The sequence below is a fragment of the Pangasianodon hypophthalmus genome, chromosome 11 (genome assembly GCF_027358585.1).
Source record: "Pangasianodon hypophthalmus isolate fPanHyp1 chromosome 11, fPanHyp1.pri, whole genome shotgun sequence".
Lineage (NCBI taxonomy): Eukaryota > Metazoa > Chordata > Actinopteri > Siluriformes > Pangasiidae > Pangasianodon > Pangasianodon hypophthalmus.
Genome location: NC_069720.1, coordinates 20,879,942 through 20,944,058, shown reverse-complemented (window position 1 = coordinate 20,944,058; position 64,117 = coordinate 20,879,942). Strand labels below are relative to the sequence as shown.

General features: G+C 38.5%; 4 protein-coding genes across 8 annotated transcripts; 3 read left to right on the top strand and 1 right to left on the bottom strand.

Annotated features, from left to right (window-relative positions):
- The first annotated feature begins 8,641 nt into the window (after positions 1–8,641).
- Positions 8,642–13,301, top strand: atp5f1b (ATP synthase F1 subunit beta). The gene is made up of 10 exons (XM_026923564.3): positions 8,642–8,799; positions 9,518–9,691; positions 10,950–11,124; positions 11,210–11,331; positions 11,625–11,809; positions 11,909–12,067; positions 12,143–12,265; positions 12,369–12,581; positions 12,732–12,933; positions 13,045–13,301. Exons 1-10 carry the CDS (start codon positions 8,694–8,696, stop codon positions 13,140–13,142), a joined length of 1,557 nt encoding a protein of 518 aa, XP_026779365.1. The 5' UTR covers positions 8,642–8,693; the 3' UTR covers positions 13,143–13,301.
- A 4,871-nt stretch (positions 13,302–18,172) lies between these two features.
- On the bottom strand, positions 18,173–23,598 carry LOC113530200 (retinol dehydrogenase 7). 2 transcript variants are annotated; one of them, XM_026920038.3, is made up of 5 exons: positions 23,458–23,598; positions 20,863–21,177; positions 18,858–19,116; positions 18,555–18,718; positions 18,173–18,440 (listed from the first exon to the last, which is right to left on the bottom strand). In XM_026920038.3, exons 2-5 carry the CDS (start codon positions 21,173–21,175, stop codon positions 18,217–18,219), a joined length of 960 nt encoding a protein of 319 aa, XP_026775839.3. In that variant the 5' UTR covers positions 21,176–21,177; positions 23,458–23,598; the 3' UTR covers positions 18,173–18,216. The 2 variants fall into 2 exon arrangements, with proteins under 2 accessions (XP_026775839.3, XP_026775847.3); XM_026920046.3 differs by lacking the exon at positions 23,458–23,598 and adding an exon at positions 22,467–22,602.
- On the top strand, positions 23,496–36,568 carry rsph3 (radial spoke head 3). 4 transcript variants are annotated; one of them, XM_053237918.1, is made up of 9 exons: positions 23,496–23,607; positions 26,146–26,259; positions 26,440–26,527; positions 28,453–28,594; positions 31,098–31,243; positions 32,082–32,285; positions 32,545–32,707; positions 33,592–33,678; positions 34,125–34,310. In XM_053237918.1, exons 2-9 carry the CDS (start codon positions 26,147–26,149, stop codon positions 34,184–34,186), a joined length of 1,005 nt encoding a protein of 334 aa, XP_053093893.1. In that variant the 5' UTR covers positions 23,496–23,607; position 26,146; the 3' UTR covers positions 34,187–34,310. The 4 variants fall into 4 exon arrangements, with proteins under 4 accessions (XP_053093893.1, XP_053093894.1, XP_053093895.1 ...); XM_053237919.1 differs by having other exon boundaries at positions 23,518–23,626; XM_053237920.1 differs by lacking the exon at positions 23,496–23,607 and adding an exon at positions 25,155–25,562.
- Positions 36,569–39,024: 2,456 nt separating this feature from the next.
- abcb11b (ATP-binding cassette, sub-family B (MDR/TAP), member 11b) lies at positions 39,025–61,671 on the top strand. Its single transcript, XM_053237972.1, has 28 exons — positions 39,025–39,324; positions 39,425–39,443; positions 41,560–41,589; positions 41,683–41,737; positions 44,304–44,548; positions 44,651–44,738; positions 45,188–45,321; positions 45,411–45,582; positions 46,757–46,881; positions 47,880–48,054; positions 48,177–48,290; positions 49,448–49,558; positions 50,986–51,111; positions 51,329–51,532; positions 52,619–52,789; positions 52,902–53,103; positions 53,211–53,289; positions 54,305–54,431; positions 54,589–54,756; positions 54,874–54,978; positions 55,549–55,710; positions 55,822–56,025; positions 56,984–57,225; positions 57,412–57,568; positions 57,712–57,909; positions 58,086–58,292; positions 59,939–60,085; positions 60,183–61,671. The coding sequence occupies exons 1-28, from the start codon at positions 39,249–39,251 to the stop codon at positions 60,381–60,383; spliced, it is 4,044 nt and encodes a 1,347-aa protein (XP_053093947.1). The 5' UTR covers positions 39,025–39,248; the 3' UTR covers positions 60,384–61,671.
- Positions 61,672–64,117: the final 2,446 nt, after the last annotated feature.

Genomic DNA, 64,117 nt, shown 5'->3' with positions numbered 1-64,117 from the left:
CATCTAGTCTACAAGAAGCAATGCTTCCTACACAGTCCTTTAAAAGTCTTGACAGGTTAACATGGTAAAAGAAATGCTCTACACACAAAGACCTGCGTCCACTTGGCATGTCAGATCGGTATCACTGTGGAAATTTCTGTAATGACAGAAGCTCGTGCGTTCATCTGACACCGTGGAAAAGAAGACAAGACTTTTACCTCATCCTGCTGATTCTCAGACATTCGAGTCTAAATAAGTGTTCTTACTTAGACCTCCCAGATGATCATCTTCTCTCTGTCTAACACTCTCTTTGCTTATTTCATTCAAAGGGGTCTATGTTAACTGATATTCATTGAAAATTTGTTTTTTACACATGAAAGCACTCACCGTCCACTTTAATAAGGACACCTGTACACCTGCACATTCATGAAGTTATCTAATCAGCCAATCATGTGGCAGCAGTGCAATGCATAAAATCATGCAGATACAGGTCAAGAGCTTCAGTTAATGTTCACATCAAACATCAGAATGGGGAAAAATTGTGATCTCTGTGACTTTGATCATTGTATGTTGATACCGAAAGGGCTGGTTTGATTATTTCAGAAACTGCTGATGTCCTGGGATTTTCACACACAGCAGTCTGTAGAGTTTACACAGAATGGTGGAAAAAAAAACACTGTGTAAGCAACAGATCTGTGGGTGGAAATGCCTTGTTGATAAGAGACGTCAGAGGAAAATGGCCAGATTGGTTCTAGCTGCCAGGAAGGATGAAGTAACTAATATAATCACTCGTTACAACCATGGTGAGCAGAAAAGCATTTCAGCATACACAAACATCAACCCTTGACGTGGATGAGCTACAACAGCAGAAGACAACATTGGGTTCCATCCACAGTCTGTTCATTCTCCTCTGATCTCTCTCATCAGTAAGGTGTTTCAGCCTGCAGACCCTCCACACACAGGATGTTTTTTGATTTTTTTCCACAATATTCTGTGTAAACTATATAAACTGTTGTGTGCAAATCCCAAGGGATGATCATCAGTTTCTGAAATACTTAAACCAGCCCATCTGGAACCAACAACCATACCATGGTTAAAGTCACTGATATCACATTTTTCCCCATTCTGATGTTTGATGTAAACATTAACTGAAGCTCTTGACCTGTATCTGCATGATTTTATGAATAGTGCTGCTGCCACATGATTGGCTGATTGGATAACTGCATAAATGAGCAGGTGTACAGGTGTTCCTATTAAAGTGACTGGTGATTGTAGCTCTTGGGAATCTCACTAATCGAGACAACATCGTATAGACAATTGGGTCTATTTCAGTAATTATTTTGCCTGTTTTAACACAAGCTGTAGCAGTGTTTAATCCCAAACCAAAATAACGCAATATTCAATCAAGACATCCAAAATGTTGAAAATGAAATGTAGCTCTCCACAACAAGACAACAATCCAAAATACGATACAAGATCAACAGAATAGTTTGAAAAGCATTTTGCTATGACCCTCTCTCTCTGTACACATGACTTGAAGAACAAGAAAAGAGAAAAGAAGGTATTACAGAAGACAGGATCCATAAGCTGCTCCCAAAGTATTAGAAAGACAGTTCTAAAGGCAAATGATGGGCAAACAAGTTCTATTTCACATACACACTATATAATAATTTTATTATTATATAGTAATGATGAAGGAGCTTTATCACAAAACATAAATGCTTAATTTTCACTGTATTTTTTTTATCACTAGCACTGATGCTCATGGGTCACTACATAGGCAATTAAATATAGCTGACTGGGTTACAGCAAACACATGTCATGTCAGTGGGTTGGAAGACAAGATAGTCTGCGATCTGTGCCATGTCTGTTTTTAACTAATTGCTAAATGTCCTAGGAGAATCCAAGCCCTGTGCCCCAGAACCTTATCTAGATAATCTGCTTCACACCAGTTCCTACAGCGAAAAACTGTGTTACACTTTTACAGTTACTGAATTATTTAGATTATTTTGAGAACATCTTTTGGAAAGCATCAAAGGGAGGTCATAGGAGGGAAAGTGAAAGCAACTTACAATTGAGGCAGGATACAGTTAAGCAGCTGAAGGTTAAGGGCCTTGCTCAAGGACCCAACAGTGGCCTCTTGGTGTTACTGGGATTTGAGTTTTAGCCCTAAGCCTTAACCACTTAGCCACCACTGCCAAAGACTGACAATGCTTTGGTATCTGAGCAACATCGACGCTGCTGACTATTATGTAAATATATTTGTTGTTTTAATAATGCCGGATTTCTATGGAGTTTACACATATGTTTATAGAAAAGGCTTTTTATTTTTGAGTATCTCAGCTGGTTGAAATAGGAGCTTATCCACTCCTTGTTTGGCTGAAATAGGAGCTTACCTTTAGTAGCCACTAAATAGTTTTGTCTAATTTGTTACAGATAAAATAAGCTAATTAAGTCTGTTGTATTTACTGTAGTATTTGGATGAAGTCGTCTGTTTGTGTTGAACTTTATATGCACATTTAGATTTATGGCATTTGGCAGAAGCCCTTATTCAGAGCAACTTACAGAAGTGCTTGAAGTCTCTATCATAAATACATCCTGGTTCTAGTTCACTAGGTCATGGATTAAGAATACTAACAGTTAAAAAACTCTGTTGGGGAGGTAATATAGTAAGAAAAGCACACAGACAGCAGTAGTTTTTTTTTTTTTTTAACAAAGTGCTAAGTTGAGTTACATAAGTAATGTAACCCAGTAAACTGGGCTGTAAGACATGGTACAGGAGTTACAATGCTCCATTTGACGTCAGGAAAATACTGTCTTATCCCTTCATCTGCTCTAAAAGGGGGTCTCGGTATATTAGGGGAGCTAAATAAGTTTGAAAATCTCACTGCGTTGGTGGGTATGGAATGTCACCCCCATTTTTTCATCACTCCATCCACTTCAGTGCAGCGCATTCATTTATGACCATGAAAAATAGCATTAACTAATTATCAAATTAAACTTGCACTGGCAGAAAAATAGAGCCCTAAATGTCTTGTTAGGTAAACTAGTATTTGTTTTGCTCCTTTAGTTAGAGCAGGGGTGTCCAATCTTAACCACAAAGGCCCAGTGTGGGTGCAAGTTTTCATTTCAATCAAGCAGGAGCCATACCTGATTCTACCTGTTTAATCAGCTGATCTTAGCTTTCAGTAGACTCAGGTGTGGATTCTGCTTGGTTGGAATGAAAACCTGCACCCACACCGGCACTTTCCGGATAAGACTGGTCACCCCTGATTTATAGTGTATGCAAAATTTCATATTGTGTGCTACAGTTTAGATATATGCTAAATATAAATCAATTTTAGACACGAATGAAAGATGTACTAGTACTTTAAACATTACATGCCTACTTGAGGGAAAGAAATGCATGCTTTACAAAGTAAACATACCATATTTAAAAGACATCAGAGATAAGGTGGTTATCAGTAGAACTAAAACCTTATCACACAAAATGCAAAATCCTGTCTTATCATGCAGGTGCCAGTGCATCCAGGACAAACATCCAAACACTGCAGCTAATGTGCTTAACTCTGCAGTCATGTTTGCTCAGGGTCACAGCAGCAGCACCATCTGTGCATTACAGCTCAATTACAGCTGGCTCAGAGCAGAGCAAATCACCATCTAATGTCTGAAAACACATCAGGACTGGCAAATAACATTCCCTCTCCTAATTAAAATATTACACTATATAATTACTCTAATTATTATTAGAAAACTGAAACACTCTGTTTTGGGCTTCTGGACAATGTTCTTAGACATTGATAAGGAAATTATGCTGTAAAGTGTGTAAAGATGCTATAGAGAGTTAGTGCTTTTTTTTTTTTTTTTTTTTTTTTTTTTTGTAAACTTTAATCCAGTAGTTAATTTGTGCTGTATGCTGGGTATTCTAGACTCTTCCAAAAACTACAGAGGGCTAATTTTTCAGTTATGGAACTATAATAGTCCAAATCATAGTTTTAGTGGAATCGGTTTGTCAAATACACATTGTATATGGTCTTGCATCAGTTGTGTTAGCTAACACAGAGTTTAAAAAACACTTTATCATTATTTCTTTATTATTTCTTTATCATTATTTCTTATCATTATTTCTTTCTTAAGCATGCAATAGTTATTTAAAGTTACTGTATGTGAGTATACAAAATATTCATATCAACTGAGACATGTATAATATTTCCATATTCATAGAGTATGTTGTACTACTTACAAAATTCATTGCCTTTCCTTAGTTGTAATTACTGTAAAATACAAACATGTCTGTACTTACACTCAGTCTCCGTGAACGACTAATCGGCATGTTAGCATGAATGATCTTGCCCTGTTGGAGGATATTGTGCATTGGTTTATTTGGAGAGAACACATTTTCGGGGACCGAATAATTCTTTTTCTTGAAAGCTCTGAGTGGAGTATCAGATCTGTGTACCAGCAATTGGAGAGGGAAACAGGATGCACAACTGTGATACCTTTTTATGTCCAAGTGCTTTCAACCACAGATGTTTTTATCTACAAGCCCATTTAATTGAGAAACTGAGAAAGTAGCAGGGATATAGAATAACTTAAAATTCTACATTTATATAAATCCCTATTTAAACAGTCAGCCCTATAATTACCCATTAAAACAGTCAGCATCAGTATTCTATACAATTCTGTTCTGGTTGGTTGTCCTGTCTAGTTCTGTGTTTTTACTGTCCTGTGTATTTATTGTGTATTTTTGCATTCACGTCACACTGTCATGTATTTGCATTTTATGTAGTTCTATGTACCGTGCTACTGCATCATTATGTGTTGGACCATGACCCTGAAGAAACAACATTTCATTCCAATATTTACATGTTAATATAGAGGAACGACAGTTAAAACACACCTGACTTGAACTTGAATATTTAATACTTCTAGCTTAACAGGGATCAGCTACTTGCTGTTTAAGTCAGTGTTCACAGGCTTATCTGTTATAAAGTAAAGGGTAGGAATAACATACCAAGGGTCTAATGTGTTTAGCACACTTCTGAAATCATTATTCTCGATGACATCATAAGGTCACATGTCATTACAGTTGAGATGGAGTCACTGACACATGTGCAAAGTCTATGTGTTTTGCTGCTTGTACTGGTTTTGAGCAATGAAAAACTACAGAATACAATACTGGCATCTATAGGCATTAGGTATGTATTTCATCATGCACACACATTCATCCACTCATTAACACCTAGGAGAAATTCAGAGCAGACTATTCACTGGAATGTTTGAGGAGGTGGGAGGAAACCAGAGAACATGGAGGAAATCCACATGAACATAGGTAGACAAACAAAGCTGTAATTCAGAATAAGTTAACTCTAACTGATGAAACAATGCTACATCCGTCCTAATAACTTAGATCCAGCTGACTATAGAACTAGTTGGTACAAGTCAACGGATTTTTCACTTAGGCTTACTTCTCAACTATGTTATACATGTTTTATGATCACGAGCTATTATTACACAATTTTGTTCAGTGTAAAATCAGTGCTACTTTTTAGGGACAAACTTTACTACAGTGTTATTATTTCAGTGATAAACTTTAGTAACATTTATTTCCATTTGTACTGTTTGTAGACAACTCCAAGTTTCTCTTATTGATTCAAGTGTCTTGGGAGTAGATTTGTATTTTAAGATCTGCAGAAGTAGGCGTGGCACTTAGGGTGGCAAGTGCCATTCTCTGCCACCTGGTAAGTCACAACAAGGCACATGCACAGAGAAATCGCAAATCAGAACAATGCTGTTAACCAGGCAGTAGTCACAGTACAATCACGTCAAAGGAAAATCCAAAAGAGTAAACCAAGAGGGAAGGCAGATGGTCAAACACTGGATTAGTGATGTTATGCTGGGTACCAGAGCAAAGAGAAGGCAGGGTACAATCAGCTGAAAGTCTGTATCATTGTTTGAGTAGGTTTCCTGTAATATGGTCACCAATGATGGTATGAAGCCTTGTTTAGGGGTCGCTTCGAGAATGGAGCTGAGGTTGTTTCACTTAGTCTATATTCTAATCACAATATCAAAGCCACATTCAGTACCCATTGATAGAAACACTGTCACTGCTCAATTGAATCACACTATTCTTTGGTAGATTTTAAGCTTACAGACAGGATTACATCAATGACCTATGAAAGCAACACAACTTATGTACAACTAATAGCATTATAAGCTCTATCACCATACAGGAAGGCGTCTCTACCCATACTAAGATAAAAACGTGGTACACTTTTAAGAAATCCTTTATTTGACCTGGCTTAAATCAGCTGTTTATTTATTTATCTTTGGCTTTTTGTGCTGTTATCTAAAAACGTTTTACATGGCATGCAGATCTATATTTTTGACCGATAAGTGCCTCTTGGACACTCGAGAAACCAACCATTTTTCAACACGTTTGGTTAGAATAAATATCAACACTTCATTGAAGCTTTGTCTATCCAAAACTACTCAACAGGATAACAAGGCTCAGAGCTTAAACAGCTGCAGTGTTTGACAAGGCTTCACAATGAATGAGTGATCTTGGTGTGTTTATATACTAAGGAGTCAGGACCTGAAGCGGAAATGTTAAGTAGATGTTGCCACCTCTGCTGGTGGGAAGGGGTAATGTCCTGAGCATGTGTTACAGATAATAATAATAATAATAATAATAATAATAATAATAATTCTTATTATCATTTCCATCTGCTCCTGGAGTGTCTCTGTGTCTTTCACCTGTTGGTTAGCTACATTATTCTCCAGAGAAAAACTAAAGAAATGTTGGACACCAAACTGATGTAACTGAATACATTTGGAGTAAAGGGGAAATGTGAAAATTTCATTCCCTGTTTTTGGAGACATAGATAAAGAATCCAAATAAGCTGCATCCTGTGTGGGATGTTTGTCCTCTACCTCTTGGAAATCTATGCATAAGTTATAGTTCATAAATCCAGTATAGTTTTATTCTGATTTAAACAGTTTTATTCTGATTTATTATTTATATATTTATTTAAGCATAGTAGATACTATAGTAATATAGTTCTCTTAAGGTTTAACATTTAACTGAGTAACTATTCTGACCCATTAAAGAAGAACCATTACTGGCACAACATCACAAAACATTTACTTATATGGTTAAAAATGTATAGCAGCAAGCAGGCAAATAAGCCACCCATCTCATGGTTATACATTCTGATACCTAAAAAGCATCTTGAAAGAAATAAAATGTCAGACAGAGACAGATAAAAACATTACAAATAATGAACATGTAATAAAAATGTTATTAATGTTATTTTGACCTCCTAGCATACAGCCTATGGACAGTTATGTAATGGTCACAAACAACATACTGTCTTAACTTATTGTCACTAGCCAAGTCTAGTAGATGTTTGACTAGGATCTATGCTGTATCCTCTTACATTAGTGTCATTTTTTCCCCCAAAAAAAGTCTTGTTATGTAGGGATGAATGGATGTAGGGATGGACTGATTAATTGATAAATAATGAATGCATGACAAGGCTGAAATTACCCATCAGATAATCCCTCCATTTGGCAGTAGGAGGGATGGAAACATAACTATAACAGATGGTTAAAAATAAAAAAAAGTATCATTGCAGTCTTTATATCAAATCCATTACATAATGTCACCAAATGTTTAGTCAAGTTGGTATACAGTTTTGACTATACTCTCACACACTGAGGTGTGTTAAGGAACATTTATGACAATAGGGCCTGAATTATAATTGTATATGTATAATCAAATTCATGCCATGTTGGAAAAATTGCACATTATCAAATGTTATAACTTTAAATCTAATAAACCCTGCTGAAAAATCCAGCTTGGTCTGACCACCTACCAGCGGCTAAAACACAGGTCAAGTGGGCAGACGATTTCTGACAACTGGTAAGTTATTGTCCAGCTTCCTTTATTAAACTGAACAATAAATGTTTAAAACTTTCCTTACTGTTGTATTATTTTCTTTAAAATAACTTGTCTATGGTGTATCGTTCATCGTCGGTTTTATCCTGGCCAGGGTCGCAGTGGATCAAGGCCTATCCTGGGAACACCACTCAATTGCACGGCACAATACACACACACATTCAAACACTCATCGACACCTAGGGGCAATTTACCATAGCCAGTCCATCTACAAGCATGTTTTTGGGAGGTAGGAGAAACCAGAGAACCCGGAGGAATTCCACACGAACATGGGAGAACATGCGCAGTAGTTTGATGGTCAAGTGTCATCCAAACTTTACACAGGCCCTGAGCTATCATCCCCTCCTCCCCACACTTTATGGCATCTCTGTTCAAGGGACTCAGAGTATTAGAGAGTATTAGGTATTAGATGCTTCTTTCCATATTGTATATGCAGAATGAGAGTCATTTATTTGTTGCTAAAAGTCGGTGAAGATTACGCCCTGGATCTCTAGATCTCTAGTTAATTATTTCCTGTAATCTGCCAGACTTATTGTACATGAAGCCACAAAGAAGTCAAGAGCACTGAGATTAAAATAGACAACAAGAATACATGTTTCCCATTGACTCCTGGCTGCCATAGCTGTCCTTCAGGAAAGGACGCATGCGTACTGGGGACGCCGCCATGCTCCGCGCATGCGCAGTCCGGACACGCCCCGGGTGTATATAAGCCGCGCCGAGCCGCCGTCCCGTTCCACCTTCAGCCATTTTGAAGATGTTGGGAGCTGTGGGACGCTGCTGCACGGGGGCTTTGCAGGCTCTCAAGCCCGGGGTTACCCCCCTGAAGGCTTTCACCGGAGCTCCAGCGGCGCTGTTTTCTCGTAAGCTACGCACCCATTTGATTTCTGTTTTGAGACTTTTGTGCTACTTTACAGTTTTTCTGAAATCAGTGACGCCGCCATGACGAGGCCGGCAGCATGCGGGCAGGCCGCAGACTTTCACTCCCTGCCGTCTTCTGTTAGATTTCGTTTAATATTCACCAGTGTGTGCAGGTTTAATTTGGCGAGAATGACGCGTCTTCTTATCACGAAACTAACTGGAAAGTCGCAGTAATGGTGATTGCCCTAAAACCGGAATGACCTTTATGTGTCATGGTGGAAGTGACATGAAGGCTAAGCTCACTTAGCAAGGTAGCTAACTAGATGCTAACGTGTCAAGGTAGCATCATGGACTAAAGAACAGTGCGTTTATTTGTTTATTTATTCATTTATCGTTATTATTTTTAAAACTTAAGGTTTATATGGGTGTTTATTTGCCGTCAGTGTAGTACACCCACCCCTAGCCAGCTAGCTTTCCTGTGTAGTGTGCTAACCGGCAGCAGAGGCTAGCTAGCTGCTGTAGCTAATGTTTTGACCTCGAGCTGCAGAAAACGCACGACTGAAGACGCGTCATAGAAGTTTTACGAAAAGAAAACGTCTTAACTTTTGCATCTCGAGCAACACTGAAAAGTTAGCTTGTCTACTTTCATACCTGATACAGGAAGTCATGATGAGTGAATGTTTTTCATTGATTCTCTGTGTTTTCTCTCTCTCTCTCCAGGCAGGGATTATGTCGCTCCCGCTGCTGCCGCCGCCGCCGCCAGCGGTCGTATCGTGGCGGTCATCGGCGCCGTCGTGGACGTGCAGTTCGACGAAGGTCTGCCGCCGATCCTCAACGCCCTGGAGGTGGCCGGTCGTGACACCAGGCTCGTCTTGGAGGTGGCTCAGCACCTGGGTAAATGCTCCAGAGAGTCCACTTCACCAGCAGTGTTGAGAGATCGGGCTGCACTGACGAGTTATCAGGATTAGATTATAACGTGTATTAGTGCAGCACCATATGGATACACATTATTCAGGATAAAGTTGAACCTCAGTGGCTACATTTACATGCACATCAATATTCTGATATGAATCAGATTGCCTGATTCAGATTAAGACAATATTCAGATTCCCCAAATTCCGATTCCCAACCTGGAATATGCATGTTTTAATAGAAAGTTTGTTGCATGTAAACACCTTATTCAGAAAATCCATTGAAAGGAGCTGTATGCATAAGGTTCAATCCACAAGGAATTGTGGGTGCTAACAGATGCTTAGCTGTAGGCTAGGTATGTAGAAATGGCAACTCCGGTATACTTACAACAGCCATGTATACGGGAATATTCTGATGCCTGTACGCATATAAACATCGTATTTGGAATATGGCTGCAACCTGAATATAGACCTTAAACGGAAGTTGATGTGCATGTAAACGTAGCCAGTGACTGAGATGCAGTGAATGAGGTTTATGCAAATACAGACTCTAAAGATTATTTCTAATATAAGGGTTTGTTTGACCAGATTAGTGACGGTTATGTTCTTAAAGCAAATAAATTTTACACTCGTGCAACACAAAATGAATTGCTTACATTTAGTTGTTGCACAACTGAATGTTTTCTATTATGAGGTTATTTGAAGTATTTAAGACTTTTAGCTGTTCTTTTCACCAAGGACTTTTTTTTTTTTTTTAGTCCCCTAAAAGCCAATATTCTGTTCATCTTAAAGCATTCACTACATACAGTGACTCTAGTAAGATGGGTATGTAGTTATGACAGTCTGAACCCACTAGTGAGTCCAGTGGTTGCAGTTAAGCCCTGCCAACAGGTGGGCAAAATCCCGAACCCTGTTATGTACATGGGGAATAATGTAATGCCATTCTTCAGCCCAAGTAGTTCGCTGTCCAATAGAATGCTGTTAACAAAGCAAACATTTACTGGAGTAAGTACTTAGTGGCATTAGGATTTCAGTGTACTAGTTATGTATAGTTAGGTGAAGGAGACAAATTGGTCATAATCACTTCAGTTAATAATGATGGAGTGGGATCTTCTGTGCCTTGGGATGGCAGGATTTGGATAGGGAATGATGTTTGCAAATGTTCAACACAGTTTTAAATAGAAAGTTAGAGATTTGGTTATGTGTATTATTTATTTATTCATTTTTTTTTTCCCCAACAGGGGAGAACACTGTACGTACCATCGCTATGGACGGTACTGAGGGCCTGGTGCGTGGCCAGAAGGTTTTGGATACTGGTGCCCCTATCAGAATCCCTGTGGGACCTGAGACACTGGGTAGGATCATGAACGTCATTGGCGAGCCCATTGATGAGCGAGGACCAATCACCACAAAAACGTAAGACCAAATGTGTTTATAGCATAGCATTTCATGGTGTTTTGCCCCAGTGTTGTTGCTAGACGGTAAAATGTTTTGTCTTTAGGACTGCTGCCATCCATGCTGAGGCCCCAGAGTTTACTGACATGAGTGTGGAGCAGGAGATTCTGGTCACAGGAATCAAGGTGGTCGACCTTCTGGCCCCCTACGCCAAGGGTGGAAAGATCGGTATGATTCAGACTCCTTCAGAACTTCTAGCACCCACAATGCATTCACAGGTTTTTCCTGCAACTAGTTACTTCAAGGAGGCGTTTGTCAAGAGATGTGATCTATAGCTTGGTAGTTTATTAAAAAATAGCAGCAAGCCATTTATTCCATGTTTTATATAAACTGCTGATTTTAACATTTGTAAGCTGAGATTGTGTGCATTTGACTGATTTCTGATTTATGAATTTTGACCTAAAATCTGAATCAACAAATGTGGTTTTTTTTGGGTTTTTTTCCTTTTCAACATTGTGCAGGTCTGTTCGGTGGTGCTGGTGTAGGAAAGACTGTGTTAATTATGGAGCTGATCAACAATGTGGCCAAAGCCCATGGTGGTTATTCCGTGTTTGCTGGTGTGGGGGAAAGGACCCGTGAAGGAAACGATCTGTACCATGAGATGATTGAGTCTGGTGTCATCAACCTGAAGGATACCACCTCCAAGGTAACTCAGGATTATTCCGTCTTTTCTTTTTGAATTTATTTCGGGGCAGCTGCTGCCTTAGAGCAGAAATAGACAGACAAATGTGTTTTCTGCCTCCAGGTCGCGCTGGTGTACGGACAGATGAACGAGCCCCCAGGCGCCCGTGCCCGTGTGGCTCTGACTGGTCTTACCGTTGCTGAATATTTCCGTGATCAGGAGGGACAGGATGTGCTGCTTTTCATCGACAACATCTTCCGCTTCACCCAGGCTGGATCAGAGGTAATTAAAGATGGATGTCTGATTCTTCATAATGTGCAATGTTGGCAGCCAAATTCACATCTCGTTCTTCTCCAGGTGTCTGCCTTGCTGGGTCGTATTCCCTCTGCTGTGGGTTATCAGCCAACCCTGGCTACTGACATGGGTACCATGCAAGAGAGAATCACCACCACAAAGAAAGGCTCAATCACATCTGTACAGGTTCGTACCTGGATTTAAGTGATTTGTTTACCCTTTTACTTCTTGTTTACTTTGTTTTTAATAACTTTTGATTGGATTTGAACTTATTCTTGATGTTCTTCAGGCCATCTATGTGCCTGCTGATGACTTGACTGATCCTGCCCCTGCCACCACCTTTGCCCACTTGGATGCCACCACTGTGTTGTCCCGTGCCATTGCTGAGCTGGGTATCTACCCTGCTGTAGACCCTCTGGATTCCACCTCCCGTATCATGGACCCCAACATTGTGGGAACTGAGCACTATGAAGTGGCCCGTGGTGTACAGAAGATCCTTCAGGTATGTGGCATGTAGTACAACTCGAGGCCACTTGAATGTCTTTGCTGGTTAAGAAGTTTTCAGTGGTTTTCTGTTGAATCCACTTCCTTCAACTTAATCCTAATAATGTAATGGTCACTTTCACATAAGTGATTGTGCATATCTTTGCAGGACTACAAGTCTCTGCAGGATATTATTGCCATCCTGGGTATGGATGAGTTGTCTGAGGAGGATAAGCTGACTGTAGCTCGTGCCCGTAAGATCCAGAGATTCCTGTCCCAGCCCTTCCAGGTGGCTGAGGTCTTCACTGGACACTTGGGCAAGCTGGTGCCCCTTAAGGATACCATCAAAGGATTCAAGAGCATTCTTGGAGGTTTGCATTCACCCCCCCACAGTTCTATTTTGTTTCAACAGGTAACATGAGCCAATTGAATATAATGGGCCTCTAGTGCAATCTTACTGAAGCACTTTTTATCTTGAACAGGAGAGTATGATGCATTGCCTGAGCAGGCGTTCTACATGGTGGGTCCCATCGAGGAGGTTGTCCAGAAGGCAGAGAAACTGGCTGAAGAACATTCGTAAAAAAAGTGTTTTGGGCAGGATTTAAAAAGTTGCAGTGGAATGAGAGGAGCACTTGATTTGTAAAGTCACATTCAACAATTGTACCTGTATTGTCAGTCATTCTGAAGTTATATTTAATGTTTCCAATAACAAAGATGGAAATAAATCTGTCTTACCGTGGACTGTCCAGTTTCTTTTCTTACCTGGAAATGGGGGGGGGGGGGACAAGGAAAATTTAAATAGGTCTATGGTGATGTTTCAGATCTAACGCTTTGCTTATATGTGATTACAATTGGATAGTGGTTTAAACCATTGATACCCATCATGTTCATGGCAGGTTTGAATACATCTGGTATAGAGGGTTATGCAGTGGCTTGTACAAGAATTCAACCCTGGAAACCTTTTTTTTTAATGGTTTGTCATGTTACAAACTGGAACTGAAATGGGATTATGTGGCTCATACTGAAGTGGGTGCATTATGAGCCACATAATCCCATGGGGGGGGGAGCATTTCAGTTTTTGTAACTGCATAAGTATTCATGCCTGTTGCTGTGAAACCCCTAAATTAGTTGTGGTGCATTTGCCATCAGAAGTCATATAATTAGTTTAATGGAATCCACCTAGGGGCATGGTTTCCTCACACCTGTAGGGCTATAGGTTCGAATCCCGCCTCTGCCCTATGTGTGCAGAGCTTGCATGTTCTCTCTGTGCTTAAGGGGTTTCCTCCCCTAGTCTCCCCTAGGCTGATTGGCTTTTCCAAATTGCCCATAGTGTGTGTAATTGTGCCCTGCGATGGGTTGGTGCCCTGTCCAGGGTGTCCCCTGCCTTGTGCCCCAAGACCCCTGGGATAGGCTCCAGGTTCTCACGCAAAACTGTCTAGGATGAGCGGTAAGGAAAATGGATGGATGGGGGATGTATGGAGTCCCTGTGTGCAGTTAGTGTCACATGATCTCAATATAAATATACCTTTTCCTGAACGGAACAGTGTTTGTCAGAGGAAGTTCCTGGAAGGCCTCGGAGTTTGTCAGAGAACATACCTGAATAAACATCATGTAGACTAGGTCTAAGAAGCAATACAAGTCCATGACAGAGTTCTGGAAAAGTATCAATTAGAGTTTGGTTATAAATATTTCAAATTTTGGAGAACCATTAAATCTATCATTAAAGCCGTCCACCAAATGTCCGTGATGGCGTAAGTAATTGATTAATCTGCGAATCTGTGGCAAGACTTGGAAAATTGCTGTTCACCAGTAGTCTTTAGACAGAACGTGAGCACTTTTGCATTAACAATGGGCAAAAATATCATCAGGATTATAGATATGCAATGCTGATAGACATATCCCAGAAGACCTGGAGCCAAATGTGGCTGTAGCAGGTGTTGACCTTGAAGGTGAATGCTTATGCAACTAGCAAATGTCTGCTTTTGTCACATAAAAAAAAAAATCACCTTCAAATCTTAAGCTATTGTGTAAATCAAATGGTGATCAACTCCATTTCAGCTCCAGGTTCTAACAGTACAAAATGTGGAAATGTTTAAGGGGGTGAATACATAAGCAAACACATTACGTTTGTCCTCAAAGTGGCGCTCTTGTGTTGAGAATCTATGGTAGGCATGTTGACCTGATCTTGTTCCTCTCCTGCTGCCTGTATAGCAAAACCTTGTTAGTTTATATAACAACTATTTTGGTAGGATGCCAGCAGTAGACAGTTCAAATACAACTTCCATAGACCGTGATGTTAGATACTGGGTGATTTTTAAAAAAAACAATTTATTGCAGAGATAAGACTGCTTTTTTGTGGTATTATTGTGGAGAGAAACTTTGGGTCTTATAATATCATAGTAGGGATGTATTTATAAACCCCTCATTATGAAGACAAATGCACATTTGAGAGTGCAGAGGTGCAAAACCTATGGGGGGGGGGGGGGGGGGATTGATATGATCAGCCAAATCATCCTTCACCACATTCTTGACACAAATCAATACATTTATTTTGACCGATCACCTTTCACTTATGATGAAACTTTTCTGTCGTGATGGGAGTGATCACTTCCAGGGTAACAAAAAGGACCCGAGTTCACTGAATGTTTTGATGAGTATAGAAATGATAAATCATTGAGTAAATCGTGATAAAATGATAGATCTGCGTAAGTCTTTTGTCAACAGTATTACACAATCTGACAAACAAGTAAAACTACATTCTAATGATCCCTAATTATGTTCCTTGTCTTTTAGATAAGGGTTAAAAATGCTGTGCACACATTTAAGCAATTGTGCAATAAAGACACTTTGGCTTAAAGAACTTCCGTATCGACATGTCAAGGCCATTTGTGACTGAAACCTGATCTTGCTGGAGATTTCAGCCCATGCTCTTTTGAAAGAATAAACTAAATGCAACCAAAAACATAGCTTATGGGACAGTATTACTGTGGTGAGACGATGTTCGATTATATTTCTGCTCTTGTGCTGTATATATATATATATATATATATATATATATATATATATATATATATATATATATATACATACATACATACAAAAAGCCTTCTAAGATGAAATCTAGAGAACCTATACTAGATCAAGATCCCATCACTTGGTCCTTGTGTTTATTGGTGATATCACTGCAAATGGCACAAATGATGATTTCTGAAATGTACACAAGCATATTATTTTGTACCTCAAATTCCACAAAACACCCTTTTAGAGCCAAAAGTGGAATATATCAGGGAGGATATCAATCACTCTGTGATGTCTGTAGCTTGCAAAAGAAAGCTGTCAATCACAATTACAGGAATCTTCCAGTTTTGTTTAATATGATGTTAATTTGTGACAGATGTTATGTTCTCTGAAATAGTGGAACTATGTATAAAAGAACTGTGATTCCTACACGCTCATAATCAAGCATTCTAGGCAGGGGTGGACAAATAATTTCATTAGCTAGGCCCTCTTTTCCCATGTTTTGGTTGCCCTAAAACCAGACTAGGCAAAGATCTAATGTAATAATATATGGTAAGCTATTTAGCAACTGTAGTGCATTAATACACATGAGTATATTATTTGAAGTTATTAGACGTTATTAGAGTCTAGCTAATGTCTTTATTTTCTCTGAAGATGTTTTACTGTGAATACCTGTTGTGCAGGAGAGTTATACAACAGCTTTGCACTGGACTTTTTCCTGCTTGGGTTTGCCAGTGTTACCACAAACAGTGGATTTAAAAAGTCTACACACATCTGTTAAAACGGCAGGTTTTTGTGTAGTAAAAGAATGAAACTAATGCTCTTTTTTTACCATTAATGTACAATTGCAATGTATACAAATAAAGTGAAAAACAATCAGAAACTTTTTAGGAAAAAAAGGAAAAATAATAAAATGTACAATAACCTAGTTGCATGAGTGTGCACACCCCTAAACTAATACTTTGCTGAAGCACCTTTTGATTTTATTACACCACTCAGTCTTTTTGGGTAAGAGTCAATCAGCGTAGCACATCTTGACTTAGCAATATTTTCTCACTCTTTCTTGCAAAAACATTGTAGATCCATCAAATTGTAAGGCCATGGCCTGGTTCAGGTCACCCCACAGATTTTTAGTTGCATTCAGGTCTGCGCTCTGGCTAGGCCATTCAAAAACATTGATCTTCTTTTGGTTAAGCCATTCCTCTGTTGATTTGGACGTATGCTTTGGGTCATTGTTGTGCTGAAAGGTGAAATTACTTTTCATCTTCAGCTTACTAGCAGACACCTGAAGGTTTTGCACTAAAAATTGACTGGTATTTATAGCTATTCATGATTCCCTCCACCTTGATAAAAGCCCCAGTTCTTGCTGAAGAAAAGCAGCCCTAAAGCATGATGCTGCCACCACCACGCTTCACTGTGGATATGGTGTTCTTTTGGTGATGTGCATTTATTTTTTATTTTTTTTCTTTTTTTTTCTTTTGGAATTATGGAATTATTATATCTTTTGGAATTGGTCTCATCAGACCATAACACATTTTGCCACATGGTTTGGGGTGATTTAGTTGGGCTTGGGTGTTTTTTTGTGAGAAAGGGCTTCCCTCTAGCCACCCTACACCACAGCCCAGACATGTGAAGAATACGAGAGATTGTTGTCACATGCAGAGAGCAATCAGTAATGTTGCCATAGGTCTCTTGGCAGCCTCCCTAGTAAGTTTTTTCTTGTCCATTTGTAAATTCTTGAGGGACGTCCTGTTCTTGGTGATGTCACTGTGCTACCCCATTTTCTCCACTTGTTGATGATGGCCTTTATGGTGTTCCATGTACATCTAATGTTTTGGAAATTCTTTTGTACCCCTCTACTGATTGATATCTTTGGACAAGTGAGATACTATACAGGCTTTGTCAGCTCTTTGGGGACCATGGCTTCAGCAGTCAGATGAAACCAAGAAGAGGTCAAGAAAATTCTACAGAAACAGCTGATCTTTATTTGGGTTTAATCAGAATAATTTCATTGATGACAGCAGTATTACATCTGAACATGAGATTGAATGTGGATGGTTCATGCTGAACACATCCGCACTTATAAAAGGGTGTGCACACTTCTGCAATCAGGTTATTGTAACTTTTTCCCCTATTATTCCCTAAAATGTTTCTGATTGTTTTTCACTTAATTTTTTATACGTTGTAATTTCACATTGAGGGTGGAAAGTTCTAACATGATTTCACTGGTTTCATTTTTTTTTTTTAATCACAAAAAGCCATTTTATCAGGGTGTGTAGACGTTTTATATCCATTGTACCTGTCTGTTTAGTAAATACCTGATCCTTGGTTATGTACTGCAACAGGCAGTAAGATTCAGTATTGAGGTATGTTGCATCTACATATCAAATGAAAACTTCTCAATAGGAAGACGGAATTATGTTTTCAATAGGAAGTATGTTTATTTTTATTTTTCTGGTTGTTAAATCTACTTGGCCCCTACGTAACCACAAATAAAAAACTAATAGTGATAGAAATAGAAATCTGTGTGTCCCGGGTGCCCAGGCTACTGATTTGTCCATCCCTGCTAGAGTACAAAACTAAACAAACATGTCATTGTCTAAATATTGGACTTTATTGTAGCTTAGCGCATCAGTCTAATTCACCATTTTGGCAGGTTTGATGATTTCTCTAAGTAGCACATAGTCAGAAATACAGGTCGGGGCATAAGACAGCGGCAGCCAGAAAAATTTAGCATCCCAGCCAGGGGAGTAACGGGTGCGAGGGCGCACGGCTGAGACGGCATGCTCCATACAGCTCACAACCTTCATCAAGTCACCATCTGGCATCTTGGATAGCTTCTTTTTCATCATTGTTTCCACTAGACAGCATAGAAATAGAAAACAGTTAAAGTAGAAACATGGATGTTTAATTACACGTTGTGTAAAACGGTCTCCTAGCTATTGCATGCTGAACTTGTTACATTCAAATATACCTTCGCTTAGGTAATTGTCTCCATAGTCATCTTTTGTCTCCTTTGGCAATCTTTCCCAGAGCATTTTAACATTTCTGATTAGCAAATCAGTGTCCGTCACACTGGTCTTAAAGAAACCTGGCTCAATACACAGGACTTTCACTCCAAATGGGTGCATACATATCCTGAATGACAGAAAAAGTATCGGCTTTCAGAAATGTGGTCACAGTATCTCCTTATAATAATGTAATTCAAAGCTTCCTGCAACAAAAAGTGTTTTTCATATACTTGAAAAGAGAGAAAAAAAAGTCTAATTGTCACTACCTGAGGCTGTCATTAAATGATTCCACACCATATTTGGACACACAATAGGGTCCTCCAACTGGCGTGATCCTGCCAAACACACTGGCCACGTTAACCACACGTCCCCTGGCTTTCTTAATGAGAGGAAGGACACTCAGGGTCACACCAATGACTCCATCAAGATTGACAGCCAGCATGGACTTGTAGTCTTCCAGGGTCAACCAGTCACAGGGACCCGAGGGAATAGAGACCCCCGCGTTATTGACCACGGCCCACAGACCTGCCAAACACAGGAAAGTTTTAGCGCATTTGTGGAAGTTTTGCCCTCTCACAATAACAAGATCTGTTACAATTTTATTTCATTTTCTTCATCTCTTTTTGTGTTCACAACTTGACAGGACATGATCTTCAGACTGCAAAACTTGTTTGACAACAGATAATCCATTAGCAAGTAAATAATAATAAACATAATCCATTAGAAAGTAACATTACTGTCAGCTATGTGTGTGTATTTTATATATATATATTTTACACACACACAGATGGGTGACAAATTTAAGTGTCTGGCCAACACAAAGTGCCACCAGAACAGCTTCATTGTGCCATGGCAGTGATTCTACAAGTCTCCAGAACTGTACTGGAGGGATGAACACTATTCTTCCAAAAGATATTAGAGCACTGTCTAACATATCGGTCCAACTCCCCTGTAGGTGTTCACTTGGCTTTAGATCTGGTGACTGTGATGGCCATGGCATATACTGGCCATCACATGGTTTTCATACTCAACGAACCATGCACTGCCATGACAAAGAGCTGTCCCATCAGGATAAAAAGGTTTCATCCTAGGATAAGGGTGATTAGAAACACTTTATATTAGATCCAAACCATGCTATAAATATGTTCCCACAGCAAAACAGAGCCATCAGTTTTTCCTGTAATTTGTCACCTATTTGTATATACACTCACCGTCCACTTTAATAGATTAATTTAATAGTTTACACAGAATGGTGTGAAAAACAAAAAAAATCCTGTGTGCAGAGGGCCTGTAGGCTGAAACACCTTGCTGATGATTCACCTCAAGGTTTGATGTTTTGTTTGTTCTGAGATGCTTTTCTGCTCACCACGGTTGTAAAGAGTGATTATTTGAGTTACCATATCCTTCCTGGCAGCTGGAAAGAATATGGCCATTTTCCTCTGACCTCTCTTATCAACAAGGCATTTCCACCCACAGATCTGTTGCTTATGCAGTGTATGTTTGTTTGTTTGTTCTTTGCACCATTCTGTGTAAAGTCCGTTTTGTGTGCAAATCCCAGTCATCCCAGAGATCAGCAGTTTATGACATATTCAAACCAGCCCTTCCAGGACCAACAACTATGATACAATCAAAGTCATAGAGATCACATTTTTCCTCATCCTGATGTTTAATGTGAACGTTAACTGAAGCTCTTGACCTGTATCTGCATGATTTTATGCATTGCACTGCTGCCACATGATTGGCTGATTGGATAACTGCATAAATGAGCAGGTGTGCAGGTGGTCCTATTCAAGTGGACAGTGAGTGTACAATGGTTGCCAAAAGTTTTTTTTTTTTTTTTTTTTTTTACATGTTTAGCTAAATGTCAGTAAATTGGCTGAAGTTAAATGCTCTAGAAAATCTAAATCAGAAATAGGTATAAGTGAACTAATATACATATATATATATATATATATATATATATATATATATATATATATATATATATATTAATGTACTCTAAGTGCTACATATAAAAAAACATTAAATGTTCAGCTTTTGACTATCAGCTTGCATACACACACACATACATATATATATATATATATATATATATATATATATATATATATATATATATATATATATATATATATATATATATATATATACACATTAAAACTGAAATTGGAAACTCTAATACTCTACACAGTTTTATACCATGTTATCTTCAGTAGTAATGAAATAATGGTAATAAGGAAGAGCTCCATAGGTTTTATGTGTTTTCCCCACCTTTCTGCCCCACTAGCTCCTTGATGAAGGCTGCAGCCTTTTCAATGCTTTCCTGCTTTCTGACATCCAGATGGACTGTTGACATTCTGCTTGAGCAGGATTTTTTCAGTTCCTCTTCACCCTTTTCTGTAAAACATGCTGCCACCACACAGAATCCACACTTGTCCAGATGGCGTGCTAGAAGGTTCCCGAAGCCGGAGTCGCAGCCAGTGATATAAACGTACTTACTCCCTCTGTATGGAACTCTCTCCAGCTCACGGAACCAGCGCACCACATAGTACAGGACCACCAAAGCCAATAAGTACATCCACATGGCTGCACAGAACAGAGCGGTTAATACAGGCGTCATCAGTGATTACGTAACACCCTGATACAGTTTCGTAACACTGTGTGCAACTCTGTAAGCTACCAACCAGCATTGTCCTACAGATCCTCAAACGGCACATCATGTTTAAAAGATTTGTATGTGACTTATCATAAATAAGCCTGTAATGATTATGAAATTTTGGCTTACAACCAATTGCAATTCTGAATTTAATTGTCTTTGCTGTTGAATTTGTCCTCACATATACAGCCAATTATGAACATGAAACAGATATAGGTATGTTAATTAAATTTCTTACTGCATTTTAGACTGTCAAATAAAAAACAAAACACAAATAATAATGAATACATGAATACATATAACCTTCACCTTACTGAAATCTATGTAAAGGTTACAAAACAATAATATGCCACAGCAAAATGTATGTATCTAAATTAATGAATAGTAAAACTCGTCATCTCCAAGTTTAATCAATTGTGGTTAAGTTACAACTAAATACAACTGTGTGATATGATAAAATATCGTTAAAATTGTTTCAAGTTTAAAGACTCTGACTGAGACTAATGACTGAAATATATTGTCATAGCAATACTGAAATCTGATCATGTTGTTGAACTTACTGAAAAAGAAGTTTGTATTTGCAAAGCATTCTGTTTGACTGACTATATATTTTCTGATCGAAATCAACAGTTGATCGTAAACAACAAAAATCACAATTAGGTCAATATGTGGTCATTGTGACAGGCATAATCACTAAATGTTTATGAAATTGTAAATGTTTAGGTCATTACTGGAAATTATTATGGGGCAAATTCTTTTTTTTTCTTTGTTTTACAGGTCTGAGAGGTCTGAAGTGACTGAACTGTATTAATACAAGTTAATGAGTAAAACAAAAAATGCAGGACTCAACGCTCAACAGATATGAACTCTCAAACCTTGATTAAAAAATAAAAACTATTTTTTGTACATTTCAAACCAGTTTTGGAGGGATCATGTAACTTGACTAGACGTCAAATTCATATTCCATTGGTCACATATACAAACATACACTGTACGGCGTGCAGTGAAATACTTTTTTCGACTGTCCATGACATAAAAAAAAGAACTTGCATAAACCAGAGAATGTATATAAACCAGAGAATTTACATGAATTTACACGAGAATTTATATAAACCAGAATTTACTTCTTTATAGACAGGAAAGGCAAAATACAAAAACATACAAATATAATATAAAAGGGATATAAAAATATAATATAAGGTTAGATGTCAAACACAACCTTATTTCCAGAAGCTGTTCTTTAGCCTGTAGATGTAAATGCTCTGATTTAATGCACATGGCTATTTGTCTTCAGCTCATTTAAATGTTTGTTCTGTTTGTTTAATATATGACTAGAGTTTAACTTTCAGTACTTATGTAAGCTCAAAATTAATATTCAACATTATTAAAGGAACTTCCCAGAGCAGATGTTCTGAGCTGGACACCATGGAGTACTCCATGTACACCATGTAGGCCAAAGGGCAGAAAACTGCAGCAGGGAGAGGCCCAGGTACAGGGCGTTCTCTCTCTCTCTCTCTCTCTCTCTCTCTCTCTCTCTCTCTCTGTGTGTGTGTGTGTATGGCTTTTACAGGGTGCAGCGTAAAGCCGTTAGAAAGGAGGGCACTTTGGAGGAAAAGTCCTGGCGTTTTACACTTAAACCCTGCTGGGTATGGAGATTATTTGGATGGAGACTACATGGATGAGGGGTGAAGAAATACAACCTTTCCAACCTCATGCTGATCCAGTATAAATCCATCTTTCTATCATGGCACCAAACAATAGAAAATCCCTCCAAATAGATTCTGTATACCACACTGGAGTTTGATAGTGAAAGATAATACAGTAACGTGCATATACACGTGAAACACAGGATATGCATTTGGCTACACGTGAAACTGCATGTGGTCTTATCAGGGTACAAGCTACAGGGTACGTGTAGACTCCACTGTGAAGTCTTCCCAAACTTCTGTCATGTTAAAACACTCCTATATGCACCAGTTTAGCAGCAGGGACTTATAGTAAACAACAACAACAACAACAACAGCAACAACAAGTGATCTCTAAATAAACATTCGATTTTTCTCTTTTTATCTTGAGTCACGTGTAGGCTCCTGTAGGACTGATAACATAATCATTACCACCTCTGTATCTCGACAGCAGTCAGTCTAATGCTTTCTATAGAAATTAATATTTTTGTAATATTTTGTATTCACTACAGCACAACTACATACCTGCTTTGTCTTCAGATGCGCAAGTGAAAGCCTTCACAGCAGCACACACCGGAGCACTGAACCGTAGGCAGAGCCCAGCTTCTACAGCCAATCAGCGCGGAGCTACTTGTCACGTGGTCAGGACTTGCAGGCGTTCAGCTAATCTCTAAGGTTAACGTTAAAAAACAAGGTTAAGACCCAATTCACACGGAAGTAACAGTTATATAGACAGAATACAGCTGTAGTTTTTAGTGCAGTAAAATGGGCACTACATTTTTCAGATATATTTTCACCTAGTACATCTATCTTCTCTATTATCATATACACTATTCCTCAGATAATTAATTAATTAATTAATTATTTACTTACTTACTTAATTAATTATATACACTATTCCTCAGGTTATTATCATGCACACTATTCCTCAGATTATTATCATATACACTATTCCTCAGATTATTATCATATACACTATTCCTCAGATTATTATCATGTATACTATTCTTCAGGCTGTTATCATTTACACTATTCCTCAGACTCTTGATGAGGTTTTGAGAGATACTAATGGATCAAATGCTTACAGTAGATGTGCTTTTAGATCTGTGTAACACTGTCCAAGGGAAGTTATGTTTCCTCTCTCACCTCTCAGCTCGAAAGTGATTTGATCTACTTTACAGAGGAAATTTACAATTTCCAACAAATTTACAACAAAGTTTTGTTACAAATATTAGGTACAAAAAAGTTCCATCCCTTTTAAACCACAGTTCTCTAAGTTGAATTAAAAAGTAAAACTCTATTCTACATTTATCTGTCAGAATATTTGTATTTGTTTAATTTATCTCTATTACATAAAGATATACTATTGCTTGCTATATATATACAGTACTGTGCAAAAGTCTTAGGCACTTTTTTTTTTGGTACAAACTTTGTTATAGATTTGTATTTTATGACTTCTACATTATTTATTCAGTACAAAAACTGTTTAGATTTCCAAACGTTAGTTTTCCAGCACAAAATTAAATGTTACAGAAAATTTTTTGTATGTCAGTAAAGAAAGCAGCAGATTACATAAGAGACACTTTTCGGACAAAAAATAAGAAGCAAGTGCGACAGTCAAAGTCTCCAGAAGAACTGTGGCTGCTTCTGCAAGATGCTCAGAAAACTTACAGCTCATTTCCTTATAAAACTGCACACATTGTATGTGAGACTACTATTGTTTTTTAAAGTGAAGGATTGTCACACCAAATATTGATTTTGTTTCATTTATTATTGTTTACTGCTCTTTATAGTATTTTTTTTAAATGTAGAAACATTTAGTTTCATTATTTTTGAAGGCATCTTTGCTCTACAGCATTTCTTTGCATGTGCCTAAGACTTCTGCACAGTACTGTACATCATATAATTAAAGATAGATAGATATATATATTGCTTGCTTTTTATATTGTTTGTAAAGAAAAGCAAAATCACTATTTTCCAGTAAATCTTTTCTTAATTCTTATAGTCAAATTTCACATCCACAAAAGCAAATGTAAAAACAAAAGCCCTCTCTTTTCTGTTTTTGATGGGGGGATTAAATGTAAAAATCTGTACTTCAAACGAGGTGCATTTTATTCGTAGTAGTTGAATTATTTCAACCCCTGGCACTCCTTTTGTTTTTCTCTTTATGTTATTGCTTCTTGAGGGAACCTCAGTGTATACCAGAAGTGAGATCTAAAGTATCAGATTTTAAAAGAAAAAAAAAAAGTTGTCTCAGGTGCAGTAAGGAAACAAGGCCTTTTGTTTAGGACCCATTTTGGGACTGCCTTTCAGACACAGGGTGGGGCTTCACTCCATCCATTCTCAGTCTCGCTTATCCTACAGAGGGTCGCGGAGGAGCCTGGAGCTTATACCAGGGGACTCGGGGCACAAGGACGGGGTGTCACCTCTCACACGCCCATTCACTCAATACGGACAATTTAGAGATGCAGATCAGCCTGTAATGCATGTGTTTGGACTGGGGAGGAAACCTGAGTACACAGAGGAAACCCCTGAAGCATGGGGAGAACATGCAAACTCCACCCACACAGGGCGGAGGCAGGAATCGAACCCCCAACCCCTAACCACTAAGCCACTGTGCGCCCCCCAGGGTGGGTCGTTTATTTATTTGTTTGTTTGTTTGTTTGTTTGTTTGTTTAATTGATTTGTTCAATTTATTTATTTATTTATTTATTTATTTATAATTGAGTTCCTTCAACGAGACTGTTGTAATGTTTTAACAAAAATTATTACATTTATTATTTTATTTTTCTTTTCTTTTTCTTTTTTCCTTTTTAAAGTAAGACTAATGGATTGGAGGAGTAATGTAAAAGATTTAAGGATAAAGTTGGCTTGCAATTTAAAATTTTTTGTTTATGAATAAAAATTTAGCATATCAATAATAAAAATAATAACATTATTTTTATAACCTAGGCGCGGAGAGACATGATTATTATAAGACTGGATTATATCTTTGAGATATAAAGAGTAATTCATTTTCCCAGGGTTAAATAAGTAATTTCTCTCAAAACACAGGGAGAGCCATGAGCACGCGGAAACGTCATCCTTAGTTACTGTTGCTAGGGCAACTTTCATAAATAGTAACAGACGTTCCTCGCGTCTTGGCACTCGGCGGCTTCTCGGGTTTATCTGCTTCTTTTCACCATCTAATACAGTTTCTTCTTATGTTATTAGAATGACCTCGGTGTTACAGCCTAAAAGAGGGCCTCCGGATGGATCTTACACGTATTCCAGTCGTCCACATGCCGCCCCCAGCCGCCTCAGACACACGGAGCCCGCGGTGATGGAGTAAGCCCCTCTGAGCCCTCTGGCTGAATGTGCAGTACTAACTCTGTGTTTATGTCACTGTGTGTTTATGTCACTGTGTGTTTATGTCTGTATAGCGCCCTGTCTCAGGGACAGAGCATACTGACTAACTGACTTATGTGTGTGTGCGTGTGTGTGTGTGTGTGTTTTCACGTGAAACAGAAATGAAGGGCGACCAGTCTATGGAAACATCATGTATGATCGACGTGTCGTTAGAGGAAATACCTATGCACAACACATCCTGCCAGTCGTGTGTATTTACACACACACACACACACACACACACACACAGGAATCGTGGTTAGCACAAGTGCAAGAAATGTTTAGTATGGAATCACATTACTGCCATGCAAGAAAATGAAACCCCCTTCAACATCTCGTTATTATGAGAAAAGCATCTCGTTATCAGTGTTGTGGACTGGAGTCACATGACTTGGTCTCAACTTGGACAAGACTTGGACTTGGGTCACATGACTTAGCCTCAACTTGGACTGGACTTGGACTTGGGTCACATGACTTGGTCTCAACTTGGACTTAGGCTTGACTTGGCCTCAACTTGGACTTGGGTCACATCACTTGGTCTCAACTTGGACTTAGGCTTGACTTGGCCTCAACTTGGACTTGGGTCACATGACTTGGACTCGACTTGGACTCGACTTGGACTGGAGTCACATGACATGGACTCGACTTGGACTTGGGTCACATGACTTAGACTCAACTTGGACTCCAGTCACAAATTTGCTGACTTTCGACTCGATATAGTCAAAGAAGACTTGCGCCTCGACTTTGACTTTGACTTTGACATCAATGACTCGTGACTTCACTCAGACTCGAGCCCTTTGGAAAGACTTGATATATTCTCAAAACCAAAGATTAAAAATTATGCACTTAATAGTGTGCAGTTATTTTTCTCAACAAACAATTCATTTTCAGCCAGTCAGCTTTAATCTTTATTTCTGAGGTCAACGTTCGACCAGTCAGACAGCCAATCAATGTGCACTAAACAACGACAAAGTTGAAAGAGCGCTCAGTCCCAGAGGCACTTTAGTAGGCAGTAAATGGTAGTAAATTTAGGTAGTAAATAGTAGCTAGTATATATTGATAGTAGCTTTCACCCACAAAAATTATGTTGTTTGCAACAACAAAAGAGCTGAAACATGTCTAACCTGAATATCAGACGCAAAAGTAAAAACTTCATATTTTGTTCAGCACAAAGTGAATCCCAAAGCAAAGCCAGAGTGAACTGAGACTAAAGGTATCCTAGTGAAAATAGTCAAAATAATCTCCTGTGAAATTGAACTGAATTAAAATACTCAGTTTTTATAGTCAAAGTTATGCGTCTTATAAATACCCATACATTACCATCGAGTTATAAAGTTTGTCTAGAAAGTGATGAACACCGATTTGAAAAAGCCTGCATGATTTCTGTAAATTTGCTACACTAAATACTCCTCTGGCTTTAAATTTTAAGCCTTGTTTAGGACTTGTAACTTGACTTGGACTTATCAGTTTAGACTTGGGACTTGAAATGCCAAGATTTGAGACTTTTTGTGACCTGCAAAACAACGACTTGGTCCCACGTCTGTCGTCACTGCAAGAAAACCTCACATTATTAGGAGAAAAGAATCTTCTTACAACAAGAAAAGCATTTTGTTATAGACAATATAATTGATCTTGCTTGTACAGTGTAGCCTACATGGTTACCAACCGACACTCAAATTTTACTTCATACTTGGCTTAAACCTCAATGAGATGTTAATGTCACTGAGGCAACAAATTGTTCAGACCCCTTAGACATTGATTTTTTTCCCATCTGATCAATTTGCATGACTTCATGGGGAACTTAATGTTTACAAATCACAGTATATTAATGACTTCAGACTGGGTATGTTGTTCTGCAAAACACTGTCAGGTTTTTATTACAAATTTTGGATCCTGGTGAAGTTGAGCAATCATAATCAACAAGAAAGATATCTGACCATGTGTATGCTGGGATCTCATAATAATGAGATGTTGTCTAATAATCTGGTTTTCTTGCAGTAATAAGATGTTATCTCGTAATAATGAGATGCTGATGGGGATTTTGTTTTCTTGCCTGGTGGCATTGTGCGTCTGTAGTTTCCAGCAGTTAACGTGGTACTTACTATAATGTATTGTGCTGTATTTGGTTAACAGACGGCTCAGCCTGACCCAGTCGAGATCCAGTGGCAGCAAGAGGCAATGCGACGAGCCACAGCAAGAAAGGGGGCAAAAGACAAGTTTCAGACAAGAAGTTCAGGCACACTTGAGGAGAGAAAGCACATAGATGTTCAGACTGGTAGCAATTCATGAATCATTTTAGAAACTTTTCCAATGGTTTTCTGCAGGCAAATATTATTTTTAAGCAAAATATTTCAATCTTACACAGTGATAGTATGTTAAAGCTGCTTTTGAATCATTCGATCTCTTGAGCACTATGGTCTCTTGTCTTCTCATTTGCACTAATTCCTTTTTGGATGCTTGTTTTTTAAATCACTGTACTCTTCATTCTCTGTTTGGCATTGTAAGCAATGGTGGAAACAAACGTCTGGGTCATTATCAGCCCTTTCTGTCTTTGCTTCCATGAGATACATCAATAACTCCACTGTCGTCTCAAGAGTTTGTCTTTTTGCTTCAAGCGTGAACTTTGTTTCTAGCAAGGGGTCTCACACATTTTGCAGACAGGGACCTCATTAACTGTCAAACACTACCATGACCAGCCAAATAACCTGATAGTTATAAAAACCTCGGTAAATATAATAACTTAATAAAATAGTGGGGTGTGATTTCCACAATTGTAACAAATTAAAAAACGCAGAAATCCTAGCTATACTTTCTGGACCCCACATTGATAAACGTGTGCTTATAGCAATCTAATTTAGTGATAGCGATCAACTTTTAAAGACAGTCTAGCTAAAATGATTGTATTATTATTCTTCTCTAAAACATAATATGCTCATGTCATGCATGCTTACTTCACAAGACATATCTTTTTACACAGTGATTCTTGCAGTTTTTAATTCTGTTAATTTTCTGTTTGCTTACTGTGTGCTTGGAGTTTAAGTTCATGCGGTGGTAGCTCAGTGATTAAGACTTTGGACTACTGATTGGAAGGTCATGAGTTCAAACTCTCAGCGTTGTCATTGGTGGGCCCTTGAGCAAGCCCCTCAACTGCTCACTTGTATAAATGAGATAAATGTTAGTGGATAAGGGTGTCGGCCAAATGCCATAAATGTAAATTCGACAGCCTTGTTGGTTTGTCCCTATTGTAGTGGACCTTGGCATAATTTGAGAAGCAAATGTGAAAAATTGCTTTCCATTGTCATTTTTTTTTAACATTTTGCCACTCACTTGCAAAAAGGATTTACTGCTTATATTATGTATTTCTGATAGAAACAGGAGTTATGCCATGGAGGAAGAAATAATTGGACACAACAATGGCTGAGTGATGCAGCTGGATTAAGGAGATGTGAATTTTTCTTAATGAAATTAGGGAAAATAATGTGAAGTCTTTATTTGAATGGAAATGACAGAACATTAAACAAAAAGGCAGTGTTTTGTAATTTACAGTGACTGGGAGCCGTTGTCTGAAGGATGTCGTTTTACTGTAGTGTGCACTGTAGTTTCTGGTCTATAGATTCTCTTTATGATATTCTTGTCACCTGCATGGTGGGTTGTTTTTACAATATATAGGAAAGTCTTGATGGAATTGTCCTGAACACAACTTTTTCAATTGCAGGCTTATGCAGGAAGTGACAACATTAGGGAAAGCAATTTTATTGCATAAATTTGATAGAAACTTTTACACCAGCCGAGTGTGAAAAGTGTATTTTTTGCTTTGGGTTCTATTTCTGGCACTTGGCATGCATGTGACTTCTAGAGAGAAAGACCACAAAATACAACATTCATGCTAAATTGTGCAGTCAAGGCAATAATCTCAACAGTACACGCTTGCAGCAATGCACATCCATGCATTGTTAAAATTTAAATTATGTGATTGTTCTAAATACCATGGAGCATGGGAGTGAAAATCTTTATTGGATCATGAACAGTGGTAATGTACAGAATGAGTGTAGGCTCTGCATGCTCTTTCAAGGAATTCAAGCCACCAAATATGGCAGAATAATCTGGACCAGATGCTTAACAGCATATATAGTGTCTATTCTGAAGCTATTCTGGAAATGGAGTTAGCTTCTCAGGCGTTTGAGGAAATGATGAGCCAGACTTTTCCTATATTTTCCAATGTATAGCCGATCCAGATTACACTCCATGGTTTGTTGAGCAGACATTGGATCGCATGGAGTTAGGGCTGAACAAAACAAACCTTTAATATGTGTTGGTTAAAAATCAGAATAATAAGATTTGTTGAGTGGACATGGGCTCAGGTGGGGTCAGTTGACCAATAGACCTTTAAGGTATATTGGACAAAAGGTAGAAAAATTCAGTAATAAAGCAAGAATTTCTGAAGAAAATAAACAATTCCAGAAGCTGGACCAAATGTCGTAAAAATGTTACATTTTAGGCTGATTATACAATACAACAGATGCAAATCAAGCCTCTGGGCTGTCTTTTGAAACTATAGAGAAATATCAACTAGTTGCATGTCAGTGATTCTGTGTAAATATTTCAAATATGTGACATTTGACATTTTGACATTACCAAGTTCCAGCCACATTTGTTAGTCACTAGGCATAAAGTGTAGGTTACCATTCTCAGAGATTAGACCAGTTTTTTTAGATCAGGTGTTTTTCAATAAGCATTTGCTAATCCGTGCATGAGGCTAAGTCTGATTTGTATCCTAGAATTATACTTGGAGGAGCTGAGTGATCATATTGAGGATGCCAGTGTGGAATGCCAGACAGATGCATTTCTGGACAAGCCAGCCACACCTCTCTTTATCCCTGCCAAATCTGGCAAAGATGCAGCGACACAGATAGAAGAAGGAGAGGTACAGATAACTTATTCATTATTCATCGACATGGTTTATGGTTTTCTGCTCAATACTTATATCCACTTTTAAACAGGTTTGTGTATTGCCACGTTCCTTCCAAGAAGAGAATTAAAAGCTGTGCCGTTATCTAAGAAGACTCATTACCAGGGTCTGATTATGAGGGGGTGGATGTGGATAAAATAGCAGAACGTACTGTCATGATATGGTAGTCAAGCTGACCTTAAATTCTGAATAAGACAGCACATACAATGTGAAGTATTTTACAGCAGTTACATATGAACTATATATATATATGTAGTTACAGTTAACATTATAGTTAATACATTCCTATTTCTAAGTGCGACACTAACAGCTAATACTGCGCAAGGCTTTGAGTGCAACATGAGTGAAAAACAAATAGGGATTAAGTGTAAAAGTGCAGGGTAACTTGCTGGCTTGGTGTTTTGAGATTAAAAACGCTTATTAAAAGCGTAACTGTTGTGCGTGATGAGCCTCTCATGCATGCAAAAACACTTCAGAAATGCGTATGGTTTGAATTCGCATTAACCCTCAAAGCTGTTCCTATTCATTTCTCCACCACAAGAAGTCTTCAATTTTGCACTTTGCGGTTTCTCAGATAGATACTCAATAGATACAATTGCATAAAAAATTAAACAAAATAAGCAGTACAATGAAATCATATTACAATGGTAAACATGTAGGTATTGGCATCTAATTGTGGGAATATAATTCTAATTGTACACGGTTTTAAGGCTAGCCATTTTTACAGCAATTCACAAAGAATTAGAGTTAATAAGAGTTAGTCTAATAAAGTTATTGTCTTTCTTGGTTTCAGCTGTTTCACTTTGATCTGGAGGTGCAGCCAGTGTTGCAGGTGTTGGTAGGAAAGACCATGGAGCAGGCTTTGCTGGAAGTACTGGAGGAGGAAGAGCTGGCTGGGTTGAGGGCTCAACAGTGTGCTTTCCAGGAGTTGCGTAATGCTGAATTGGTGGAAGTTCAACGACTGGAGGAGCAGGAGAGCCGACACAGAGAGGAGAAGGTGTAATCAACTGCCTCATGTCCAGCAAGAATGTCCATTTTGCCCATTTCATGTTCCTAGAAATGATATAGTTAATCTTCAGTAGTTCTGGACAGATAATAAATCAGAATTTGAATTTACATAATTTAATTTGTCTAGTATATCTGACCAATTTCCAGTGTGTTTAAATAGATAGATATACTGTATGTTCTTCAGAACAAGGTTGATGTGACAGCTTTGTACAAACTCAGCACAAATTTGACCTTTATTCCAAATGCAGGACCGGAGGATTAAGCAGCAAAGGTTGATCTTGAAGAAGGAAAGAGAAACGGCAGAGAAAATCGCTGCTAGAACATTCACTCAACATTATCTTGCTGACCTTCTTCCTTCAGTCTATGCTAATCTGAGAGACCATGGATATTTCTATGACCCAGTGCAGAGAGGTGTGTTTCTAGTTTATTGTAATACAAGCATTAAATATTGAAAAGAGTTTTACTGTATTTGTATTAAATCTGAGATGAATCAGCATCTAACATTGAATCTTTCAGCCCGTTTACTTCACATCAAAATGCTTTGTTCTGTACTCAATATATATAAATTCTTGCCTTCAGATCAGTCAGCAGAGATAGACCAGATGTGGGCCTAACACTTTGTTCTCTGTCTCTCAAATGCCTGACATCGTATTGCAAATAAATCATGTGGTATCTTCCATAAAGCGACATATTGCCTATCTTTACCTCAAAGTTCCTGGAGAGAAATCAGCAATTTAACATAACATAGTTATTAATGCCACCCTAGTAAAATAGAAGTAGGCTACTTCACCAAACATTTACGTAAATCATTTAAATTTAACATTTAAATTATTTAATCCATAACAAATTAAACAACTTAAAAGTGGCTACTAAATATGAATCAGATAGTTAATGTGGCTAAATATATAGTGCCATTTATAGAGATGAGGAATAAGCCAGTATAAACACTATGTTCTAGGGTTTTTCCACATTTGACTGAACGCCTACAAATGTGCACAAGGAGACAGACAAACTGTTACAACAAAAAATATGTAAAATATCATCACAAAATGTATGTATCTGATAAGACAGAAAACCCATTCGCTGTAAGTTATGTGAGCCAGACAGTTAATTCTACCAAGATGCACACTTGGTCTTCCAGGGATTGTCAGACGTTCATTCGATTGGCTATCACCAAACCGCACCTTTTAATAACGTGTTCATTCTCACATAGTTTTACAATTCTAACAAAAATAAAAATAAAATGTTTGTGCCAATGCTGCCATGCTTCATGCATCTCATTTTCTATACAACAGATATAGAGACTGGATTCCTTCCCTGGCTGATGGCAGAAGTCAACAATACTTTGGAAAAGCATGATGTTGCACGAACAGTGCTTGACAGTGAGTATGCATTTACCATTGTAGCTGTCGTATTCTACACAAATTCTATTCTGCTCTACTCTACATCGAACGTGAAGTTTCCTTTAGATAGTTTACTGCCTTTCTCTAAAATGGATTGAAGTATTTTTTTCTCATCAGTCTGCAAAAATTTCTCCATAAATATTAGAATAATTATATTAAAAAACAATCACACTTACACAATTCAGACTCTTCAGATCATTTGGTGGGACAGTTGAACTTGAGTTTCGTTGTATAGCCAGTTTCTTCAGTCTGCTGACTTTAGGTTTTGGTATTGCCTAAACAATAGGTTGCTATCTTTTTTCATATTTGTGTGATGATATTACGGTTGATATTATGGGTGTTGGACAGAATTTAACTAAGCAACCGTGTGTGAACTTTTTCCAAATATGTGATGTCACATCGCACTCTTTTCTCTTCTGTTATAGTGCTCATCCAAGATGTGACCAACCAGAGACAGGAAGTCTTTCAGTGTGTGAGCTGCAAATGATGGTTTCTTCTGTTGGTAAAGTCCCGTTGTACTTGTAGATTCCTAAATATGAAAAATGGTGATAAATGGTTAAAGTACGCAGTCCACAAGTCCCGCTATATTAAACATATACCTTACCACTTTTTTTCACAGTCATGCCTGAGTCTTTATTATTAATACACTAGGGCCTTTATTAAAACTACACATGCACACATCTCTAAAAAATGCTAAAAAAAAGAAGAAAAAACACCAGAAAAATATCAATATAAACACGTGGTTCACTGCAACATTATACACAGGTTGGGGTACTTATCCCAGAAAACCCTGGTCCTCACACTTTAATAAAATAAATTGGTCGTGCGGAAAGAAATATTAAAGTGTTAAACATTAAAGTTAAAAAAAAAAACAAACAAACAACAATATTTACTGTAAGATAACACTATGGGCTTTATTTTTGTGATTATAGCACTTATTTTTGTGACATACGCTTCTGTATAAGATTGGATCCTTGTACATTTTTCATAACTTCATGACCAATGGCACAGGTGGTAGCAGGGTACAGCACAGGACGAAATGTAGAGAAAGGACTGACAGATTTTTATAGCAGATTTTAGGAAGAACCAGCTGACAGAATTTATAGCAAATATATTTTATTTTATGCCAACAGTTCAAAATCCACAATTATGTAACATGTGAGGAGGAGTTTTATATATATCTGTGTGTATATATATATATGTATGTGTGTGTGTGTGTGTGTGTGTGTGTACGTATATATATGTACACACACACACACACAGTTATCAGACTAATGTAGAGATTGAATGCATTAAAGAGAAAATATGCAGAGGGGTCAGTGATGACTATAGACAGAATGACACAGAGTTCATTTCCCTCAGCGTAGTTTCCCACTATATAAACACTAATGTCCTGTAATGTCCTGCTGAATTGTGCAATCTAGACCTGCAACATTATATAAACAGCAAACGAATGCTTTAGAGTCATTATGTATTAATTATGTATGATCACATTTTAAGCAGATGTAATAATTAAATCACATTTATGCCACATTTCAGTCATCTTAAACTTTTATATAGGCTTAAACATTTAGCTTGATCAGGAGGTCATGAGAGAAGAAGTGAAAGTATGTATGAAGTGCAAATTTGACTGAGAATGCTATTAGTAATAGTAGTGATATTCTGATTATTATGTAAAAAAATTGCCTTTTTAATTGTGTTATTTTATGTTAACAAGTAAAAATATTAGATTTTGTTATTTTGTTACTAGGTTTGGATTTTTATTTTTTTATTTTAAGAGGTTCCACAAAAATATGGCATTTACCATTTAGGAATTACAGCCATTTTAAGCAAAGTACCTCCATTTTCAGGGGCTCAAAGGTATTTGGACAAAGTGACATAATTGTAAATATAACCATAATTTTAATACTTGGATGAAAATCCTTTGCAATGACTGCCTGAAGTCTGGTGCCGATGGACACCAAATTCTGAGTTTTCTCTGTCGAATGATGCTTTGCCAGACCTTCACTGCAGCCACCTTCAGTTGCTGCTTGTTTGTGGGTCTTTCTGCCTTCAGTCTCGTCTTCAGTAAGTGAAAAGCATTGCTCTATTGGGTTGAGATCAGGCGACTGACTTGGCCATTGAAGAATATTCCATTTGTTTGCCTTGAAACCTGGTCAATTAACTAAAATAAAGCTGAAAGTCTACACTTAGATCACATCTTGATTGTTTTATTTCAAATCCATTGTGGTGGTGTATAAAGGCAAAATCACAAAAACTCTGTCATTGTCCAAATACTTCCTGACCTGACTCTCTCTCTCTCTCTCTCTCTCTCTCTCTCTACATATATATATATATAAACAGCCTTGTCTGAGTTTTTTCCATTTGTCTTTAGTAACTGCTTCAGTATCCTGGTTAGGGTCACAGTGAATCTCAGGATCACTGGGCATGGAGTAGGAACACACCCTGGATGGGACACCAGTCCATCAAAGGGCACCATGCACACACATTTACACACTCCGTAGTGGCTCTCAATGTGGAGTCACAACCCACAGTTATTAGACTTATTATTCTTATAGTTATTAGCCTGTTTACCTGGTTACTTGAATGGGTTTAATCCAAACCCATTTGTAATGTTGAATTGGACCCAATGAGTTCTGTCCATAGAAAGTTCAGGAATAAAAAGCTTTACGGTTACAATAAATTGCCAATATATTGTATGTTTTTGGTAGGACTGGAGAACCTTTTGCAGACACAAGGAGAACATATGAAACTCAGAGAGCATAGACAAACAGTTTCGAACCTGGACTCTGGAGCTGTGGAAGCAATAATTGTTGCTGCAACTTTTAAAACATTAAGAAACCTTTAAGTCTGCTTATCCAAGCATAATATAAGTGTATGATTCTTTATGGTGTTTTATGACTAATTTTGTTTCTCTGAACATCTGCCAATGTTTGCCACATACGCTATATTCTCCGTATTAAAGACAAAGAGAAATAACATCATTGCATTCATTGCACTACATTAATTTCCTGTGGTCTGTTTGTCTATTGATAAAAGGTTTTCACTCTAAGCCGACTTTCATACAGTTAGGTCTTCCACTAGCTCACTGCTGGTCTCGAGAAAGGGCACATTGTTTGCTCCAACCAAAAATAGACACCACCACTCCAACCTGACATTCTGTCCATGTTGCGTAAGCCTACATTATACTTATGGCCTTGCTTGTGTAATTTGAAAAGGAATTTGGTCTGATATGAGTTAAGATAAAGGTACTATATGCTACCCTGACATTACAGTATCTAATATTTAATCTATGCCACCTACATACACTAAGGACAAGAACCCTAGCTCAAAAACAAAATCTCAGCAGATCAAGTGTGTTCGCTGCAAATGATTTGGATCTGAAATGGAGAGAGTGTCAAAATCAGATTTTTACTACAGGGGTGGTGCTAGGGTCAATGGACATCAGGGGCTTAAACTCTGTCCCCATGGACTGCCCATGCTCAAACAGTTACCCTTAATAATGAACCACTCTGACACAAGAGTATTGTAAGCTACAGTTAAAAAAAAGGTAGGCGTAACAGGCCAAGTTCTGGGCTTACTTACATTCATGTGTGATTAGGAAACTGTGTGTGGTAATGGATAAATGAACACACCTGACCACAATGACATTTCCTCAGGGGTTAACTGGGGGAGAGGGGAGAGTAGCTCATATCAATAGCAACTATGGTATTATAATTTGGTGGAAATATAGTATAAATCATAACATGGCATAATAGTGATAATATTAATGTAATACAATTTCACACTGTTTTGTAGAGAAATAATTTCACTGTAAAATTTACAAGTTTTCAAATTTGTAAATTTTTTTCTTCAGTGTTTATACATTCAATCATTCGAGCTGAATTGGTTGTTGTTTTTTTTTTTTTACATTAAAGGCTTTAGTCTATTATGCATAATTTAGAACAGACTCATATTTTGGCATCATTTGCAAAACAGGCAAAAGAGGAAAATTATTTCTTGCCAGCCAACTATAGTGGATTAAATTAAGCCCTCAGAACAGAAACAGACATATTAAAAATTGTTTTAATCACATTTCCTTGATTCCATGATAAAGTCTTCAGTGAAGATTGAAGACTCATATAATATGTTGATTATTATGTATTACATGGATTATCATGTACTGTGCTATAATGAGTGGGTTCCTGCAGTTTTGACCATGTTCCAAAACTGGGTCACCCAAAAAACTGGATTAAAAAATTAGAGAGACTGACAAGACACACCATGTAGTTACTCACATTGTCTTAATTTATTTTTAAATTTGTCATAAATGCACCATTAATAGTTGATAGTGATTTTTTAAATTTACGTATTTACATTAAAGCATGCTGCATATTTAGACTACTGTACCTGTTGCGCCCCCATGCCAGCCTTTCTTGGACAGATCTGTATTATCACCAAGATTTGAAACCTTTTTAGTAAAGGCTCTAATTTACTGTAAGGGTGAAGTGTATTTCTCACAATTAATGTTAGATTAAAATTCTTATATATTCTGAAAAGGCTCATTCAACATGAAAATAATATGTGCACATTTTCAAGCGCATGAATTTGGGATCCATTGACAGGTTAATGCACTGGGCTCCATGCCTCAGATGATTTACATTTTCCTGGAAAGATTTTGTTCGTTAAGGCCCCTTAGTCCCTTGGAATAAACCCCACCTTGCCTTCCTTTACAATTTCCCTGCATAAAGCATAACATAGCAGAGTAGGGCAGTATTTTATATAAAGGCACCCTGGGCTGTGTGTGAGGCCAGAAACACAGGGGTGGTGCAATGACCCAGTGAACATTCACCTCACTTTAAAGTGCAATCTGTCAGGGAAACAGTTCTCTGAACTTAATCAGGATATAAACAGATATACCGGCCATAGTAAAGTGTTATGGGTAAAATCAAAGGAGGAAATATTTTTATACTGCAAAACCAAATTTCAGTGTGAGCAGGATGGGGTAAATTGATGCACAGGCTGTCACTGATAATTGTCATAAAGTGAGAAACTCAGAGAAACTGAAAATTCTCAAAAAGGATTCATTATGTGCATTTTGCTAATCTCTCACAAATATTATCTGTATACAATATATGTAGGGCATGTCTTTCGCCAATTAGTAACATTATTATATTTCTGACATAATGAGTCACATTATGTAGTTCTTCCTCTTTATTCTAGTGACAGATATCTGACAGATTTAATCATGTGAATATACCCCTGAACATGCCTGTTGTGAAACTGATTTCAGGATACTTTCCTCTGGATTATTTACCTACGATGGTCATTCACCCCTTTAAAGCACAACCTGCTGGACACTTACCTTGAGCAGTACAACCAACCACATGGCACAACACCACAAATATACACCTTCCATGCTAATCTACTTTGTGTCACTCTGACAGCAGTACACTGATTTTATCAAATGCTTAAGAGATGATTAAAACGTAGACACATCCTCTGGAAATTGGAACTGATATCTGAAGTTTTCTCCAGTTTTCTGAAACCGATCTGGAATAGGAAACACAATGCCAGGATCTGTGAAGCTGCGCAGCATTAAGAGGATTGGACAAGAGAACGATGGCTATGAGTTTTCCAGTGAAGGTAAGGAGTGTGGTGTATTATTAAGCATGCAGTAATACATAAACATTTTATTCTACATGGTCAATCTGTAATGATGTTAACATACTGATTCTAATTTCAGAGCGAGATGCAGAATACATGTAAGTACATGTTTTTAGCTGACCTTTTTAAGGGGGTGGTAATCTATTAAACCTGAAGTCAATTATCAATTATTCATCAGAAATCAGACTTAAAATCCCATAGGAATTCAATCTTATTTAGAGTTTTGGGCACAGAAAAACAATTCTTGAGATGGCATATAAAAATTTAAGAGGCATTGCAGTAGGCTGTGGTACATTCTCTAAAATACTGGCTAATGCAAGGAAAGTGAAAAGACCCTTTTTGTACTATATTCTCTGCATGTTGCATACATTTGTTCTGTCTGCCATTACACAAAGACGACATAAGACAAAATTCCACTGTGATGGATAATAATAATGCTAAATAATTAAATATAATCTAAATTAACTGCACACTGTTGGCTTGAGGTCATCACTATATATATATATATATATATATATATATATATATATATATATATATATATATATATCAGAATCAGAAAAAATTTATTGCCAGGTACAGTAAAGGACACTCTACAGTACTAGGAATTTGTCTTGATGTCAGGTGCAAACACAGAATGAAAGATATAAAGTCAAGGGGGAGATGAAGTGAAGAATACCAAAACACAACAAAAAAAAAAAAAAAAAAAAAAGAAAATGCAACACAAAACAAAAAAACAAAAGTGCAGAGACCATGGTGCAGGATGAACATGCTATATATAAATATGAAATATGTAAACAGCAGAAGATAGAATATATTAAATCAAAAATATAAATAGTTATATACAGAAAAAAGTGAGTGAACATGGTAGATAGAAAGGTTGCAGCTTCAGAGGGGAGAGTGACTGTCGCTAGATTCGGGGAGGGGGGTCACCTGAGGGGAATTGGGGCACTGTTCAGCAGGCTGACTGCAGCGGGGAAGAAGCTGTTCTTGTGGCGTGAGGTCCTGGTCCTGATGGACCGGAGCCTCTCGCCAGAGGGGAGAGGCTGAAAGAGTGCATGTCCGGGGTGAGAGGGGTCGGCTGCAATCCTGGCTGCACATCTCCGGGTCCTGGAGACGTACAAGTCCTGGAGTGATGGGAGGCTGCAGCCGATCACCTTCTCAGCGGAGTGAATGACGCGCTGCAGCTTGGCCTTGTCCCTGGCCGTGGCAGCAGCAAACCAGACTGTGATGGAGGAAGTGAGAATAGATTCGATGATGGCAGTGTAGAAGTTGACCATCATCTTCACGGGGAGGTGGAACTTCTTCAGCTGCCGCAAGAAGTACAGCCTCTGCTGAGCCTTCTTGGTGAGGGAGCTGATGTTCTGCTCCCACTTAAGCTCCTGGGTGATGGTGGTACCCAGGAAGAGGAAGGACTCAACAGAGGTCACCGGAGTGTCAGGATCCTTCCTGAAATCCACTATCATCTCCGCTGTCTTGAGAGCGTTGAGCTCCAGGTTGTTCATGCTGCACCATGACACCAGATGGTCCATCTCCCTTCTGTAGGCCGACTCATCTCCATCAGAGATGAGGCCGATGAGAGTGGTGTCATCTGCGAACTTCAGAAGTTTGACAGACTGGTGACTAGAAGTGCAGCTGTTGGTATACAGGGAGAATAACAGAGGAGAGAGGACACAGCCTTGGGGGGATCCAGTGCTGATGATCCGGGAGTCCGAGACAGCTTGAAGTTGATGATTGCCTTAAGCCCTTTCCAGACAGAGGCAGAGTCGTTGGCTGAGAGTTTCTGTTCCATTCTCTCACCATGCTCTGATGTAGCTCTTCTCACCTCCTTGCTAAATCTGTACTTGGCCTCTTTGTATTTGTCTTTGTCCCCACTACTGAATGCAGCCTCTTTCTCTGACCTCAGCTGTCTGAGTTTAGCTGTGAACCAGGGTTTATCATTGTTGTAACTCACCCTGGTGCGTGATGGAATGACGCTGTCCTCACAAAAGTCAGTGTAGGACGTCACAGTGTCCGTGTACTTGTCCAGACTATTGGTGGCAGACCTGAAAACTTCCCAGTTTGTACAGTCCAGATATTCCTGCAGTTCCCCCACAGCCTCAGTGTGTATATATATATATATATATATATATATATATATATATATATATATATATATATATATATATATTCTTTTTTTTTTTTAAATAATACTGACTTTTGATCTCATCACAGGACAATGGCATCTTCCAAAAAGCATAAAAAGTAGGTTATACTTTTCCTGTTATTTATTTATTTATTTGCTTACTTATTTTGGGTGAAATTTGATTTGGATATTAACGTTTTTCCTCATCACAGGTTCAAACCAGGTCAGAAGGAAGAATCAGCCATCCGCGTTGGGTTCTTTCAACTGGTAAAGTTAACCAATTTTTTTATTTGTTACATACACAATTATATATAGTATAACTTGCAGTGAAATGGAAACCTGGCCTACTCCTCTTTAGACTGTGCATTAAATACTAAATTACAGTTAAAATTTAAAAATGAGAAATGAATAAGAAATAGTAAGAAACAAGAAATATGAAATATATGTACAAGATATGAAATACATATACAGGAGGTGAAATATATGTACAGGATATGGAAGAACGGATGTACAAAATATGCAGCTGTTACGTGTAGAAACAATACAAAGTGCAAAGTGCAGTGTGTGGAGTGAAGAGTGACTGTAGAGTCCTTGTGGAGTCCTGAGGGGTTTGTATGGTGGACACAACCATGTTGAGGAGTCTGATGGCCTGAGGGAAGAAGCTCCTCCTAAGCCTCTCAGTTTTAGCCATCAGACTACGGAAGTGTCTGGCGGATTGCAGCAGTAAACAGACTGTTATCGGGGTGGGGTCCCTGATGATTTTAGCAGCTCTTGTACTGCATCGTCTGGTGTAGATGTTATGCAGAGAGGGTGCACCACTCTCTGCAGGGCTTCGCAGTCCTGGGTTGAGCAGTTTCCATACCACGCTGAGATGCACTGAGTTAGTAAACTTTCTATGGCCCCAGTGTAGAAAGTTTTCAGGATTGCTGGGGAGACCCTGAATTTCCTCAGCAGTCTCAGATGATACAACCCTTATCTGGCTTTGTTCACCTGAGCTTGAATGTGATGAATCCAGGTCAGATGTGATGTGTACTCCAAGGGATGTGTACTCCAAGGTGCCTGAAGCTGCTCACTCTCTCCATGGGAGTCCTGCCAATCTTGAGTGGGGTGTAATTCCGCTGTTGCCTCTTCCTGATGCTCGTTGGTTTTACTGACGTTCAGAGAGAGACTCTTAGTCTGGCACCAAGCATGAGTTTCTCTACCTTGTCAAGTTAGGTAGCCTCATTGCTGTTGGAGAGGAGGCCCATAACCACTGTGTCATCAGCAAACTTGATAATAGAAGTGGAGCTGTGAGAGGACACACAGTCGTGTGTGTAGAAAGAGTAGAGCAGGGGGCACAGGACACAGCCTTTTGGGGCTCCGATGCTCAGGGTGGTGGAGTTGGAGGTAAACTGGCCCACTGTCACTACCAGGGTACAGCACAGAGTCACAGAGGGGGGCATTAAGTCTGAGGTCCTTGTGCTTGGAGGCCAGCCTTTGTAGGACTATGGTATTGAAGGCTGAGCTATAGTCTATAAACAGCAGCTTTACATAGTTCCCTTTGTTGCTGTCGGTGTGGGTGAGGGTGGTGTGTAGAGGACGTGAGAGATTGCGTCCTCAGTAGGACGTGAGAGATTGGGGCGGTAGGCGAACTGGAGTGGGTCAATGGTGTCAGGGATGGAGGAGCAGATGGACTTTTTGATAAGCCTCTCAAAAACCTTCATGACAAGCAATGTTAAGACTAGAGGACGATAGTCATTTAGGCAAGAGGGCTTTTTGTTCTTTGGCACAGGTATAACTACAGATTTTTTAAACTAGTATTAAGTACTATTTAGTATAAAATACTATTTAATGCAATTTTTATATTCATATTTTCTTGCATAAAATGCTTATATTAATTATTTAAATAATTACATGCTTAGTCTTTATTAACAAAATTCCCTGATTTTCATTGGTGAGTTACTTTTTTTTAAAAAGCAAATTCAGTTAGACATGCTGCATCGTCTTTAGTGGCATACCATATACACTATATGGCCAAAACCCATTCCCATTCCAAAGTTGGTCCCTCTTTGCTGTTATAATAACCTCCACTCTTCTGGGAAGGTTTTCCACTAGATTTTGGAGCGTTGCTGTGGTTGTGTTCATTCAGCTACTAGACCATTAGTGAGGTCAGGCACTGATGTTGGTGAGGAGGCCTGGGGTGCAGTCAACGTTCCAGTTCATCCCAAAGGTGTTCAGTGGGGTTGAGGTCAGGGCTCTGTGCAAGACAGTCGAGTTCTTCCACTCCAGCCTTGGAAAACCATGTGTTCATGGAGCTTGGTTTATGCACAGGGGCATAGTCATGCTGGAACATGTTTGGGCTCCTTAGTTCCAGTGAAGGGAAATTCTAGACATTCTAGACAAAATATGGGTGTGATGGTCAGGTGTCCACATGTACTATATAAGTATGTGGACACCTGACCATCATACTCATATTTTATTAACTGTCTAGAATGTCATTGTATACTGTAGCATTAAGATTTCCCTTCACTGGAACTAAGGGGCCTAGCCCATGGGATGGGATGTTTAAAAAGCACATATGGGTATGATTAGTTAGATATTCACATACTTTTGGCCTTATAGTGTAGTATAGTGGCCTTATAGTTTGCCCATATCTGGTATATTGTTATACACCTATCTGAATCAATACTAAAATTAACAGGTGGTAAATTTGCTAAAATGTGATTGCAGTACTTCTGATGATTACCAATCTCTGTGAGCTCAAATATAAAACAAACTTACCCCATGAAATAAACTTTATTATTTAATTCATGTAACTAAAGATTCATTGTCCATCATGTTTTCTTCATCCCAGTTCCGCTTTGCCACATGCCGGGAAATCTTGATGATGATTGTTGGGAGTTTGTGCGCTATAATACACGGCTCTGCCCAGCCACTGATGCTGCTCGTGTTTGGGTTGCTGACTGACACATTCATTGACTATGACATTGAGCTGAATGAGCTGCGGGATCCAGCCAAACACTGCCTCAATAACACCATTCAGTGGCGGAACCTCACAGCCGAGGAAAACTTGGAGCATAATATGACCAAAGCCTGCGGGTGAGAAATCACATTGTTTTGAAAACCCTGCAAATGAATACTCACAGTACTATCACTGTACTACACACTCTTCACTAATAATGACCTTTCTATTTCCGTTAGGTTATTAGATATAGAGTATGAGATGACTAACTTTGCTTACTACTACGTTGGTATTGGATGTGCTGTCTTCCTGCTCGGATACATACAAGTAAGTCATGTGTACAGTAATAGTGAATGATCTCAGTGAGCAATGACTGACCCAAGGCATCTGCCCTGAGTTAAATTGTTTTGTTCTAGTCTTCCTGGATGTAACCCCTATACATCTTTCTTTGTCCTTACTGAACTGTGTATATTTCCAAGATGGTCTTTCTTTTATATCTTTAGAAAGACATCTGACCAAAATCTAGCCATCCCATTAATGTTTGACTTTTCTTTGGTGTTTGATCGTATGTAATTTACTGGCATAAAAGTTTAGATTTAGCCCTTTTTCTTAGGCATGCTTACTGTTATTATTATTATTATTTTTTTGCTTTAATGGCCAGACCACTATAATTGAATACATTTACCAAATAAACACATTATGTGGAAATCAAAAGTCAAATGATAATTAAATTAAATTAAATTAAAAGAGCTGGAATTTTGCTACATCCTGGTCAGATCTCTCTATGGGTGGCAAGCGCTGCTCGACAGATCCAGATCATCAGGAAGCTCTACTTCAGCAAAGTCATGAGGATGGAGATCGGCTGGTTCGACTGCAACTCTGCGGGTGAACTTAACACACGCATGTCCGAGTAAGATAAACATATGTGCCCACACTTACATATGCGTCAATGTGTTGAGGTTCATAATATAGTTCTGTATGATCTATTCATTTTGACAGTGACATCAATAAGATAAATGACGCCATAGGGGATCAGGTGGGAATCTTTATTCAGCGCTTCACCACCTTCGCCTGTGGCTTCCTCATGGGCTTTGTAAAGGGCTGGAAGTTGACACTGGTCATCATCTCTGTGTCTCCACTTATTGGACTGGGAGCTGGTCTTATGGCTTTGGTGAGGATCATTCAGAGCATGAGCAAGCTGTCAAATATTACATTTACACTATACTATAAGGTCCACAAATAAGCATACAGTATATTGATGCATTACTAATTGATACATCACTAAATTAATTAATACCAGAGGTGGGACCAAGTCATTGTTTTGCAAGTCATAAATAAGTCTCAAATCTTGACATTTCGAGTCCTCAACAAGTCATAATGTGCTCTTTACAAAATTTAAAGCCGGAGTAATAATTATTATAGTAAACTTACACAAATCATGCAGCCTTTTTTTTTCAAATTGGTGTTCATCACTTTCTAGACAAACTTTATAACGATGGAAATATATGGGTATTTATAAGACGCATAACTTTGACTATAAAAACTGAGTATTTCAATTCAATTTTACAGGAGATGAGGTGTAGACTATTTTCACTAGGATACCCTTAGCACCCTGTCTCAGTTCACTCTGGCTTTGCTTTGGGATTCATTTGTGCTGAACAAAATATGAAGCTGTTGCTTTTGCGTCTGATATTCAGGTTAGACATGTTTCAGCTCTTTTGTTGTTGCAAACAACATAATTTTTGTGGGTGAAAGCTACTATCAATCTACTAGCTACTATTTACTACCTAAATTTACTACTATTTACTGCCTACTAAAGTGCCTCTGGGACTGAGCGCTCTTTCAACTTTGTAGTTGTTTAGTGCAAGTTGATTGGCTGTCTGACTGGTTGAATGTTGACCTCAGAAATGAAGATTAAAGCTGACTGGCTGAAAATGAATTGTTTGTTGAGAAAAATAATAGTTGATTCACTACACACTATTAAAAGCATAAAGTGAAGTCACTAGTCACTGATGCAAAAGTCAAGTCAAGGCGCAATTTTTCTTTGGCTATATCGAGTCGAAAGTCAGCAAATTTGTGACTGGGGTCCAAGTTGAGTCCAAGTCATGTAACTCGAGCCCACAATACTGATAAATATATTTCATTGATTCCTGGTGTGCTAAGGGTTAGTCCATGTATTAATTCATCAGTATGAAAGAATTAGTTAAATATTCACATATTCTTATTTATGGGCCTTACAGTAAGAAAGCAAGTTGTTTTCTTTAAAAGTAGCCTGCTAGAAAACGTACTTAAATCCATTTTTATTTAAAAAATATGTCATAGTATTGATTGGGCTTGTTTTTCAGTTTGTGGCTAAGCTAACTGGTTGGGAGCTGCAGGCCTATGCTAAAGCAGGTGCTGTGGCAGATGAGGTCCTGTCCTCCATCCGTACCGTGGCTGCCTTTGGTGGAGAGAAGAAAGAAGTGGAAAGGTTAGCTTTAAGTCCTCTTTAGAGTTGTTTCTCCACAAATGATCATATTCATCCAACCAACGTAATGACAAAAAAAAAACCTGTAATTGTAATTGTACTTTGTTACTATATATTCTCAGAAGAAAAATTATTCATTAAGGCTTCTACTTGGTACCATCTCAGATGACCTTTAAAGGCTTTTACATTTAAAAACATCCAATAAAATCCACAACAATTTGTATGGATATCACAACCAGTCTTTATTTAAAGATTGCTGATTAGTTTTACGTTCAGTTCATCCATCAAAATATGTACACGTTCAAAAAATTGGTTGGGTTTGTGAGTAATAATATATATATATTTATGATATAATATTAACACTGACACTGCCCTTGACCTTAATCTTTGTTTTTCTTAATAAAAAATTATTACTTAGCTAATATCATTTACTTTTTAAATTAAATACATCAAACTTTTTATTTTTACTAGAAGTTAAATATATTTAGTAAAAATAAAAGGTTTGATGTATTTAATTTAAACGCAACCAATTTTTTTTGGCACTTTTAATTTTAGGCACTTTTAATTTTTAATAAACTATTTTTACTAATTTATTTAACTATTTTTAAAAACTATAACTATCTAATCTTAGTGAGACACATCCACTTATAATTTAATATGATTTTGATACAATACTGTACTTTTAAAACCTGATTTAATTAATAATAATGCGAAATATTTATTTATTTATTTAATTAATTAGTTTTTTAAAAAATTAATTTTAATTATAATTACAATATTAATAAAATAATGTGAAAAACTAAATAAGTGAAAAAAGTGAAAATGAGAGAGAAAACAGAAACGTTAAATTCATTAAAATTAGACTTTGTTCATTCGCTATAATAGAAAATTGTATTTTGCTACCAGAGTTAAATAGGTACAATGCATTCATATTATAATCTCTTTTCTACTTTCTCCCCCACTTGTTTTCCTCACTTTCCTTCCGCTCACACTTCTTTAAGGTATGATCATAATCTTGTCTCTGCTCAGCGCTGGGGCATTAGAAAAGGCCTGATCATGGGATTCTTCACTGGCTACATGTGGTTTATTATATTCCTCTGTTATGCGCTGGCATTTTGGTATGGCTCCAGTTTAGTGGTCGACACAGAAGAGTACAGTCCTGGAACCCTACTTCAGGTTTCACACACACACCCTCTCTCTCACACACACACCCTCTCACACACACACACAAACAGCCATGCACATCTTCTTTATAAATGCCCCCACAAACACCCCTGCTATGTATGTCCTAATTGCAGGTGTTTTTTGGGGTGCTTATTGCCGCATTGAACCTGGGACAAGCATCTCCTTGTCTGGAGGCTTTTGCTGCAGGCAGAGGCGCTGCCACCCTCATCTTTGAGACTATTGAGCGTGTAAGTACCTCTTTCACTGGAATGCTTAAGTGCTTAGTTCTTAAGTATTTGAAGAGGTACACTGAAGACTCACCTTTTCCTGAAGTACTTAAACTGTGTTTTCTGTGTGCTTTTCTTACTATATTACCTTCCCAACAAAGTTTTTAGACTAAAAGTATACCTAGTCCTTGACCTAGTGAACCAGTCTCAGGATGTATTTATTGATAGAGACTTCAAAGCACTTCTGTAAGTCGCTCTGGATAAGAGCATCTGCCAAAAGCCATAAATCTACATCTACAGCACAATGAATTTTAAATGAAACATTGAGGTTTCATTTAAAACTCAAAAAATGGTCAAACATAAGGATCTGAGCTACTTTGACAATGGCCAAATTGTGATGGCTAGACAACTGGGTTAGAGCATCTCCAAAACAGCAGGTCTTGTGGGGTGTTCCTGATATACAGTGGTTAGTACCTACCAAAAGTAGTCCAAGGAAGGAAAACCAGTGAACCGGCGACAGGGTCATGGGCACCCAAGGCTCACTGATGCACGCGGGGAGCGAAGGCTAGCTCATCTGGTCCAATCCCACAGTAGAGCAACTGTAGCACAAATTGCAGAAAATGTTAATGCTGGCTATGATAGAAGGTGTCAGAACAATGCAGCTTGATGCGTATGGGGCTGCGTAGCTGCAGACCTGTCAGAGTGCCCATGCTGGTTTTAATGATATGGCTGATCAATGTGTATGTATACATATATACATATATACACCAATCAGCCATAACATTAAAACCACCTGCCTACTATTGTGTAGGTCCCACTTGTGCAACCAAAATAGCTCTGACCCATCGAGGCATGGACTCCACAAGACCTATGAAGGTGTGCTGTGGCACCAAGACATTATCAGCAGATCCTTTAAGTCCTATAAGTTGCGAGGTGGGGCCTCCATAGATCGGACTTTTTCCAGCATATCCCACAGGCGCTCGATCAGACTGAGATCTGGGGAATTTCGGGGCCAAGGCCTGTCAGTGGTTTTAATGTTATGGCTGATTGGTGTCTGAACAATTATTGGTGTATGAACAATTATAAACATCTAGTATTTAACATACTAGATAACATACCATATCATACCATCTTATGGCATAACATACCATCTTACTTAAGATTTGTCTTATTTTCAGGAGCCAGAGATCGACTGCCTGTCTGAAGCTGGCTACAAGCTGGACAAGGTGAAAGGAGATCTGGAATTTCACAATGTTACCTTCCACTATCCCTCTAGACCAGAAGTGAAGGTAAAAATCTAAAAGGTTGTCAGTTGTTCTGGTTATTGAATTGGCTAGTGTTAGTGTGTTATGCCAACTGGATGTGTATTACAATTTTGACATTTTGCCACTTGTCCAATAGGTTTATCAGGTCTACTCAGAAGTAGGAACTGCAATATCATTTAAATGTATTGTAAATTATAGTCCATGATTGGTTAGTTTTGCTTTGTAATGCCATCCAGGGCCAGCTGTATCTCTTGGACTCTTGGCCATGGATAGCTGTGGCATGAATGGAATTCAAACTTCAGTCACTCAACAGTAAGACTCCTCCTGAGCTAAACTCAAAATTCAAACAAATACATCCCCTCTTCAGTGTTTCTTTCCAAAGCTACACCAACGAAACAGGTGAGAATAGCCGTTAGAAGATGGATAAATTGTGGCCATGAAGGGATGCACGTGGTCAGCAACAATACTCAAATAGGCTGTGGCATTCAGGTGATGACTGATTGGTATTAACAGGCCCAAAGTGTGCCAAGAAAACATTTCCCACACCATTACGCCACCTTCACCAGCCTGGACTGTTGACGGAAAGGCAGGTTGGGTCCATGGGATCATGCTGTTGGTGCCAAATTCTGACCCTAACATCAGTGAGCCTCAGCAGAAATTGAGATTCATCAGACCAGGCTATGTTTTTCCAGTCTTTAACTGTCCAGTTTTGGTGAGCCTGTGCCCACTGCAGCCTCAGCTTCCTGTTCTTGGCTGACAGAAGTGGAAATGGATGTGGTCTTCTGCTGTTGTAGCCCATCCACCTCAAGGTTCAATGTGTTGTGCATTCTGAGATGCTGTTCTGTTCCCCACAATTGCACAGAATGGTTATTAGAGTTACTGTACCGTTTCTGTCAGCTCGAACCAGTCTGGCCATTCTCTGTTGACCTCTCTCATCAACAAGGCATTTCCATCTGCAGAACTGCCGCTCACTGGATGTTTTTTCTGAATAAACTCTAGAGACTGTTGTGTGTGAAAGTCCCAGGAGACCAGCAGTTATAGAAATACTCAAACCAGCCCATCTGGCACCAACAATCGTGCCGCGGTCAAAATCACTGAGATCACATTTTCATCACATTCTGATGGTTGATGTGAACATTACCCGTTGCTGCTGGCTGATTAGATAATTGCATGAATGAGTAGGTGTACAGTGTTTGGTGAGTGTATATTTAAACTATAAAGATTACATGAGCTGTTAACAGGGGTGTGAGTTTGTGTGAGACTTGATCAAAATGGTATGATAATACTGGAGAAGCTGTAAAAGTATTTCAGCACCCAGTGACTTCCACTGTGGCCACACCTATGTGACCAGCACTGAGTGTCCTCATCGAGTCTCTCAGCTACAGTGAGGTTGAATGCTAAAAGTTAAGAATTGTTAAGGTTTTCTGAGTTATGAATCTTTCCTAACACAGATCCTGGATCAGATGAATCTCCAGGTGAAGTCTGGGGAGACCACAGCTTTCGTAGGGCCAAGTGGGGCAGGAAAAAGCACTGCTGTACAGCTCATTCAACGCTTTTACGATCCCAAAGAGGGCATGGTAAGAATCTTTACATGGATCAGTGTTGAGCTGTGTGGGAAAGCCACATGTGCTGTTTCCACTGCCGTGGGTGTAAAAAACTCTTTCTGAAATACTGAAAGCTTTTATTTTTGTAACAATGATCTTTTCAGTATTGCATGTAACACAATCATTTGTCATTCTCTAAAGATTTCGTGTTTTTTTTTTTAATCATATCTTTCCATGTTTTTCTTTCCAGGTCACTCTGGATGGTCATGATATTCGCGGTCTGAATATCCAGTGGCTTCGCTCACTTATCGGCATCGTGGAGCAGGAACCAGTTTTATTTGCCACTACCATTGCTGAGAATATTCGCTACGGACGACATGATGTAACTGACAGCGACATCATCAAAGCCGCCAAAGATGCAAACGCCTACAACTTTATAATGGACTTACCACAGGTTGACTTTTATATGATTCAACTACAACTCTTAACCCTCAGCATTGTCAAGCACCTTCAGAAGCTTACAGATTGTCCCAATAATTCTACACTAACAAGACACTACAAAAAGTGTTTGTTGGGCAGATAGAACATTATACTTCAAAATAAAGTTGTGAAACGTTGCTAATGTCACCAAGCATGTGAGGATTGTGACAGAAGGTTTGTGCAATCATATTGTAAATCATTAACTTTAGCATAGCAATGCAGATTATGGAAGAAGACAGGTCTGGAGTGTGGCTAACAGTATTCCTGTGACCGTAACAGTGTGAAATGACTCTTTACTCCTTACAGACACCCTAAAGATGGCTGTGGATGTTCTTTCAGCAATTGTTAAGAACAGTTTACACTCAAGTCTCCATCAGTGAACAGTTTAAAATTTTAGTTTGATACAAGAAATTTAAACTTAAACTCTAATAATCCTCATACTCAAGTTCCTTTTAACATGCTTAGCACTGCTTGACCTTACAGTACACAGTTATAGAAGGGAATTATTTATAGTTGCACTGTCTCTTGTCACCCAGACGAGGATGGGTTCCCTTCTGAGTCTGGTTCCTCTCACGGTTTCTTCCTCTAGTCCTCTCAGGGAGTTTTTCCTTGCTACCATCATCTCTGGCTTGCTCATTAGGGATAAATTTAAATCAAAAACTTATATCGGGATTTCTATAAAGGAGCTTTGTGGCAATGTCCATTGTTTAAAGTGCTATATAAATAAAATTGAATTGTATATATTGCACAAATTAATGGATTTTGCACCCTCCAAATTGGGAGCCATTTTGGATTAATCAGAGTAGCTACAGGGCCTTTAAACCTTTTCATCCAGTGATGTGCTGCACCCATGTCACTGTCCATAATTACTTCCATTCTAATAATAATGATCTCTTGAGGTGAACGTCATCACTTTTTATCACAGATTTTGAGGATGACTTAAAACTAGTAAACTTCACAGTCCTGTTTGCACACCTGATAATAAAATATTAGACAAATGTGCACATAGTTGTGGATGAACTTAAGTCCATTTGTAATGTGATTTCTAACTTGGTTTCAGAAATTTGACACGCTGGTTGGTGAGGGTGGTGGACAGATGAGTGGTGGCCAGAAGCAGCGAATTGCGATTGCTCGAGCCCTGGTGCGAAATCCCAGAATCCTTCTGCTGGACATGGCAACTTCTGCACTCGACAATGAGAGTGAAGCTGTGGTACAGGAAGCCCTTGACAAGGTCAGCAACACCTTTACCACAAATACACAACAAACCATGCAAAAAATGAATAATATACTGGAGATTCTCAAAAATGCTTTGTTGCTTGCCTATCTATATGTGTCTGGTCAAGGTCCAAATGGGTCGTACCACCATTTCCATTGCCCATCGTTTGTCAACAATAAAGAATGCTGATGTGATTGTGGGGTTCGAGCATGGGCGAGCTGTAGAGAGAGGCAAACATGATGAGCTGATGAACAGAAAGGGTGTTTACTTCACTCTTGTCACTCTACAGAGCCAGGGAGACAAAGCTCTCAACCAGAAAGCCCGACAGAGTAGGTCACTCTCATATGTGTACAAATAAAAAAAAAATACACAAATGCTTGCCTATGTACCAGTTATTATTGAAAACAAACAATATTCATCCTGTTTTTTTCTTTAGTGGAAGAAGAGGCTGCTGGAGAGCCTGAAGCAGAGAGGATAAATCTTTCTCGGGCAGGAAGTTATCGGGCAAGCCTAAGGTGCTCTTGTGTATGAAACAGATCAGTCTGATTGTCTGATTGCCAATTCATGATGACTAGAAGTTTGCTGCTCATCTGAAGGGCTTCATTAGATGTCTCCCAGAAAGACTGACAAAACATCTTTAAGATTATAACACAAGTCCACCTTCCTTGATTACTGCTGCCAGACATTGAAAATGACCTGGATGACTGCAAGTTTGAACCTTGAGCATTCATGTTTGTAAAGTATCTGACTGCAGCAGAGCCCAGGAAGCTGCTTATGTATTAAATACTGGTATTGTAAAGTGTGAATTTGACTCTATTATGTTTTTTAATTACATAAACTGTAATTATCTGTAGGTAGCTGCTGAGGTGTAGCTTTGGAGGTGGCCCTTGAAATATTTTATAACAGTTCCAAAAAGATTATTTGTTATTTGACTGATTATATACAATATTTGTATCAAATAACATTGTTTTCCACTGTAAGTGAGCTTATTGGCTACCAGCTGCTGTGGTGAGATCCATCAGGATCACGCATTTTCCCGTTTCTGTTTAAAAGCTAATAAACCAGCTAGCTACACTATGATCATAGGGATATCAAGCCAGTGACAGCCAGTGAAGTACTGGAGGTTTAAAACAGAACAGAAGGAGAATAAAAAGAGTAGATGTGGTATTATGTTATTTTCCTCCTATTAGCATGTTATTGTAATCATTTTCTGTGAAACTGTAATACCTATTAATGTTATTAATCTAGAGTGATTGACAGTAGATGTACCTTAAATGACAAACTCTGAATACACTTCTGCTACTGTCTGGCATCCACCCAAACTGCGTGAGCATGTACTTATCAGTTTAATTGTTCAGATCACTCAGTGATTTGATTTAGCATATTTCCTCACCCCCCTTGAAATCAATTCCTGTCTACGCCACTGGCTAGCTGGTTGGAGTTAATATGATTATTTGATATTGGAGTTAATATGAATATTTTTTCTCTTTAGTTGGTTATGCTTTATAACATCTGTTTCTGTCTCTGCAGGGCCTCCATTCGTCGTGGGACTAAATCACGTTTGTCCAACATTATTCCAGAATCCTCAGTACCAATTGCTGGGGAACTCGGTCCCCAGTCCTATGTTTCCCAGGAGCTCCAGGAGTTCAACAAAAAGGTATCACAAAAAGAGTTTATGTGCATTAAAATAATGCCTTTTTTTCTTTTAAAATGCATGTACTATTAGTGTAATAACTGTGTAATCACAGTTTCAATGGTGCAGTCAGATAAGACGTTTCCTTTCCTGTATGCGGATGTGTTTGTGGTGTGTATAGGGTGCCATTCCTGAAGATGATGATGAGGAAGTAGAACCAGCTCCCGTGGCTCGAATTCTGAAGTACAATGCCCCAGAATGGCCTTACATGGTTTTCGGATCTTTTGGAGCAGCTGTGAATGGAGGAGTCAATCCAGTGTACTCTTTACTTTTCAGCCAGATCCTGGCAGTAAGGGTTCACTAAATCAGTGGTTCCTGCCAAGCTGGAAATAGAAATTTGGATTTTCTCCTCAGATATTAGTGTGGGATATGGAAGAAAATGTCACTTGTGTCTTCTTCCACACAGACATTCTCGATGCCTGACCCTGTTGCCCAGAGGAGAGAGATTGATGGAATCTGCTTGTTCTTTGTGTTAGTCGGTGTGATCTCCTTTTTCACACAAATGCTGCAGGTAAGCACTAATACCTGAACTGTACTACACAAGTAACCTACATTACACAAGTCAACTGGTGTGCTAATTTAATATAGCAGTTCAGTTTAAATTGACACTAAGACACTAAGCTAACTTTTGCCTAGTTTGTACTTTCACTTTTCACAGTGAATGAATATATAATGAAGGAGTCAAGCTTGAGTCAATAGACCAGTGTAGTGGTGTTTGAAAGTGTTCAGTGTACATGGTTTTCTGACATGATGGGAAAACATTCTTTAGTATTACCTATTAAAATTGTGGCATAATTTTTTAGGGATCTCCCCTCCCAACCTTTATTTAGGAATGCACTCTCAACTTCCGTTAATATGTACAGCTGGCATATGGTGCAGATGGAACTCGGTTTTCGGGCTAGGGCTTTTTTTTTTCTTTTTGTAGTGTTTCAGATAGACACAGGAACACAAGTAAAAGTCTGTAGAGAAGGTAGATTAATACAACTCACAATTACTAATAATTATTGAAGAGTTTTTCAGCTTTGTAGTTTGGGTTTGATCTGTATTGTAAATCACTCTGCTATGCTCCCTTATCTCTCAGGGTTATGCATTTTCTAAATCTGGGGAGTTGCTGACACGTAGATTGAGGCGTCTGGGTTTCCAAGCCATGTTAGGCCAGGAGATTGGATGGTTTGATGACCACAGGAATAGCCCAGGTGCTTTGACCACTAGACTGGCCACAGATGCTTCGCAAGTTCAGGGAGTAAGTGTAAAGGACCAAACCTGTACACCATCCATTAAAACCTGACCTTCCACCCCAAGGTTAATTTAACTGCTTCTCCCATCAAGGTTAACTTGTAGTTATTTCTTGCAGGCCACTGGCTCACAGATTGGAATGATTTTGAACTCTCTGACCAACATTGGCGTGGCCATCATTATCTCCTTTTACTTCAGCTGGAAGCTCAGCTTGGTCATTATCTGCTTTCTGCCTTTCCTTGCGCTTTCTGGAGGCTTCCAGGCTAAGATGCTTACCGGCTTCGCAAAGCAAGACAAGCAAGCCATGGAAGCAGCTGGTCAGGTATTCTAAATAGCCAATTTAACCTCCATACTCCATGTTCACTTCGCTCTTGGAAAAACAGTTCCCCAAGAGTTCCTTAGATGCTTAATGATTCTTGCTTACTGAAAGGGTCCTACTTGGAATCGTTTCTGTTTGTATGGTTTTGCATAAAACGCTAAGCAAAAAGGAATCTCCCCTTGAGGGACAAGCTGAAGAACCTCTATATATATCTGATATTTACCTCATTTATTATCATTTATTAGCAGCACAAATAAAATTTATGAAATTAGATATATGAAATCTCTTCCCTTGCTTGGTCATTCAGGCTCTCCAGCAGTGCAAATAAGATATGGGGGAATGTGACAGGAAATGAATTCCCCTTTTTGTTTCATATTTACAAAGATTTCCAATTTCAACACATTTATATTACTGTCTGGACAAAACAACAACAATAATATCTATAATATCTATAACCTATAATAATGCTATAAATGCCATTAATGCTGTTAATGTTCAGTTTAAGAAATAAAAATAAGAATAGAAAGTTTTATTTTGGAAAAATAAATCACTTTAATGAAAAATGTTAAGTGGGTACATAGTTTGTTATGAGACTATGTTTCTGTACTTTATTTATACTGAAATAAGTAATATATTAATACAAAACTAATGCTTTCATAATGATGATTTTATATACCCGTAATAGAATTTATAAGCTCCTTTATATTTTTGTTTTCCAGCAGCACAGTTCTAAGCTAAACCCCGCTTTACTTAAATAGCCTAGTTCAGGTTAACCTACACTATATTATGTACATAAAGATAATTAATAACACTGAATGTGCTAAGGATTAGTGCATGTATTAATTCATCATTTATGGAAGCATTATAGTTCTTAGTTGTGGACCTTATTGTAAAGTGTTACCAAATAATATTTTACATATTTATCACACAACTGATTCAGTTGTCCTCCATCTTTCTCTAGATATCTGGTGAGGCGCTGAACAATATCCGCACCATTGCTGGTCTGGGTAAAGAGCGCAGTTTTGTGGAGATGTACGAAGCTCAGCTTGAGGCACCGTACAAGGCTGCATTGAAGAAGGCTAATGTATATGGTGCCTGCTATGGATTTGCCCAGTGTGTAGTCTTCCTGGCAAACTCAGCGTCTTATCGGTTTGGTGGATACTTAGTGCGCCACGAGAACCTTCATTTCAGTTTGGTTTTTAGGTAAGATTTCCCGGGAACTCCATGTGAAAATATGCAGGAATAGAGTTTGAGCATATTTTGATGAGCATACATGACTGGCAAATGTCTGAATATGGGTATTTATTAATAGTTTGGCAATGGTAATAGCTACATGTAGTAATAACACAATAATGTAGTGACAGTAGAGGCTCCTTTCTCTCATGGTAGGGTCATCTCTGCCATCGTAACCAGTGGAACAGCTTTGGGCAGAGCCTCCTCATACACACCTGACTATGCCAAAGCGAAGATTTCTGCAGCTCGCTTCTTCCAGCTGCTTGATCGTGTTCCCAAAATCAGTGTCTACAGTGACAAAGGCGACAAATGGGTGATTAAACTAAACAATTTTTGAAAAATATTTTGAAAAACAACTGCAATCAACATACAGAAAACATCAAAAGAAAACCAAATATTATGTTCAGTAACATACAGTTGGTCAATAATCTAAAATCTTTATTTCTCTGAATTTAGGCTGATTTCAGAGGAGATATTGAGTTTATAGATTGTAAGTTCACCTACCCGAGCCGGCCAGATATCCAGGTTTTGAATGGCCTTACTGTAAGTGTGAAGCCTGGTCAGACTCTTGCTTTCGTGGGCAGCAGTGGCTGTGGCAAGAGCACTTGCGTCCAGCTGCTTGAGAGATTTTACGACCCAGACTTAGGACGAGTGGTGAGAATACAGTAACATACAATAAACACACACTAATTACTTACTGAATTATATGACCTGGTATATGAAAGAAGAGCCTTTATGTACTTAGTTGGTTATTGCATTTCTGTCTTTGTTTGAGACTTGAGAGGGAATTTATGAGAAATGACACATCTGGGCTTTCTATTGTTATTCAGCTAATCGACGGACACGATTCGGCGTATATCAACGTTCCATTCCTGCGCTCTAAGATTGGGATCGTTTCCCAAGAGCCGATTCTGTTTGACTGCAGCATTGCGGAGAACATTCGCTATGGGGATAACCAGAAGGAGCTCAGCATGAATGATGTCATCTCTGCAGCCAAGAAGGCCCAGCTCCATGACTTTGTCATGGCCCTTCCTGAGGTAATAATAAAACCATTATTAATTTTAAAAAATGGTTTCGTTTCTAAGTGACGTTAACGCTCATTTCCTGAAAGCCTTCAATTTTGCTAAATATATGTGCGAATTTCTGTGTTAAACAGCACCTAGTATTCTGTCCTAGAAACTGGAAGGTTGTGAGTTTCCTGGACTGCCTGGAAAGCCACCATTGAGGTGTTTAACAAGGCTCTAAAACCTCAAGTGCTCAACTATGTGCTTGGATAATATTCCGCCTCACTAGTACAAGGATTGTTATGTTTGTTTCAAAATAGGCTAAAAAAAAATCTATTGGGGCACAACAGAAAAGATCACAAGTTCCAATGCCAATGATATGACAACTATTTGTGACTGGGAGCCAAGGGAGCAAAATTGGCCATGCTCTCTGGGTGGGAGGGATGGCATACCATCTCTCCCCTGTCAATCACAGCAACACTAGCCAATCATGTGCCCCTGTGAGATAATGTACACAGAAAAGGGCAGATAGCTCTTTCCTTTCCTCCAAGTGCGTTACATGCTGTGATGCAGCATGTGTAACAGTTTGAAAAGATGCGGTGGCTGGCTTCATGTGTCTCAGAAATATCACCAAATTGGAGATGGATGCAAGTGCAGGGTTTTCTTTATGAAACAAAATGCACCAAGAAAACAAGCAAAGTTAAGACAAGAGTCCAATACTGAGCAAAACAAGAACACGGCAGGGAGCATCACCACCATACATGGTACAATCTCAATGTCTGACCCTTGTATTTGAAGTTCAAAATGATTCAAAATGATAACTACTATTTCCAGATGCATTGTACTTTTTGCAAAATAACATCATACAATATATTTTCATATACATTTTAATAGTTTTTTCACCAAGGTCCTTGGACTTAAATTTATTCCAGGTATTGTCATAAATAAAGAATACTCACAAGAATAAACTAGTAAACCAGGTCACTGATGCACAGTAAACACATTCAAACAGGACAAGTAGCCTATTTTTGTTTTATATGTATTTACTTTCTATATTTACAGCACTTTATATTTATTGATACACTGTTTGACCCTGGAGCAGTGAGGCAGCAACGTGACCTGCTGCACTGCTGTGCCACCCTCATGCAAAATATGTGGTGTAATTAAATAGTGACAAGTTTTAGAGTTACTATTCTCTGACCTCCTGATCCATCACAATACTCCCACATTAGGTTTTTGGAAGTGTTTTAAACAAATCATAAGAAAAACCACGAAGATGGCTTTGGACTGCAATTGATATGAACAGTTTTGCTACGATGGCTTAGGACTGCAATTGCTACGAACAGTTTTTCCCTCAAGTCTCCATCAGTGAACAGCTGATAACTTCAACAAAACTTCACTTCATGTGAAAACGATGATGAATCAATAGCTCAGTTGTATCCTGTCACTTAGATTTGATCATGATATGCCCAATAATGCGATCCATATTCTTCATAAACAACTTCTCCCCAGCTTATAGGGATGGGTTACACGTTGCAAAAAATGTAAAGAAAGATGTTACATCTTTATATTTGATATGATTAGATTTCGCTCTCTGCTGCCAGCTACACTTCTGCTCTAAGAACATAATATTTATTCGTGTTAGTAACCACTCTCTTCTCTTGTTATTGTCCTTACAGAAATATGAGACTAATGTGGGTTCCCAAGGGTCACAGCTCTCACGTGGTCAAAAGCAGCGCATTGCCATCGCCAGGGCAATCATACGAGACCCGAAAATCCTCCTGCTGGATGAGGCTACATCAGCCCTGGACACAGAGAGTGAGAAGGTGAAAAAAGAGCAAGACAGACAGAGGAAGACTTACATGGTACGGCTAAATTCTCCCAATAATCATGCTTTGTGTTTATCTTTCTTTTATCGAACAGACAGTACAAGAGGCTTTGGATAAAGCGAGGGAGGGCCGCACGTGCATCGTCATCGCCCACCGTCTCTCCACCATCCAGAACGCTGACATCATAGCGGTGATGTCACGAGGGTTTGTGATCGAGAAGGGCACGCACGATCAGCTCATGGCCTTAAATGGAGCTTATTACAAGCTGGTCACAACTGGAGCACCAATCAGCTAGTTGCTTACTATGGAGCCAATGTTTAATGATTCCCAAATAGTTCTGCTAATGTATAAACAAGGTGTATTATTTATATTCATGAGATTGAGGAAATAGAGTCATGGCTTTATGACCTGTGCTTTCACAAAGATTTCACTGTTCCAAAGGCTAAGCCAAAGATTTGAAAGAACTTCACGTGTAATTTGACATAGAACTATGAATTATGAATAATGAATGTGCTTTATTTACTCATTGTTCTTGCTCTGTTGCACAATCTGTTGTTACGTTTGTACAGAATGAAAGAATTGTTACATTTATTAGATCACAATCAAGTATTAATACATAATAATAGATATTAACTAATAAATAATTATTACATTGAGTTTATTCACTTATATATACTGTATATATACACAAGATCTGTAGAAGTCTTAAAATTGTAACACTAATTTAAAACAAAAATCAAGCTTTTATTTAACTGGGTTATTTCATTTAAAACTAAAGTTCTAAGAGAAAAAATTTCAGCTGCTTTTGTCTCGAAATCCTTTAATACAGGTATTTCACTGCACTGGGTTTGAAAAGTATTGATTAATAAAGACCAGAAAGAGTGTGAACTGAAAGGTCTGAAGGGTGGACCTTCTGTAAATATTATTGTATTATCATGCCAATCATTATATGATCATGTGAAGAGCATAGGGATTGGTGGAGTGTGAAGATACTACATTCATCAGCCTCTGGTTATATTTAGTATCCTGCAGAGTAAAATCATATTCTGATCTATATTTTTCTGATAAACCGTCACTGCAAAACAAGACAAAATGCAGACAGAAGGGCAAGATAATCAGTACATTTTCATTTAAAAATACAATATGAAGTCTGAACAGACAATATGCAGTTTGTCACATGGCAGAGAACATCATACTGTTTGAATAATACTGCCATAACAGCGCCATTGCTTGAACAGCATTCTTAAACATTTTTAAAGGAAAGGGGTCATGCCAGCGCTGGAATCCACTAGAAACTCCACTTCCCAGAACACACTGCGGCCTACAATCATAGCCGCCATGGACTACAATCCCGAGCACAACACTCCACCGGAACGTCCACACTCACCTGGGTTCTATGCACACCTGCACACCCAATCATACGCAAACCCTTTATATAGAGATTTGGTCTCTCTGGTTTTTGGATTTGCCCTCACAGTGTTGTTTTTTTGATCACTTGACTACTTGCCTGTCTCTGTTTATGGTGTTTTGCTTCATGTTTTGGATCTCTTTGCCAGTATCTTCAATAAAATCTCTAAACTGCATTTACAATTTACATTTTTTTTCATGACAAAAGGTTATAGATCTAGAGAACCTGTGTACGCTATTGTCTGTAGTAAGAGGAGCAGCTCTGCTACTACTAATGTATAATTTTTTCATAATAAAATTGTGTCTACTGGAACTTAATACATGATGAAACATTTAAGCATTTTTAAGCATTTAAAAAAAAAAAAGCTGGACAAATGCGTTCATTTGGTTTATTATGTTTATTAGTGTCAGTAAAAAAAAAAAAAATGAAATAGATGCCCATTGACTTTCCCCCCCCAAAAAATGACATTCTAGTAAAAGCAAAGTTGCTAAGTAAAATAACGTCAGTCACACCAAATATTAATTTGATTGAATTTAGTTTTTTGTTTACTGCTCTTCTAGTATTTGTTATATAAATTCAGAATATAAATTATTTTGAAAGCATCTTTACACTAGAAATGTTTTCAATAAATGATTATTGTTTCATAAGCGTAATACTGTGTTGGGGTGTATGCTATCCACAACAAGCTACTGTGGCACAACAAAAATAGTGACACTAAAAATTTTTTTTAGTAAATTGTTTGTAATAATAATAATTTGAAGAAGAAGAAGAAGATGATTATGAGGAAGGAGAAGAGAAGGAAGAAGATGGAGAGGAAGAAAAGACATGGAAGAAGACGTAGAAGAAGATGATAATGATGAAGATTATGAGGAGGAAGAAGAAGATGATGAAGATTATGAGGAGGGGGAAGAGGAGGAAGAAGATTATGTGGTGGGGGAAGAGGAGGAAGAAGAAGATGAAGATTATGAGGAAGGAGAAGAGAAGGAAGAAGATGGAGAGGAAGAAAAGACATTGAAGAAGACGTAGAAGAAGATGATAATGATGAAGATTATGAGGAGGAAGAAGAAGATGATGAAGATTATGAGGAGGGGGAAGAGGAGGAAGAAGAAGATGAAGATTATGAGGAGGGGGAAGAGGAGGAAGAAGAAGAGGTAGAAGAGGTAGACAAGGAAGAAAAGGAAGCGAGGATAGAAGAAGAAGAAGAAGAAGACAACAGCAACAACAACAATGCTCTGCATAATGAAATAGGACCAAAAGGGACTGCATCTCTAAAGGCATTTTAGAGACAATTTTAATCATTCTATTACAGAGAGGCTTGTATCTTAATAAACCTGCTCAGCAGTCCCGAGGGTAGAATTGAATCTGATTTCCATTCCATTTATGTAAAATAGCTCACATTTCCAGTGGGCAGTTCAAAACGTTCCTTCTGTTGGATCAGCTTGTCTATGTTTCTACCCGCTTCCTCAAAAAAAGTTTCAGTTGCTCTAATATTTTGGGCTGCTAGGATCCGCGATACGATTGCACTGATGATGCCTTGTGACTGGCAGGGGCTGTGAGCCACCCGGTGTCTGACTTTTCTGTTCGGTTCTGTGATTAAAAACCCAGCTTTTAATGGAGGGTCCTGGGTAGGGCCTCTCTCCTTCACATTGCGTCGTAAGTATGTGGCATAAAGCTGGACAAGTCGCCCCAATCCTGTTCTATAGGAGAGGCGGAGAGATTCGGCGGATCCTCTGGGAACTGATAACAAACGGATCCCGTGGATTCTCATGTGCAGGTGAATGGCTGCTCCATTGATCCACTGTTTAACTGCAGCTGTGCTCATACGGTGCTCGACAGTCATGCTCTCATAGAGTTTTATAAGTGCGTGCTTCAGCTTCTGGTCATAGATATCAGTTATTTCTGCCATCATGTCGCTATTATTTACCATCCAAGGAACTAGTCTCAGATACTCACGAGTGATGCTAGAGATCTCCGAGGAGTTATCAGGTCCAAAAATCCTCTGGTATGGGTCCATCAACCCCCCATCAGTTTGTCCAAGTTCACCAGCAACAAGAGTTTCCAAGAAGAAGGACATAGCAAGAGCCACAACCCCAACACCACCATAAGACACCTTAGTCCTCTTGCTGAAATTGGAGGTCAGGTTTTTATCCAGCACAGCAAGCTGGTCCTTCGAAAGGCGCTTCTGGATTGTGTTATATTGAAGGTTGAGGGCAATGCTGGAGTTCAGGGAGAGGTAATTCGACACAGCCCTATCAAGGGTAATGTCAGGAATGATTCCGCCAGCTTGGCCAACCAAGAAAATGCCATCAATGATTTCAGGAGATGGACTGCAAGCATTGTTTCCCATGCTGAGGATGCTAAACCACTTCCACCTCAGTCTCACTAGTGTGCATCAAGCATTTAATTCAGTTGGGATGAGCTCTTTTATTTGCTTCAGTTTGAGGTTTAAAAACTGTAAAATGGACACAACTCCAGCTTGTGTGAGTTGTGTCAAAGTACACATCTCAACCCCTCCAAAAACAAATAACAGCCCAAAGTTCATGTTAAATATTAGCCTTTATTAAAGTCATGCTGCTGTGAAAAGTTGGGAAATAAATCACTCATTTTTTGTGAGATATAGG

Excerpts from the sequence above, each read along its gene's own strand:
- rsph3 (XM_026920023.3), top strand. The coding sequence starts at position 26,147 with ATGACCTCGGTGTTACAGCCTAAAAGAGGGCCTCCGGATGGATCTTAC. Across the intron at positions 26,260-26,439 it reads ACGGAGCCCGCGGTGATGGA|AAATGAAGGGCGACCAGTCT; the intron begins GTAAGCCCCTCT and ends CACGTGAAACAG. Across the intron at positions 31,244-32,081 it reads CACAGATAGAAGAAGGAGAG|CTGTTTCACTTTGATCTGGA; the intron begins GTACAGATAACT and ends TCTTGGTTTCAG.
- LOC113530200 (XM_026920038.3), bottom strand. The coding sequence starts at position 21,175 with ATGTGGATGTACTTATTGGCTTTGGTGGTCCTGTACTATGTGGTGCGC. Across the intron at positions 19,117-20,862 it reads GGAGCTAGTGGGGCAGAAAG|GTCTGTGGGCCGTGGTCAAT; the intron begins GTGGGGAAAACA and ends TGTGTTTGGCAG. Across the intron at positions 18,441-18,554 it reads AGACAATTACCTAAGCGAAG|TGGAAACAATGATGAAAAAG; the intron begins GTATATTTGAAT and ends TATGCTGTCTAG.
- atp5f1b (XM_026923564.3), top strand. The coding sequence starts at position 8,694 with ATGTTGGGAGCTGTGGGACGCTGCTGCACGGGGGCTTTGCAGGCTCTC. Across the intron at positions 8,800-9,517 it reads TCCAGCGGCGCTGTTTTCTC|GCAGGGATTATGTCGCTCCC; the intron begins GTAAGCTACGCA and ends CTCTCTCTCCAG. Across the intron at positions 9,692-10,949 it reads GGAGGTGGCTCAGCACCTGG|GGGAGAACACTGTACGTACC; the intron begins GTAAATGCTCCA and ends TTTCCCCAACAG.
- abcb11b (XM_053237972.1), top strand. The coding sequence starts at position 39,249 with ATGCCAGGATCTGTGAAGCTGCGCAGCATTAAGAGGATTGGACAAGAG. Across the intron at positions 51,112-51,328 it reads ACGATCCCAAAGAGGGCATG|GTCACTCTGGATGGTCATGA; the intron begins GTAAGAATCTTT and ends TTTTCTTTCCAG. Across the intron at positions 58,293-59,938 it reads TTGTCATGGCCCTTCCTGAG|AAATATGAGACTAATGTGGG; the intron begins GTAATAATAAAA and ends TTGTCCTTACAG.